Here is a 72,089-nt window from a genome sequence, read left to right as displayed (position 1 = left end):
AACAAAAAGAACATCGAAGAGGAAATCACCAAATCAATACCATTCACAGTAGCCCCCAAGAAGATAAAATATTTAGGAATAAATCTTACCAAAGATGTAAAAGACCTATACTAAGAAAACTACAAAGTACTACTACAAGAAACTAAAAAGGACCTACTTAAGAGGAAAAACATACCTTGATCATGGATAGGAAGACTTAACATAGTAAAAATGTCTATTCTACCAAAAGCCATCTATACATACAAGGCACTTCCAATCCAAATTCCAATGTCATTTTTTAAGGTGATGGAGAAACAAATCACCAACTTCATATGGAAGGGAAAGAAGCCTCGGATAAGCAAAGCATTACTGAAAAAGAAGAAGAAAGTGGGAGGCCTCACTTTACCTCATTTCAGAACCTATTATACAGCCACAGTAGTCAAAACAGCCTGGTACTGGTACAACAACAGACACATAGACCAATGGAACAGAATTGAGAACCCAGATATAAATCCATCCACATATGAGGAGCTGATATTTGACAAAGGCCCAGTGTCAGTTAATTGGGGAAAAGATAGCATTTTTAACAAATGGTGCTGGCATAACTGGATATCCATTTGCAAAAAAATGAAACAGGACTCATACCTCCCACCATGCACAAAAAGTAACTCCAAGTGGATCAAAGACCTAAACATAAAGACTAAAATGATAAAGATCATGGAAAAAAAATAGGGACAACATTAGGAGCCCTAATACAAGGCATAAACAGAATACAAAACATTACCAAAAATGACGAAGAGAAACCAGATAACTGGGAGCTCCTAAAAATCAAACACCTATGCTCATCTAAAAAAGACTTCACCAAAAGAGTAAAAAGACCACCTACGGATTGGGAAAGAATTTTCAGCTATGACATCTCCGACCAGCGCCTGATCTCTAAAATCTACATGATTCTGTTAAAACTCAACCACAAAAAGACAAACAACCCAATCAAGAAGTGGGCAAAGGATATGAACATGTACCTCACTAAAGAAGATATTCAGGCAGCTAACAGATACATGAGAAAATGCTCTCGATCTTTAGCCATTAGAGAAATGCAAATTAAAACTACGATGAGATTCCATCTCACTCCAACGAGGCTGGCATTAATCCAAAAAACATAAGATAATAAATGTTGGAGGGGCTGTGGAGAGATTGGAACTCTTATACACTGCTGGTGGGAATGTCAAATGGTACAACCACTTTGGAAATCTATCTGGCGTTACCTTAAACAGTTAGAAAAAGAACTACCATACAACCCAGAAATCCCACTCCTTGGAATATACCCTAGAGAAATAAGAGCCTTCACAGAAACAGATATACGCACACCCATGTTTATTGAAGCTCTGTTTACAATAGCAAAAAGCTGGAAGCATCCAAGGTGTCCATCAATGGATGAATGCTTAAATAAATTGTGGTATATTCACACAATGGAATACTATGCATCGATAAAGAACAGTGAGAAATCTGTGAAACATTTCATAACATGGAGGAACCTGGAAGGCATTATGCTGAGCGAAATTAGTCAGAGACAAAAGGACAAATATTGTACAAGACCACTATTACAAGATCTTGAGAAATAGTATAAACTGAGGAGAACACATACTTTTGTGGTTACGAGGGGTTGAGGGAGGGAGGGTGGGAGAGGGTTTTTTACTGATTAGTTAGTAGACAGGAACTGCTTTAGGTGAAGGGAAGGACAATACTCAATACATGGAAGGTCAGCTCAATTGGACTGGACCAAAAGCAAAGAAGTTTCCGGGATAAACTGAATGCTTCAAAGGTCAGTGGAGCAAGGGCAGGGGTTTGGGGACCATGGTTTAAGGGGACTTCTAAGTCAATTGGCATAATAAACTCTATTATGAAAATATTCTGCATCCCACTTTGAAATGTGGCGTCTGGGATCTTAAATGCTAACAAGCGGCCATCTAAGATGCATCAATTGGTCTCAACCCATCTGGATCAAAGGAGAATGAAGAACACCAAGGTCACATGATAACTAAGAGCCCAAGAGACAGAAAGGGCCACACGAACCAGAGACCTACATCATCCTGAGACCAGAAGAACTAGTTGGTGCCCAGCCACAAACGATGACTGCCCTGACAGGGAGCACAACAGAGAACCCCTGAGGAGCAGGAGATCAGTGGGAGGCAGACCCCAAATTCTCACAAAAAGACCAGACTTAATGGTCTGACTGAGACTAGAGGAATCCCAGCAGTCATGGTCCCCAAACCTTCTGTTGGCCCAGGACAGGAACCATTCCTGAAGACAATTCATCAGACATGAAAGGGACTGGACAGTGGGTAGGAGAGAGATGCTGATGAAGTGTGAGCTATTTGTATCAGGTGGACACTTGAGATTGTGTTGGCATCTCCTGTCTGGAGGGGGGATGGGAGGATAGAGAGAGTTGGAAGCTGGCAAAATTGTCACGAGAGACTGGAAGGGCTGACTCGTTAGGGGGAGAACAAGTGGGAGTACGGAGTAAGGTGTGTATAAACTAATATGTGACAGTTCGACTTGATTTGTAAACTTTCACTTGAAGCTCAATAAAAGTTGATAAAAAAATTAAATAAAACTAATTTCCAATTTATAGGTAATAGGAAAAGGAATGGATTTGAACTATGGACCTTAGTTTACTGACTCTTGATAAAGGTCGTTGATTTCCTTGTGTCCTGAGTGGGGGAGAGATTGATTCCAATGGAAGCAGGAAGACACTTTCTTAGAATACAACAGTATTATGTATTTGATTGTGTTTGTGGTCAAAAAAATTGTATAGATTTGTCAAAAACCTCCCGCCTGTGTACTTAAAATACATGAATGTTGATATATAAAAAAAAAAAAAAAAGAAAGAATACTGGAAAAAAAAAAAAAAGAACGTCGAAGAGGAAATCACCAAATCAATACCATTTACAGAGGTCCCCAAGAAGATACAATACTTAGGAATAAATCTTACTAGAGATATAAAAGACTCATACAAAGAAAACTACAGTACACTTCTGCAAGAAACCAAAAGAGACCGATATAAGTGGAAAAACATACCTTGCTCATGGATTGGAAGACTTAACATTATAAAAATGTCTATTCTACCAAAAGCAACCTATACATTTAATGCAATTCCGATCCAAATTCCAATGGCATTTTTTAATGAGATAGAGAAACAAATCACCAACTTCATATGGAAGGGAAAGAGGCCCCAGATAAGTAAAACATTACTGAAAACAGAAAGAAGAACAAAGTGGAAGGCCTTACTCTACCTGATTTTAGAATCTATTATACCACTACAGTAGTCAAAACAGCCTGGTACTGGTACAACAACAGGTACATGGACCAATAGAACAGATTTGAGAATCCAGACATAAATCCATCCACATATGAGCTGTGGATATTTGACAAAGACCCCAAAACAGTTAAATGGGAAAAAGACAGTCTTTTTAACAAATGGTGCTGGCATAACTGGATATCCATATGCAAAAAAATGAAAGAAGACCCATACCTCACTCCATGCACAAAAACTAACTCAAAATGGATCAAAGACCTAAATATAAAATCTAAAATGATAAAGATCATGGAAGAAAAAATAGGGACGTTAGGAGCCCTAATACATGGCATAAGCAGTACAAAAACACTACTAACAATGCAGAAAAGAAACGAGATAACTGGGAGTTCCTACAAATCAAACACCTATGTTCATCCAAAGACTTCACCAAAAGAGAAAAAAGACTACCTACAGACTGGGAAAAAGTTTTTAGCTATGACATTTCCAATCAGCACCTGGTCTCTCAATTCTACATGATACTGCAAAAACTCATCTAGAAAAAGACAAATAACCCAATTAAAAAATGGGCAAAAGATATGAACAGACATTTCATTAAGAAGACATTCAGTTAGCCAACAGATACTTGAGGAAATGCTCATGATCATTAGCCATTAGAGAAAGGCAAATCAAAACTACAATGAGATTTCATCTCACGTCAACAAGGCTGGCGTTAATCCAGAAAACATAAAATAATAAATATTGGAGAGGTTGTGTAGAGACTGGAACACTTACACAGTGCTGGTGGGGGTGTAAAAAGGCACGTCCTTAAAAAACTAGAAATAGAACTACCATAAACCCACTGCCTTCGAGTCGATTCCAACTCATAGAGACTCTATAGGGCAGAGTATAACTGCCCCATAGACTTTTCAAGGAGTGCCTGGTGGATTTGAACTGCCAACCTCTTGGTTTGCAGCTGTAGCACTTAACCCTTACACCGCCAGGGTTTCCAAACAATCCAGCAATCCCACTCCTTGGAATATATCCTAGAGAAATAAGGGCCTTTACATGAACAGATATATGCACACTCATGTTCACTGCAGCACTGTTTACAATAACAAAAAGATGGAAGCAACCAAGGAGCCTATCAACAGATGAATGGATAAATAAATTATGGTATATTCACACAATGGAACACTACGCATCAATAAAGAACAGTGATGAATCTGTGAAACATTTCGCAACATGGAGGATCTGGAAGGCATCGTGCTGAGTGAAATTAGTCAGATGCAAAAGGACAAATAGTGTGTAAGACCACTATTACAAGAACTCGAGAAATAGTTTAAACAGAGAAGAAAGTATTCTTTGATTGTTAGGGTAGTGGGGAGGGAGGGAGGGTGGGAAAGAGGTATTCACTAATTAGATAGTAGATAAGAACTGCTTTAGGTAACAAGAAAGACAACACGCAATAAATGTGAAGTCAGCACAACTGTATTAAACCAAAAGCAAAGAAGTTTCCAGAATAAAATGAATACTTCAAAGGCCAGCGTAGCAGGGGCAGGGGTTTGGGGACCACAGTTTCAGGGGATATCCAAGTCAACTGGCATAAAAAAATCTATTAAGAAAATATTCTGCATCCCTCCTTGGAGAGAGGCGTCTGGGGTCTTAAACGCCAGCAAGAGGCCATCTAAGATGCTTCAATTGGTCTCAACCCACCTGGATCAAAGAAGAATGAAGAACACCAAGGACACAAGGTAAGTAAGGGCCCAAGACACAGAAAGGGCCGTGTAAGCCAGAGACTACATCAGCCTGAGACCAGAAGAGCTAGATGGTGCCCGGCTACAACTGATGACTACCCTGACAAGGAACAAAACAGAGAACCTTTGAGGAAGCTGGAAAGCAGTGTGATGCAGACCCCAAATTCTCCAAAAAAGACCAGACTTAATGGTCTGACTGAGACTAGAAGGACTCAGTGGTCATGGCCCCCGGACCTTCTGTTGGCCCAGGACAGAAACCATTTCCAAAGCCAACTCTTCAGACAGGGATTGGACTGGACAATGGTTTGGAGAGGGATGCTGGTGAGGAGTGAGCTTCTTGGGATCAGGTGGACACTTGAGGCTATGTTGGTATCTCCTCCCTGGAGGGGAGATGAGAGGGTTAGAAGCTGGCGAAATGGACATGAAAAGAGAGAGTGGAGGGACGGAGTGGACTGTCTCATTAGGGCGATAGCAACTTAGAGTATGTAGCAAGGCATATATAAGTTTTTGTGTGAGGCTGACTTGATTTGTAAACTTTCACTTAAATCACACCAAAAATTAAAAAAAAAATGTACAATAAAGACATTTACATTTGAACAGAAGTTATGGGAATTTGTTATCACTAGACCTGCCTTGCAAGAATTTCTAAAGGGGGGTCCTTCAGTAGGAAAGGAAACAACACTGGATAGCTACCTGAAGCTGCACATAGGAAAAATAAAATAAATAAAATATAAAAGATGTATCTCTAGTAAAGGTAATGGCATGGGAAAACAAAAGGGTAGTTTTATGATATTTTCAGCCGGTAAATTTAGTTGCCATGTGCTGTAAGTTTTATAATAGCAAATGCATAAGAAATAAGTATAAATTTATTCTAACAGGTAGAATATATATAATGACATAAAAGGTGATAACAATAGCAGAGACAGGTGAGAGAACAAATAAGGAGTAGTTTTATATGCTAATACTCTATGTTATTGTTGGTATCACATTAAGCTGGGTGTTCAAAATGTAAAGAATTAACTGTAATTTTTATGATAATCCCTAAGGCAATATGTAAAAAAAAAAAATGCAGAGGTGAAGAAGAAATACAACTTTGCATGCAAATTTTATCAGCTAAATATCCAAGTTTATTCTGTATGAGTTTTGCTTTCTGCATAACAAAATTTCATTGTTTTCTGTAATTACATATCAAGGATCTCTTTACATTCAGTTTTCAATAACTTGTTCCCCACTTCTAACCCCATACTGACAGCATTCTTAAACTTCAGACTCATAGTATCAGTCTGTTCATAATGATAAAGGCAATTTAGGACTTTTCTGTGAGGCTCCTCACTTCCTTCTGATGCTCACCAGCAGCATCTTTAATATGTATATTTCAACCAACAGTCTGTTCAAACAAATGCAGTCCTTTTTTATCATGTTACTCAAATTTCTTTCAGCAGCTGCCCACTCTACAAACTTGTGTTGTTGTTGGTCAAAATAGTCAATATCATCAGTTTTATGTGGTCTAACCTAGTATAACCTGTCAATTTGTTTTTTATGTAGCACTGGTTGCACAAACAGTTAGGCATTCGACTGATAACCAAAAGGTTACCAATTCTAACCCACCCAGCAGCTCCACAGAAAAAAAGACCTGGCAATCTGCTTCTGTAAAGATTAGAGTCAAGAAAACCCTATGAGGCAGTTCTACTCTGTCACATGGGATCACTATGAGTTGGAATCAACTTGACAGCATCCGACAACATCAACAACCTAATATATATGTGTCAGGTTTACATCCATACAATCATTGTGTCCTACAGAGTAAGTAAGACTCCTTGAATGCACTAGACATTCCTTTATTTACACTGGCTGTAAGCACATTAGTTAGAGGTAGAAGAAGCTCTCCAACATGCAGGAAATATACTGTTGATTTTTTTATTTGTAATTCAAGCTGTTTTGCTTTGTTCACTATAAGAAACAATTCCAAATGGTTGCCAGTACCCTCTTTTGGAAGAAGCTAGCTACATCAGTAGTCTTTTTTTTAAAAAAAAATGTTTATTTGATATGATTTTTTTCTCTATTATAAGATCACTGACACTTGAAGAAACTTTGATGAATAGGCAATGGTCCTGGCCAAATTAGATCCTTCTCTGCCCTTTGTCTTCCTTGAAACTGGTTGATATTTTGCTGCGTTTGTTATTTGTTTGTTTTGTCCACTTCTAATGATTTAGAGTGGCATATATCAACAGATAATATATTCCTAAAAGGTCCAAAACTTGTCCCTTTCTTAGCAGAAATTGGCACATGGCTCTAAACCTTGAACAAATCCCTTGACCTTGTTCATCAAAAATCTCACTGATGTTGCAGGTCCATTTTAGGGTGGATTTTTCTTTCTGTGGTATATATAAGCCTCACAATCTTGTGAGAACTCGTAACAATCTTGTATATATTCTTATTTTTATAGTCATGTGGCTGCTATAAGAATATTTTTTTTCAACATAAGGTGGGGAGGGAAAGTACCTGGGGTTTATCTTACTCTTTGCAGTCAGAATTTTGGAATTAGAGCTTATTATTTTCACCCTAAATCTGTGACTAACCTATATGGTAACCAACAGTCACATGTAGTGTCAAATCAATACACAAAAACACAAACAGCAACAACAACAAAAAAACCCACACAAATTAGAACTTCGATCCTGAGAAGTATTGCAAGCGGGGGGGGGGGGTGGGGCTGAGGTGGGAAAGAGATGATTACAATAGGGGAAGGGTCTGTTGTAATAGAAAGAACTCTCTGACCATAAGGCCAGCAAGCCTCTGAAGAGTTAGGTGAAGAGGACTTTCCTGTCATAGAAACAAGAGTAAACAAAGTTAGAAAAAATGATTTAGAGAAATGAGATGAGAGGTGATGCGATCAAATAGAGAATCAGAGAAAGTTTACACCGAGGCCAGCCTATTCCCTGGGAGAGGCCCTTAAAGAGGGATAGTATTGGTGATTAACAAACTGTTAACACATTTGACTGCTAACTAAAAAGTTTAGAGGTTTATTCCATCTAGAGGTGCCTCAGAAGAAAGGCCTGACAATCAACTTCTGAAAAATCAGTCATTGAAAATCTTATGGAGCCCTGTTCTACTCTGACACACATGAGACCACCATGAGTCATAAGTGACTCTGACTGTAACTGATTACTAGTTATTATATTGGCTCAGGCTGAGAGTAGGCCAAAGTTGAAGCACTTGTAGGAAAGAAAGAAGCTTAGCCAAAGTTTGCCAAACAAACATTGTGTTTCTGGTTGATCGATAGGCATAAACAGATCAGCTAACCATTTATGAGGCATATAATGTGATTTGGAAGGCTTGTGTATGGCCTTGTCATAGGTAAACAAGGGGGTGTATGTGAATTTTATCTAATGCATATGGGGAAGTGTTGTTATATGTAAACACATGATGGGAGCATCAGTGAATCCTATCTAAATTATATGGGGAAGAGCGGTTATTTTCATTAAGCTGTGGGAGGATTTATTTTTAAAATGCTTTCCAGTATCACCGGGTTCAGGTAAAATTCAGCATTCATTGGCTATATAAATTTAAATCAATTAAAATTGAAATAAATTAATATTTCCTCCTTCACATTAGACACATTTCCATCACTGAAAGATCTATCAGGCAGTGCTGCTCTATAGCATACAGTGCCATCATGAGGGTCTACCCAATCTTTGGAGTCCAAAACAAAAACAAAGAAATCCATTGCTGTAGAGTTGATTCCAACTCTTAGCGACCTTTCAAACTTTTTAGTACTGTATCAGTTTACCAGGCCCTTTGAGCAATTCCTTCAGTGAACACATAGTGATGGATGTCCACCTGAGATCACTTATGGGGTGATTTCACCAGTGTCTTTTCTGAGAGCACCACCTGGAGTTTTGTTGCTTTCCACAACTTCCTTGCCAGATAGCCAAATAAATATCCATCCATGAAGTATGTTGTTTAACATCAACCCACTCCTTTTTTCCAAAATATCATTTAAATGACTGGCTATCATAAGGAGAAAGGGAACTTACTGATGTAAAGCTGATCACAAAATCAAAATGGAAACACCAGAATCAGGAAGTACAGAAACCAGCAGACTTTCAGAGAATTTGGGTGTTGCAGAATGATGTCTTCAACATACTATCACTGAGAAAAATTAGCCCCTAACATCACAAGAACTTCTGCCATTCTATTAAAAATTCTCTCTCTAGGGAAAATACCTAATTTGAACAAGATGTTTTGAATAGAGAGAGTTAAAAACAAATCGATTGGCAGTCCCCAAAATGAAATCCAAAGTAAAATGGAGATGCTGAGACCAGAAGGCAAAATTTTAGCAACGTATACATTCTATAGTCAACCAGACCACTGCTAACTCTACGGAAACCCTGGTGGCGTAGTGGTTAAGAGCTATGGCTGCTAACCAAACAACTGGCAGTTCAAATCCACCAGGTGCTCCCTAGACTCTATACGGCATTTCTACAATGTCTTATAGGGCCACTATGGGTTGGAATCAACTCAACGGCAGTGGGTTTGTTTTTTTTTTTGGGTTTAGTCAGCCACAGGTACTCGTGACTCAATTGAATTAATCTAAACAATGTACCATCTCAATTTTAAATACTTAAAGTATCTGTAGTCAATATTGCTATGATATAAATCAGATAAAAAATTAAAATATAAGGATATTTTGCCAAAATTTACCTTTCTTAGAGCATTTTTGATGCTTTTATTCCTCAAGCTGTAGATCATGCAACTCAGAGTTGGAGGCACAACCATATAGAAAACAGATAATAAAAGATTCAGAATAGATGGGCTATGTGACTTAGGCATCAAATAGGGCACAGTGCCAGTTGAGAAAAACAAGGTCTTGACAAGTAGTTGGAGTAGACGGGTTGAAAAAGCTTTTGATCTTCCATGAGCTGATGGGATTCTCAGCAAAGCAAGAAGTATATAAATATATTTAGGACATTATCATGGAAATAAAGCATCCCGTGTCCAAGAAAAAAATGGTAACAGTCGTGATAGTTTTAGCAATATGTCTGCCAATGCATGAGATCTTCATTAAGGAAGGCACATCACAGAAAAATTGTTAATGAGAAGATGATGGGAGTGTACATGGCTGCACTAAGCGAAGAAGTTACCACCAAGTACATACAAAAGTTCCTGTTCATGACAGCCTCATAGCGTAAGGGATGACAAATGGCTCAATAATGGTCATAGACCATCACTGTGAGTAAGACTAACTCTGAAAAGACCAGATAAAGGACTAAGAACAATTGTGGGATACAAGCCAGGAAAGAAATGGATCTGGTATGTGTTAATAAATTATTGACAGATTTGGGTACAGTGACTGAGATGAAACAGAAGTCTTAAATGAGAGAGTTGTTTCAGGAACAAGTACATAAGAGTAAAAAGACACTGATCAAGAAAGGTGAAAGTGATGATCAAGGTATTTCCCATCAGAGCTATCATGTAGACAAACAGAAATAGTATAGCATGTGTCATGGATTGAATTGTGTCCCCCCAAAATATGTGTCAAATTAGCTAGGCTGTGATTTCCAGTGTTGTGTGATTTTCCACCGTTTTGTCATCTGATGTTCCTTTGTGTTGTAAATCCTACCATATGATGTTAGTGAAACAGTGTTAGAGGCAGTTATGTTAATGGACAGAACTCAATCTACAAAATTAGGTTGTGTTTTAAGGCAATCTCTTTTGCGGTATGAAAAAGAAGTGAGCAGAGAGACAGGGAGACCTCATACCATCAAGAAAGCAACACCAGGAAGAGAGTGTGTCCTTTGGACTCGAGGTTCCTGTGCTGAGAACCTCCTAGACTGGGGGAAGATTGATGACAAGGACCTTCCCCCAGAACCAACAAAGAGAGAAAGCCCTCCCCTACAGCTGGCACCCTTAATATGGACTTCTGGCCTCCTAAACTGTGAGAGACTAAATTTTAAAAAAGCCATCCACTTATGGTATTTCTATTATAGCAGCACTAGATAACTAAGACAGCATGTAAGATTTGAAGTTCATCAATGTCAGAGAATCCCATCGGGATAAAGTCTGTTACCATAGTGAGGCTGGCCATTTTCCAAACATAGATTCCTTCATCTGAAGAAGAGAAAAATGATGGATATTAGGAAAGAAAAATATGATTATATCAAGATTAGCCAACATCTCAGTTTTGTTCACTGTGTAGGTGGAAATTTTGTAATCCATCACTCTCCCTTTTCCTCAACAAACATACAAAATTGTTTTACCAATTATAAATATCAAATTCATTCTCGTGCACCTTTTTCTTTTCAGAAAAGCATACTTTCAGCTTTTATTGTGAAAATTAAGGCCACCTGATACAAGTCTAAGACTTGTTTTTCATTACTCCTTTGGAACAATTTAACTTCCATAAACACATAAGGACACACAGAAAGCCCATGGAAGGAGACTGTTTTATTTTTCAGTTCATGTAAATAGCTTGTGTATGATATGGGATTCTCTTCATATTCTCATTTGTATGCTTTAACCCTCCTACCATTCTGTTCTTGAGACAATAAATCTGCACAGATCATCTTTGTATGTATGAAAAAAGCCAGCTCAGAAACCTTTCTGTAATCAAGATGGAATTTATATTTTCACATCCCCTTTTGTTGCACTGGTTTTCTATGTCGGAGTTTCTTTGAATTCCAATGAATGAAGACGACAGTGGGGCCAGATATAAATACAAACAAAGACAACCTGGTTAGTACATGGAACTCAGTCATTCAGCCACTGTGATGGCTCAGGTATGAAAATTTCATAAGAAAGGGGCAGTAATTCACATTTGCACTAGAATATGTAAAACTCCAAAGAGTGGCACAAAGAAAGTATTATTTAACACTAATAAAATATGGTTATTTTTGAGATCAGAGACTCCCTCTCCCCCAAAGCTGAGGTCTTTGAATTGGAATTTCATCATGGAATTAATTTTATTCAGACATTCAGGCCTAATATGAATGATAATGCATTTCAGACTAGGAAAAATTTCCTGTTTGCTTGGTATATTGTTCACCTCATTGTCGTTGTTATTAGTTGCCATCAAGTTGATTTCTACTCATGGTGGCCCCATGTGTACAAAATGGAATTACTTCATAGGGTTTTTAAGGCTGTGACCTTTCAGAAGCAGATCACTAGGCCTGTTTTCCAAGGTGCGTCTGGGTGGGTTTTAACTGCCAACATTTTAAATAATAGTTGAGCACTTAACCATTTGTTCCACCCAGGGACTCCTTTTTATTCATCTACAGACATACAAATCAGTTTTGAGATTTATCTAGAATTTTTCTTTCTGCCTCACCTATTCAGTGATACCCTGTGAAGATTTATTTAGGTATATGTATGAAGGTAAAAAGACTATTTGATTTCAGTGTTACAGGATATGATATGTGCATTAAAAATGATTAAAGTTATGTCACAAAAAATGAATCATCATATGTTAAGTAATGTACCAAATTAGAAAAAAAAAATACATCTCATGTAAAGGAAATAATCCTGAGACATCTGTCAGAACCCTAGTTATAGTTTAAGTTTTCATATTACAAACATGAGCAAAAGAGAGCGACAGAATAATACAGAAATAAAAAAACACTATCTTAACAGCCCAAAATAATTGAATAATAACAATGATGAATAAGAATAAAAGAGTGAGGACTTTATATGGCTAAATCATTCAAAATCTCATAAAAGAATTACTATTTGAGATATATGTGCTTCTTTAGATTATCTGTTCAATTGCATGAACATTAAAATTCAAACTCAGTGAAAAAAACAGTAACTTATATTTTAAGATCAGAAAACATGGGAAATATCACACCCTAAGAGAGTATCATGAAATTTACATTCTCCCTTTGACTTTTTGGTATTACATAGTCTTCACCTCACCCATCCATATACAATTCTCAGTAGTTCCTATATGAAAACTTTCCTGAGGCACAGCACATTTCAAATACCATACAATATCTTGTTCTTGATCACCCCCTGTTGTATTTTCTCCCCTTTCATATCCGTGCAGATGTACATGGGGAGTTCTAATGTCGATTCTCATTTTACAAAACTATATAATCTCACACATTTTTCATTGACTAGCATATAATGTGTGTTCATTATTAGTACATTAAAATAATCATTTATTATAAAATATATCATTAATTATGTTTTCCTAAGAAGTATAGTTTTATGTTTTTCTGCAACTAAGTTTGTAGATGAATCCAGCCCCCCAAAAAGGAGACTTGTACAGGTGCCAAGTTGACAAGGGATTGACAAAAACGAGTAGGATTGTGTGTCAACTTGGCTGGGCCATGATTCTCAGTGGTTTGGCAGTTATGTAATGATGTAGCTTGGCAGTCATGTAATGATGTAGTTATACTCCATTTTATGATATAATGTAATCACTTTCATGATGTGATCTGAGGGGATCAGCCAATCAGTTGTAAGGGGAATTTCCTTGGGGGCGTGGCCTGTATCCAATGTATATGAACTCTGGCAAAGTTAATTGGCTTTTTCTTGTTCTGGATCCTGCATCTGGCTCATCATCATCTGATCTCCAGTTCCTGAAACCTGTGCCAATGTCCTGCCATAATGCCTGATAATCTTGGGATTCACGGGTCTCCACAGTCTGTAAGCCAGAAGCCTGCATCTTACCTGCCAATCTTGGATTCCTCAGCCCTCGCAGCTACATGTGTAAAGAGAAGCCTCCAGCCTAATTCCTAATCCACAAACTTGTAACTTGCCAGCTTCTACAACAGCATGAGCCATTTCCTTGAGATAAATCAATCTCTCTCACTCTCTGTATAGATATATCTATGTGTATGAGGCTTTTTTTTTTTCAAGACAGGAAAAACATACAATTTCTCAGAAATATTCTGATATACTTCAAGAGTATCTTACAATTTATTATTCATATGAGTTTTACATATTTTTTCTTGTTTGTTCCTTAGTTCTCCATGCTTCTTATAGTTTTATATATGAATCTTTTCTTGTATTATGTTTTCTAAATGGGTGCTCCTCTTAAGTGTATTATTGATGTATTCATATTAATGTCTAACACAAAGCCTAATTCATCTTCATATTGTCTTGAGTAATGTTCATCTGATTCACCTGGATTCCAGGTATGTCATCATAATATCTGCATCAGCTCCACTTCTGCATCGTAGAAGAAAAGGTTTCAACCTAAACTTTAACTGAGGTATTCTATTGTATCTTGCATTGGAAGATTCAACATAGTAAATGTCAAAATTTCTCAAATTAATATATTGATTTAACAAGGCTCATATCAATAACCCCAAAAGATTTTTGTTCGTATAAACAATATTATGAAAAAAGTTAGATGAGAAGACAAAGAAAAAGCTAAAACAATTTTGAAAAAGAAGAATAAAGTGGGAGGAATCAGTCTACACAAATTCAAGACTGTGTGTTATTGATGGATATGTAGACATATAAATTAATGGAACAGAATAAAAAAACATTGACCCACACAAATATGCCCAAATGAGTTTGGAAAAAGGTGCAAAAGCAATTCAGTATAGGAAAGATAATCTTTTCAACAAATGGTGCTGGAGAAATTGAGTATTCATAGGCATAACCAAACCAACAAATAAATAAATAAATACTGATCTCTATCTCACACCTAATACAAAAACTAGCTAAAACATATTCTGGACTTAAATATAAAATTAAAACTATACATATCTTTTAGAATGTAGGAAAAATATTCAAAATCAAGGCCTCGAAAAAGGTTCTTAGACAGGACACCGAAACCATTATGCATAAAAGGAAAAGTTGACAAACTGCCTCTTTAAAGTAGAGTCAACCGTAATGATGTGGGTGGGGTCAAGATTTTGGGACCTTCATTTGCTGATGTGGCACTACTCAAAATGAGGAGAAACAGCTACAAACATCCATTAATAATCAGAATGTGGAATGTACTCAGTATGAACCTAGGAAAATTAGAAATCATCTAAAATGAAATGAAACACATAAACATTGATATCCTAGCATGAGTGAGCTGAAATGGATGGCATTGGCCATTTCAAATCAGATAATCATGCCAAGGATGACAAATTGAAGAACAATGGCATTGCATTCACCAGCATAAAGAACATTTCAAGTCCTATCCTGAAGTACAGTGCTGTCAGTGATAGGAAAATATCCATATGTCTACAAGGGAGACCCATTAATATGACTATTATTCAAATTTATGCACCAACCACTAAGGCCAAAGATGAAGAAATTGGAGATTTTTACCAACTTTTGCAGTCTGAAATTGATAGAACGTACAATCAGGCTGCATTGATAATTACTAGTGATTGGAATGAGAAACTTGGAGACAAAGAAAAAGCATTGGTAGCTGGAAAATATGGCCTTGGTGATAGAAATGATGCTGAATATCACATGATTTAATTTTGCAAGACCAATGACTTCTACATTGCAAATACCTTTTCTCAACTACATAAATGGAGTCTATACACATAGACATCACCAGATGGAATACACAGGAATCAAACTGACTACAACTCTGGAAAGAAAAACTCAATATCATCAGTTAGAACAAGGCCAGGTGTCAACTGTGGAACAGACCATCAATTGCTCACATGTAAGTTGAAGTTGAAACTGAAGAAAATTAAAATAAGTCCACAAAAACCAAAGCACGACCTTGAGTATATCCCACCTGAATTTAGAAACCATCTCAAGAAAAGATTTTACACATTGAACACTAATGACCAAAGACCAGACAAGTTGTGGAATGACATCAAGGAAATCATACATGAAGAAAGCAAGAGGTCATTAAAAAGAGAGGTAAGAAAGAAAAGACTATAACAGATATCAGAAGACTCTGAAACTTGCTCTTGAACGTAGAGTAGTAAAGTGAAGGGAGAAATAATGAAGTAAAAGAACTGAATAGAAGGTTTCAAAGGGCAGCTTGAGAAGACAAAATGAAGTATTATAATGACATGTGCAAAGACCTAGAGTTAGAAAACCAAAAGGGAAGAACACATTCAGGATTTCTCAAGCTGAAAGAACTGAAGAAAAAATTCAAGTTTCGAGTTGCAATATTGAAGGGTTCTACATGAAAAATATTAAACAACTCAGTAAGATGGAAAGAATAGAGTCACCATACCAAAAAGAACTGGTCAATGGTCAACCATTTCAGAAGGTAGACTATGATCAGGAATTGATGGCACTGAAGGAAGACATCCAAGCTGCACTGAAGGCACAGGCAAAACACAAAGGTGCAGGAATTGATGGAATACCAATCAAGATGTTTCAACAAAGGAATGAAGAACTGGAAGTGCTCACTCATCTATGCCAAGAAATTTGGAAGAGAGCTACCTGGTCAATCTACAGGAAGCAGTCCATATTTACACCTATTCCCAAGAAAGGTGATCCAACTGAATGCAGAAATTATCAAACAACATCATTAATATCACATGCAAGTAAAATTTTGCTGAAGATCATTCACAAGTGGCTGCAGCAGTATATCCACAGGAAACTGCCAGAAATTCAGGCCAGATTCAGAAAAGGACATGGAACCAGGGATATCAACACTGACGTCAGGTGGATCCTGGCTGAAAGCAGAGTACCAGAAAGATGTTTACCCGCAAAGGCATTCGACTCTACGGATCATAATAAATTATGAATAACATTGAGAATAATGGGAATTCCAGAATAATTCATTGTGATCATGAGGAACCTGTACGTAGATCAAAAGGCGGTCATTCAAACAGAACAAGGAGATCCTGTGTGATTTAAAATCAGGAAAGGTGTGCATCAGTGTCGTATCCTTTCACCACTCACTTACTCAAACTGTATGCTGAGCAAATAATCTGAGAAGCTGGACTATATGAAGAAGAATGAGTCATCAGGATTGGAGGAAGACTCACTGATAACCACTGATATGCAGATGGCACAACCTTCCTTGCTGACAGTGAAGAGGACTTGAAGCACTTACTGATGAAGATCAAAGACCACAGCCTTCAGTATGCATTACACCTCAACATAAAAGAAAACAAAAATTCTTACAACTGGACCAATAAGCAACATCATGAAAAATGGAGAAAAGATTGAAGTTGTCAAGGATTTCATTTTACTTGGATCCACAGTCAACATCCATGGAAGCAGCAGTCAAGAAATCAAAAGACGCATTGCATTGGGCAAATCTGCTGCAAAGGACCTCTTCAAAGTGTTGAGAGGCAAAGATGGCACCTTGAAGACTAAGGTGCACCTAACCCAAGCCATGGTATTTTCAGTTACATCATATGCATGTGAAAGCTGGACAATGAATAAGGAAGACCAAAGAAGAATTGATGCCTTTGAATTGTGGTTTTGGCTAGGAATATAGAATATATCATGGACTGCCAAAAGAATGAACAAATCTGTCTTGGAAGAAGTACAACCAGAATGCTCCTAGGAAGCAAGGATGGCTGGACTGTGTCTTACATACTTTGGACATGTTGTCAGGAGAGATCAGTCCCTGAAGAAGGAAACCAGGGTTAGTAAAGTACAGGGTCAGTGGAAAAGAGGAAGACCCTCGATGAGATTGATTGACACAGTGGCTGCAGCAAGGGGCTCAAGCATAATAATGATTGTCAGAATGGCAGAGGACCGGGCAGTGTTTCCTTCTGTGTTACACAGAGTTGCTATGTGTCAGTACCGACTCGATGGCACCTAACAACAATAACAAAAATAAGAATACAACTATCTGGCTTTCTTTATTTGATTAAGTTTCAATTGATTTTTCTTAATTAATATTTACACATTTTTTGAAAATCCATTTCCATTAAGTCGATTCCAACACACAGTGACCCTATAGGACAGAGTAGAACTGCCTCACAAAGTTTGCAAGGAGCACCTGGAGGATTCGAACTGCCGACCTTTTGGTTACCAACCATAGCTCTTAACCACTACACCACCAGGGTTTCCCCATTTTTTGAAAAGCCTGTCTTTATTACTCATTTACTTTATTCTTAATGAGAACAAAGTTACATGCAAATGACTCTTTCACCATATGTCTTTTGGGGTTTATATCCATAGAGTCATTGTGTCCTACAGAGCAAGTGAGGGTCCGAGATGAATGAGGCATTACTTTATTTACTCTGGCTAAAAGCATATCATTGAGACATAGACAATTTTTATCATAAAAAAAAAATTCCAGTATGCAGGAACTATACTCGCCATCATTGTTATCTGCAATGCAAGCTCATTCACTTTTTCCATTACAAGAAACAATTCCAATGTGTTGCCAGAACTCTATTTTTGGAAGAAGCTAACTACAACGGGATTTTTTTTTTTTTTTACAATTATAATTCATTTGATGTGAGTTTTTTTTTTTTTTTTTTTTTTTTTACTATAAGGTCATTGGCAATTGAAGAAGCTCTGATGAATATGCAATGATTCTGGGGAGAGTGTACCCTTCTCTGCTTTGTGTCTTCCTTTAAACTGGTCAATGGTCTACTTCAATTGTTAGTTTAGTTGTTTGTTTTGTCAACCGCCAGTGGTTGAGAGTAGCATATATCAGAAGACAGCATTCCTTTAAGATTCAGTGATCCTTTTGCCCCATTCTTAGTAGAAACTGGCACATGGTTCAAACCTTGGAGAAGCAGCTTGATTTCTGGTCCCCAGAAGTCTCACTGGTGTGGCAGGTCCATAGTAAGAAGAATTTTCTCTCTGAGGCATATACGAACTTAACCATCTTGTGTTCTTCCTGTTTTCTACAGTGCTGTAGCTACAATAATAACATTTTCCTCCACATTGGGGCGGGGGGAGATTATTTTATACTTTGTAACCAGAATTTTGCAATTTGCGTTTATCTTTTTCACTCCATATCTGTGAAGATCAAGAATGGCAGACACAATCCGCATGTGGCTAATTAAACTTAACTTTTAATTCATTAAAATTAAGTTAATATTTTATTTCCTCTGTCACGCTAGACACATTTCTGTCCTTGAAAAAGTCCATTGGACAGTGCTGCTGTTCAGCTTCCAGTGACATTAGGAAGGATCTACCACATCCTTGGGGTAACTCACAACTTTTACTGTTGTATTAGTTTATCAGACCCTCCGAACAGTTCCTTCAGTAAACACATAGTGGCAGGTGACCCCTGAAATCACTTTAGTGATGCTTTTGCCTATGTCTCTTCTGAGACCATTACCTGGAATTTCGTTATTTTTAACCTCTTCTTTGCCAAATAGCCAATTAAAAAAAAAAAAAAAAAACTTTAATAGTTCCATTAAAGTATGTTGTCTAATACCAGTCTACTTTCTTCCAAGTTCTGAATTGGTTAAATGACTGGTTATCCTAAAGAGAACACCAATTTATTTCTACAAAGTACCTCATAGGATCAAAGACAAAACTAAAATATAAGATTTAAAAATGATTGAATCAAGCAGAGTTTATAGAGTCCAGTTGTGAGAGATTGATGCTCTCAGATGATATCACTGAGATAAATTAACTGTTAGTATTATCAGCTCTTCTGCCATTCGGCTCAAAATTCTCTCTTCACAGAGAATAAATACTTGAAATTCATGGCTTAAGTACAGAAATTAAAAACAACAAGAACAAAAACTGATTGGTAGTCCCAAAATGAAATCCAAAGTACGATGGAGATGCTTGCATCATGATCAATGACTGAAGCCACAAATGCGTTCTACTGAGTCATTCACAGGCACCATTACCACTTGTAACCCAACTGAATAAATCTACATGATGTATCGTCTCAATTTGAAATGCTTCAGAGAATATGTAGTATATCTTGTATATGACAGAAATTACATAAAATAATTAAAATGTAAGGGGATTTTGCCAAGAAGTATCTTTCTTAGGGCATCTTTGATGTCTTTATTCCTCAAGGTGTAGATCATGGGATTCAGAGTCGGACGCACCACTGTGTAGAAGACAGATAATATAAGATCCTGAACAGATGGGTTATCTGATTTGGGAATCAAATAAGGTGTGGTGCCAGTTGAGAAAAATAAGGTCATGACAAAAAGATGAGGCAGGCAGGTTAAGAAGACTTTAGGTCTTCCCTGTGCTGATGAGATTCTCAGTACAGCAAGAAGTATGTAAGTGTATGACACTGTGGTAGAAATAAAGCACCCCAAGGCCAGAAAAAAATTACAGCAGTTGTGACAGTTTTAGTAAGATGTGTACTGACACATAAGATCTTCATTAAGGAAGGGACATCACAGAAAAATTGTTGTATGAGGAAATCACAGAAAGTTAATGAAAAGGTGGTGGAAGTGTACATGTCCCCACCTATTCCCCCACTAAGCCAAGAAACTGCTGCCAGGTGCATACAGAACTTCCTGTTCATGATGACCTTATAGTGCAAGGGATGACAAATGGCCACGTAATGGTCATAGGCCATCAATGTGAGTAAGACTAACTCTGAAAAGGCCAGGTAAAGGACTAAGAATGATTGTGTGGCACATCCCAGGAAAGAAATGGACCTGGTATGTGCTAATGAATTAATGACAGATTTGGGCACAGTGACTGAGATAAAATAGGAATCTAAAAGAGAAAGGTGCTTCAGGAAGAAGTACATAGGAGTAGAAAGGCATTGGTCAAGAGAGGTGAGAGCTGTCATGTAGATCAATAAGAATAATATAACATGTAAGATTTGAAGTTCCTCAATGTCAGAGAATCCCATGAGAATAAAGTCTGTCAATGTAGTAAGGTTGGCCATTTTCCAAATGTGGATTCTTTCAGCTGAAGAAGAGAAAAAAATGTATATTAGGACAGAAAAACATAATCCTATCAAGATCAGCCAGCATCTCAGTTTTGTTCTCAGTGTAGATGAAGATTTTGTAACCTGTCACTATCCTATTCCCTTAACAAATACATGGGATTGTTTTACCAATTACAAACATCAAATTAATTCTCAGACACCTTTCTCTTCCCAGAGAAGCATAGTTCCCATTTTTAATGAGAACATATAATGAGAAAGCTAAAGCCACCTTACATGAATCTAAAGAAGCCCTTGTGGCACAATCGTTAAGCACTCAGCTGCTAATCCAAAGGTTGGTGGTTTGAACCCACCACCAGCTCTGGAGGAAAAAAGATCTGGTGATCTGTACACATAATTATTATAGCCTAGGAAACCCTATGGGGAAGTTCATCTCTGGCATACACGGTCTTTACGAGTTGGGTCAACTTGATAGCACATGACAACAACATATGAATCTAAGACTTCCCTTATCACCGCCCCCTTTGAACAGTTTCAGTCCAAAAAACACATAAAGATGCCCAGAAGTCAAACTAAAAATTCTATTTAATCTTCCAGTTAATCTAAAACAGTTTATGTATGATGTGGAATTTTCTTCACACTCATTTGTATGTTTTAAGATGTATATTAGGAAAGAAAACAAGATTGAGAACAATATATTTACATGGACAATCTTCTTTTAGTATGAAATGGACCAGCTCAGTAACCTGCATGTAATCAAGGCTAAATTTATATTTTCACAGTCCCTTTTGTTTGGTTTTCTAGGCTAGCATTTCTTTGTATTGCATTAGTGTATATGGGAATGACGGGGAGGTTATACATAAACATCATGAAATACAGCCTGATTGGCACCTGGGGCTCAGGAGCTCAGCTCCTGTTTTGGCTCTGCTCTTTCAATTATTTAAGATGAGGAGAATAGTTTGCATTTGTTCTGGAATCCATAAAATCCCAAAGAATAATACAACGTAACTGTTTGAGATAACGTTTGAGATCAGAGATTTCTCCCCAAGAAGTTCACACATTTGAATTGCATACAGACAAACAAATCAGTTTTGAGACTTACCTAGAATTCTCCTCCCAGGCTTACCTGTTCAAAAATACCCGGTGTAAATGTATAGAGGTAAAGAGGTTGTGGATAGTTGTTCAGAGCACTATTTATGTTAGACTGTATGACATATGCATTGAAAATAATTAAAAACCTTTTAAGAAAAATAGTCAATGGACCAAGTTAGAAAACTAATCTTGTTTTACATTAAGATAGTAATCCTGAGGTGTCAGTCGGAGCCCTGCTTCTAGTTCAGATTTCCATATATGAATGTATGGAAGAGAGAGCAACAGGATAATGTAGAAATAAAAACCACCATCCTAAAAGCAGTCCAAAATAATAGAGCAGTAACAGTGATGAATAAAGAGGGTGAGGCTTTTCTATAACAAAAGTAATTCTCATAAAATAATTTAATATCATTTGGGATATGTCTATTTTTCCTAGAATATCTGATGAATTTGGTGAACATCCAAATCAATATTCATTGGAAAAAAAAGTGATTTATCTTTTATGATCAGAAAAAAGGGGAATACAACCACTTTGAGAGCATAATTTCCTTTTTTATCTATAATAAACCATGCTTTGAGTTATTAATATGTTCTACAATCTTTTTTTTATAATCTTAAGGCATTTACCCTTTTCATCACTTACTCAATATACATAATAATAATGCCTACCATACCAAAATATGAGATTGCTGAAAGCCTAACCTATTATCATTTGTCTATGCCAGTCAGTAATTCTCTTTATTATTTATTGTATTAAGTATTCATTATTTATTTCACTGTTTAGTATTGAGTAGTTTTCACCTTACCTATCCATATTCATTTCTCAGCAGTTCTCTACATAAACAAATGTCTGATGTCAGGTACATTTAAAAGTCTGTAGGGTATCATATGCTGCATCATGCCCCATAATATAATTTCCCCATTTCATACACATCCAGGCAAACATCATGTCTAATGTCAATTTTCCTTTCCCAAAACTATATAATGTTATACATTTTCATTATCTGTCATATAAAGTGCATTGATTATTAGTACATTAAAATAATTATTATAAAATATATCACCATTGATTATAATTACTTTAGATAAATAGTTTTGCATCTTTTTGAAACTAAGTTTGTGGTCGAGTCTGAAAATTGTTTTAAGTTTGTCAGTCCAGGAATATGATGTAGAAAACTTCTACATCATAGACACTTCTACATGGACAAAATGGAAATAAAATAATTTTAATAAGCAATCATTATTATTATTATTAATGATAAAAGTAATACCCATAAAAGTAATTAAAAAAAACACAAAAAAAATAGAGCAAATAAAATTACAACCTGGCAGGTCCACGTTTTTGGACTTAGACATTATTTATTTTTCTGCAAGTCTGTATTTCTTCTTGAGAAATGGACAAACTCATTTGAAGATTACCTACTAATTTTTGAAAGCCTGCCCTCATGAATGATAAAATCTGATGCACATTTAAAAAACATGAATGATATTTAATCTTTCTGTGAAATTGAAAGCCGTGTGTTTTCCTCTTTTCTTCTGATTAATAGATAAGACAACAGCTAGTTCTTTAGATCACACCTTTGTGTTCATCCAGCATTTTTAAAGCTTCACCAGCTCCTTCTCTTAGCAGAGCAAACATGAACCACATCTTGAAAATAAGACTATCTCACATGAAGGCATGTTCTCAAGAGATATACTCCCACAGAAATTTAACAGTTCAACAATTATAGTTAATTGTCTGGCATGCACAATTTAAGATTAGCAATCCCAAAGGACTGGTCACATCAAAACATCAGTGTTCCTTGTGGATAGGTTTATTGCTGTTTTTCAGAATTATAAAAATAATAGAGAAACTTAAATTTCAAACAATTACTAGGAAGTCAAACATGGATGGTTATATAATATTAGCATTTAGATAAACATACTCTCCTCTTCCCTTCCTCCTTTTCTTCCACAGTTGTTTATCAAATCCTTGCTTGGTTGTAGGTGGAATCCTTGATTGTACAAACAGTTAATGCATTCAGCTGCTAACCAAACGTTTGAAAGTTTGATTCCACCTAGAAAAACCTCAGATAAAAAGTATGGTGATCTACTTATGAAAAACCAGCCACTGAAAACTCTATGGGAAATAGTCCTACTACTCTACTTTGACACACACAGGGTTTCCATTAATCTCAGTCTACTTGATAGTAACTGGCTTTGGAGTCCCTGGGTGGTGCAAATAGTTAAAAATGATTGGCTGCTAACTAAAAAGTTGGAAGTTTGAGTCCACCCAGAGGTGCTTCAAAGAAAGGCCTGGTGGTATACTTCCCAAAAAGCAGCTTTTGAAAGCCCTATGAAGTGCGGTTCTGGTCTGACACAAACGGGGTGTCCATAAGTCAGAATACACTCTATGGCAACTGGTTTTGGTAGGTTGCAGGCAATTGTCTGATGAGGAGTGGTATACTGAGGCAGAGAAAAAAGGAAGTTCAAAATCACCAATGTTTCTTGATTTCCTAAAATTAGGATTCTGTGGGTGAAGCCACAAGTGTGGTAGAGCATAGGAAAAAAAAAAGGAAATGATGTCAGAGCTAGTTAATGGCTAAATATGTACTTTATCATATCTAAATAAGTTGAGAACTGTTTTGAAAGATTTTGAGAAGCAAAGAGTATATAGACATTTAATAAAAACATTAGCATATGAGGAGAGAAAAAGAAAAAAATCAAAGAATTGAACAGAATTTCTAGAGATAAAAAATATAGAGACAGAAAAGAAAGAAAAAATAAACTGGGTGTGAATAATAGCAGATTGTACACTTCAGAAGAAAATCAATAAGCTTGAACATATGGAAAGAAAAAGCACAGAGTGAAAAGAAATAGAAAAATTAGAGAAAAACCTAAAGCTACCAAAAAAAGTAAATGACAAAAATCAGAGCAGAAATAAATGAAATATAAAATAGAAAAACAATATAGAAACTCAGCAAAACCAGTAGTTGTTTCATGGAAAAGATCAATAAAATTTACAAACATTTAGCTAGACTCACAAAGAAAATGGTGAATGCAAATAACCAAAATAAGAAATGAAAATGGAGATATTACAACTGATTCAACAGAAATAAAAAGAATCAAAGAAGGTATTATGAACAACTGCACACCAACAAACTTGACAATTTAGATAAAATGGACAAATATTTAATCACATGCAACCTATCTTAACTGACTCAAGAGGAAACAGAAAACCTTAACAGACCCATTGTAGTGGTTAAGGCTGTGTGTCAACTTGGCTGGGCCATGATTCATAGCAGCATTAGATAACTAAGACACTAATCACAAGTAAAGAGATTACATCAGTAATTAAAAAACTCTCAATAAAGGACAACACACAATACAGAGGAAGTCAGCACAACTCGACTAAACCAAAAGCTAAGAAGTTTCCTGAATACAACCAAACACTTATAGGGACAGAGTAGCAGGGGCGTGAGTCTGGGGAACGTGGTTTTGGGAGACATCTAGGTGCACTGACATAACAAATTTTATTAAGAAAATGTTCTGCATTACACTTTGGTGAGTGGCGTCTGGGGTCTTAAGCTAGCAAGTAGTCACCTAAGATCCATCAATTGGTCCCAACTCACCTGGAGCAAGGGAGAATGAAGAACACCAAAGACACAGGAAAATATGAGCCCAAGAGACAGAAAGGGCCACATAAACCAGAGACTTCATCAGCCTGAGACTAGAAGAACTGGATGGTGCCTGACTAACACCGATGAGTGCCCTGACAGGGAGCACAACAGAGAGTGTCCGATGGAGCAGGAGAAAAGCAGATGCAGAACTCAAATTCTTGTAAAAAGACCAGACTTAATGGCCTGACTGAGACTGGAGGGACCCCAGAGGGCATGACCCCTGAACTCTCTGTTAGCCCAAAACTAAAACCATTCCCAAATCCAACACTTCAGACAAAGATTAGTCTGGACTATAAGACATAAAATGATACTGGTGACGAGTGTGCTTCTTAGCTCAAGTAGACACATGAGACTAAGTGGGCAGCTCCTGTCCCAAGGCAAGACGAGAAGGGAGACGGGGCATGAAAGCTGGTTGAATGGACAAGGGAAATGCAGGGCTGAGAGGAGGAGTGTGCTGTCACATTATAGGGAGGGCAACTAGGGTGACATAACAATGCGTGTATGGGTTTTTGTATGAGAAACTGACTTGAATTGTAAACTTTCACTGAAAGCACAATAAAAAATAATAATAATTAAAAAAGAAAAAAAAAAAAACTACCAACAAAAGAAAAAACCTGGACCAGTTGGTCTACTGGAGAATTCTACCGAACATTTAGAGGAGAATTTTGCATCAATCATCTTCACACTCTTCCAAAATTTAGAGGTGGAAGGGATACTCCCTAACCCTTTTTATCAAGCCAGCATTACTCTGAGAACAAAGCCAGACCAGGATACCACAAGGAAAAACAAAAAAATCACACAAGCAAAAAAAAAAACTGCATATCAATATCCTTTACTAATATAAAAAAAACTAATATAGATACAAAACTTCTCAACAAAATATTAGTGAACAGAATCTATCAGCATATTAAAGGAATTACACACCAAGTTCAAGTAAGATTTATTCCAAGAATGCAAGCATGGTTCGACATTGCCAAACCAATCAACGTAATACATCACATCAATAGAAAAAACAAAGGGGAAAAAACAAACAAAGCAATACATGATCATCTCAATTGATACAGAAAAACCATTTGATAAACTCTAACACACATTCTTGATAAAAACTCTGAAAAAGATAGGGAAGTTTCTCAATGTTATTAAGGAGATTTATGAAAAACCAATAGCGAGCATTATACTCAACAGAGAAAAACCGACAATTTTCCCCTTGAAATCAGGAACAAGACAAGGATGTCTGCTCACACCAATCTTATTCAATATTGCATTGGGAGTCTTATCTAGAACAGTAAGGCAAGAAAAAGAAATAAAAAGTGTTCAAGTCAGAACAGAAGAAGTAAAACTATCTATTTGCAGATAAGATGATCCTGTATATAGAAAATCCCAAAAAATCCACACGAAAGCTTCTAGAGTTGATAGAAGAATTTAGCAAATTTGCAAAGTACAAAGTTAACACACAAAAATCAGTTTGGTTTCTATGCAAAAGTAATGAGAAATTTAAAACGGAAATTAAGAAAACAATTCCATTTACAATAAAAAAAAAATATCACCTAAAATAATAAAATACCTAGGAATAAAATTAACTGGGGATGGGAAAGGCTTATACAATGAAAATTATAAAACACTGCTGAAAGAGATTAAAGAATACCTAAATAAATGTAAAGGCATTCTGTGTTCATGGATTAGAAGACTGAGTATTTTTACTACGTCAATATGACTCAAAGCAGTTTATAGATTCAATGCAATCACACTCAGAATTTCAATAAACTTCTTTACAGAATGGAAATATCAAACCTCAGTTTTACATGGAAAAGCAGAGGCTCTTGAAAGCTAATGTAATTTTGAAGATGAACCTAGTAGGAGGACTCATGCTTTTTTGTTTCAAAACACACCTACAGCTACTTACTATATATACAGCCTGGTATTGGTATGGAAACCCTGGTGACGTAGTGATTAAGAGCTACGGCTGCTAACCAAAAGGTTGGCAGTTCAAATCCACCAGGCACTCCTTGGAAACCCTATGGGGCAGTTCTATTCTGTCCTATAGGGTTGCTATGGGTCAGAATTGACTGGATGACAATGGGTTTGATTTTTTTTTTTTTTTTTTTTGCTATTGGTATAATAACATAAACATAGACCAACAGAATAGAATTGAGAGTCCAGAAATAAACCCATACATATAAGGTCAACAGATTTTTGACAGAGGTGCTAAGACCATCCCATGGGGAAAGAAAGACCCTCTTCTACAAATGGTATTGGGAAACTTGTATTTACACATGCAGAAGAATAAATCAGAATCCATGCCTCACACCACACATGAAAAAAAAGAAAAAAATTCAAAATGTACCGAGGACCTAAGTGTGAAAACTAAAACCATAAAATTCTTAAAAGAAATATAGAAGCCTGAAAGTCAGGCCTAGCTTTTAATGATGGATTATCTGAGATAATTAAAAAAAAGCATGAACCAGCAAAAGACTCAATAGATATATGGTACCTTATATAATGAAATAATTTTGTTGATCAAAGGATTTTACGAATAAGTGGAAAGACAACCTGCAATTTGGGAGAAAATTTTTGGGAATCATACATCCAATAAGGGTCTATATCCAAAATTTATACACAACTTAACAACACAAAGACAAATAACCCAGTCAAAAAATGAGCAAAAGATCGACAATCCACCAAAGAGGACATTCAATTGGCCAAAAAACACATGAAATCATGCTCAACTTCTTTAGCCATCAGAAGGAATCAAATCAAAACTACAATAAGATACCACCTTGCTCTCACTAGGATGGCAAAAACAAAAAATAAAAATTGAAAATAAGAAATGTTGTGAGGATGTGGGAAAATTGAAACCCTCATCCATTGCTGGTAGGAATGCAAACTAGCACCCCCATTGTGGAAACAATGTGGTGGTTCTTCAAAAAATGAAAAATAGAACTACCATAAGTCCCAGAAATTCCACTCCTAGATGTATACTCAAAGGGGCTTAAAAACAGCAACACAAACAGACATACGTATGCCAAAGTTCCTTGCGGCACTATTCACAATAACCTAGTGATGGAAACAACCTAAATTACCTTCAACAGACGAATGGATAACCAAAGTGTGCACATACATATAATGGAAGACTACTCAGCCATAAAGAAAAATGAAGTCCTGATATATGCTACGACATGGGTGAACCTCGAAGACATTATGCTGAGTGAAATGTCAATCACAAAAGGACAATTATTGCATGACCTCACTTAAATGAAATTACAAGAAGCTAGCATACCCCCGATACCTAAACAAGATAAAGATATCACAAAAAAAGAAAATTACACACACTAATACCCCTTAGGAACACAGACACAAAAATTTTCAACAAAACTGTAGTCAAGAGTAAAAAAAAAAAAAAAAAAAATCATACACCATGATCAAGTGGGATTCAAACCAGGATTAAAAGAGTGGTTCAACCAGGGCTTTAAACCAGTTTGAAACAGTTCAGTTATGACCAATGGAAATAAGGTCTGAATATCTGGTGCATAGCAACAAAGTCTCTTGTGCACCAGATTTTGACCTGAGTAGGAAACAGGCAGCAGTGCCCCACTCAAAGATGATGGCTGACCACATTGCAACACACATTCAAAGTGGTGCAATCCGCCACCATCTTTGAGTGGGAGAACCGCTGCCTGTTTCCCACTTGAGTCAAAATCTGATGCTCAACAGATTTGTTTGCTGTGCAGTGTGTATGCTGCTCTTGTTTCCATCAGCCATGACTGAACCATTTTGAACTGGCCAGAAGCCCTGGGTTCAACACTAGAAAACCAATCAATGTAAGCCACCACAAAATAAAACAAATGAAAAGAGCCATATAATTATATCAAATGATGGATAAATGGGTTTCGATAACATTCAGCACCTTTCCTGATAAAATGCGCAGTAAGATAGAGACTAGAAAGAAATTTCCCAACATAATTAAAGACATATATTCAAAACCAAGAGCCAATATTATACTCATCCAAGAAAGACTGAAAGCCTTACCATTGAGAACAGGGATGAGACAAGGATGCCCATTATCACCACTCTCATTCATCATTGTAGTGGAAATCCTAGCCAGAGCAATAAGACAAGAGAAATAAAAGATATTCAAATAGGAAGGAAAGAAGTAAAGCTTCCTCTATTTGCAGATGACATGATCCTATACATAGAAGACCCTAAAGATTCCACAAGAAAACTGCTGGAAGTAATAGAAGAATTTAGTGACTTTGCAGGGTACAAGATCAACATGTAAAAATCAGTTGGGTTCCTCTATATTAACAAAGACTACCTGGAAAAAGAAATCAAAACAATACCATTTACGATAGCCTCCAAATCAATAAAATACCTAGGAATTAACCTAACCAGGGACATAAAAGACTTATACAATGAAAATTATAAAACACTACTGTAAGAGACTAAAAGAGGTTTACAAAAATAGAAAGATATCTCATGCTCATGTATTGGAAAACTTAATATAGTGAAAATGTTAATTCTACCTAAAAACACCTAAACCCAAATGACCTACCAAACAAAAAACAACCAAAAACGACCTACAGATACAATAAAATCCAGGTGCAAATCTCAACAACATTCTTTACTGAAGTGGAAAGCCTAATGACGAGCTTGGTATGGAAAGGAAAGAAACACTGAATAGCCAAAGAAATCTTGAAGAAAAAGAACAAAGAAGGCCTCACACTTCCCGATACCAAAACATATTATATAGTCATTGTAATCAAAACAGCCTGCTATTGGTTGAATGATAGACACGAAGACAAATTAAATAGAATTTAGAACTCAGAATTAAACCCAGCCATACTTGAACAACTGATTTTTGATAAGGAATCAAAGTCCATTCAGTAGGGCAGAAAAAGTGTCTAACAAATGGTGCTAGCAAAACTGGATATCTACCTGCAGAATCCACCAGGTGCTCCTTGGAAACTCTATGGGGCAGTTCTACTCTGTCCTACAGGGTAGACAACCTACAGATTGCAAAAAAAAAAATGGAAATGACTTATCTGATGATGATTTAATGTCCAGCATCTATAGAAAATAGCAACAACTCAACAGTAAAAAAGACAAACAACCCAATCACAAAATGAGCAAAAGGTACGAACAAAACCTTCACCAAAGAGGACATCTAAGTAGCCAACAAACACATGAAAAGATAGCCATTAGAGAGATACATATCAAAACTGCAGTGAGATATCATCTTACCCTACACTAAAATGGCACTGATTATTTAAAAAAACAAAACAGATAACAGTAAATGTTGGCAAGGATCAAGAATATGGGGAGATTGGCACCCTTATCCATTGCTGGTGGAACTGTAAAATGGTACAGCCACAGTGGAAAAAAAATATGGCACTTTCTCAAAAAACTAGAAATAGATCTACCTATGATCCAGCAATCCTGTTTCCAGGTATATACCCTAAACCAAACCAAACCTATTGCCATCGAGTCAATTCTAACTCATAGGGACCCCATAGGACAGAGTAGAGCTGCTCTATAGGGTTTTTAAGGAGAGGCTGGTGGATTCGAACTGCCAATGTTTTGATTAGCAGCCTAGCTCTTAACCACTGTGTTACCAGGGCTCTGGTATGTACCCTAGAGACTTAAAAATAATGACACTAACAGACATGTGCACACTTATGCTCATTGGTGCCTTATTCACAGTAGCAAATGAATTGAAACAACCAAAATGCCCATCAACAGATGAATGGATAAGCAAATTGTGATACATAAATACAATGGAATACTACTCAAACAAAGAACAATGAGTCCCAGAAACACATTATAACATGGATGGACCTGGAGGGCATACTGCTAAGTGAAATGAATCAAGCATATAAGGGCAAATAGTCTATGATCCTTCTTTTATAAGAAGAAGAGAAGAGATAAATATAGAGAGACGAATGTTCATTGGTGGTTACTGGGGTTGGGGGGAGTGGAAAGTATGCTTTAGATTGTAGAGACTTGTTATTTTATTGATGACGTTAAAAGTGGCACCAATTGTGGTTGTAGTGAACACAGTGCAACCAAAGTAAAAATGAATGTTTGAGCATATGTGGATGGATACAGGCATACTGGTATACAGATACGCACAGGTGTGTACATAGGTGATAACAGCTAGAAGTATCTATAAACCAAAAACCACTCATTGCCGTCAAGTTGATTATCTATAAAAAAAAAAAGTATGTAGAAATACAAATACTTGGGTGCAGGTAAACATTTTCATTGAAGACACAAATACAAATACTCCACAGGCATAACTAAACACCCTCCAAGATTGATTTTGGGTCTGAAAGCCTAAGATCATAGTTTCATGGGACATTTCAGTCGGTTGGTATAACATAGTTCACAAAAACCATGATCTGCATCCTAGTGAACTGAATAACTTGTGGGGTCTTAAAGGCTTGCTAGTGGCCATCTGAGACACAACTACAGGTCTCTATTTACCGTGGGCAAAACAGTAAGAAGGTAACCAAAAGCTCAGAGAAGAAACAAGCCTAAGTGAGGCACAACCTCATCTACCCTGAGATAAAAAGAACCAGATGGTGTCTGGCTACCACTACTGACCATTCTGACCAGGGTCACAATAAATGTTCCCAGACAATGTGGGAAAAAAATGTGAGGCAGAACTTGTTTTTTTTAATTGTAGTTTAGATGAAGGTTTACAGAACAAACTAGCTTCTCATTGAACAATTAGTACATATATTGTTTTGTGGCATTGGTTGCCAACCCCATGACATGTCAAGAGAAAGAGGATGGCACTAGATTAAAAGATAAGAGTGGAGATAGTAAAAAAGAGATTGATTTTGAATTTTTTTTAAAGCAAATTAAATAGATTTGCTGTTGATATGATTTGAAAGAAATGAAAAAAAAGAAAGAGAAATCATGCATGAGTCCAATTTTTTTTTTTCTTAAAGCCTGATGTCACTTTGCAAAATAAAGACTAGATAAGGGGCAGGTTCTAGGGGAAGGGAATGTTGAGAATCTAGAGTTACTCGTCATCATGTCAAGACAGATATCATCATCTGATCTCTAAGTGAAGGTGCTAGGCAGGAAGTAGGAAAAGCGAGCCTGAGTTTCAGGAAAAAGCACAAAGTTAAATATAAATGTTTGGGAATCATCAGTATATTTACAATATTTGAAGACATGAGTTACCAATGAGGTAGAAGGGAAACAAATGCTTATGGAATCTTGGAAGATGACTGAAGACGATTATTTAAGAAAGTTGGGTAATAAGTCAAGTCATATATGATACTGTGAGAAAACAACCCAAGATGAAGACTAAATGTTTCTCATTAGATTCATCAATGTAGTGAGCACTGTTGACCTTATCGTGAGTTGTTTCACATAAAATAAATAAATAAATAAATAGTGGGGACAAAAGCCTAGCTGAAATGGATTTATGATAGAGTGGAAGGAGAGAATATCAAGACAAAACATAGACAATCCATTTGAGAAGTTTTCTACAAATCAGTGCATGTGAATATAGAGGCGAGGATGGAGTAAAAGAAGTTTGATTTTTAAAAATGTTTGTAGGCTAGTGAGTATGATCCAATACTAGTGACATTGCAAGAATGGGTTAGAACAACTGAAGGAGCAAAATTCTTGAGGGTTTGAGGTCCTGCTGAAGGGTTGATTTTGCATAGAAACAAGGCTAATTCATCCACTTTAACAAGATAGTAAGGCAGGAAACAGAGGGGCCCCAAACCTGCAATCACGTAAACAAATTAAAGTAACAAAAAAACAGGAAATGGGCCATGGCACAGAAACAAAGCCATCCCCCAGAACAATGGGGTAGGGTATCAGAAAATAGCCCACAAACTTCCTTAAAGTTGTCTTTCAGAAGCAGCTGGATGAAACCAGCCCCAGGGACATGTGCAGAACATCCACCTGTGAAGGCTGTGTGATCTTCCACCAGGGGCAATGAGGGGCTGCAGCCACTGCTGGGGAATCAAACTTGGGGAGCCAGAGACTGCACAGGTGTGATGCCCCATCCTAAGTCCCAGAGGCCTCCAGGACAGGACTCATCTTAAAGCCATCTTAAAAAGCTGCTGCATGCACACCGCAGTTAACAATCTCCTCCCAGACAGGCCACTTGCCAGAAAACCCCGCCTGTACCTATGAATAAACATGAATCTTTTCCCGCCCCAAAACCTTTAAGAGCCCATGCAAATTCTTTGTTCTGTGAGATGGGGGTAAGCGTTGCCTAGGTCCTCCTTGTCTCCACTTGCAAGCCTCTTTAATAAAGCTTTGCTTGTGTGGAAAATTCTCCTTGCTTTACCTGCTCATTCTTGACCAGTGGGAGACAGGAACCTTATTCAATTCCGGCAACAAAAACAGGAGGGAAGACAGGGTCTGTGGGTACAGATATACCAGTTTTGTCTACTTTGTAGTGGGAAGGCTCTTACTTTCTCATTACAACAAAAAATAATATTTGTTGTCTGAAACTAGGGTGGAAAGGCATCTGACTGATGGCAGTATTGATGTGTCATTTGAACTTTTGCGTCATAAATTTAAGCAAAACCATTCAGTAAGGTGATGTCATTTTCTGAAAGCAAGTTAAACGGTTAAGGATTGACCCAGAGTAAGTAATGCTTGGATTGACTTAGAGTTGAAATTTTACCAAGTGAGGAAGACAGACAGAAAGGACTAATGGAGTTAAAGCAGTGTGAAAGGAAAGAATTATAATGCAAAAATGAGAGATAAAAATATAGCAATTTAATCTGCCAATGATCATGAAATAAAAAACATGAAGATATTAAAAGTGTGAAAGAAATTTGAAATGGAAAATTGTGTAACTGATGCTGCTGATAATATAGCCATGAACTGAAGCTAAGCTTGAGAAAAATTAATCAAAATTCAATGTGATGTTCAAAATAATGTGTAATTATACTCTATTCACCTTACGCATTGGATTGTTGAAAGCACTCACAGGACCCAAGCAGTTTGTACTTGGAAAAGCTTTACTTTCACCTCATCACACCCCTCTCTCACCCTCAGCTCCCCTCAGGTCCAAATCAAAAATCCAATTACTGTTACTAAACAATGCTGACCAACTAATATATCCTGCTCTGAAAGGACTCAGGGGCCCATGGTGATAGAGCACCATTCATCTTCACTTTATAGATTACACAGTGTTGACCAAGGATGAGCAGCTCTAGGGATAAGCACGTGGCCTCTCCAGGCTTGTTGTACAAGTGATGAGAGAAATTAATAAAAATAGAAGCTAGACAATGGGAATCCAATATAAAGTAATTTTTTTTCTGAAGAAATCACAACAAAATGAAAACAATAATTTTATAGCAAATTTGTTTGTATTGGCAGATTTAAAGTGTACACGGTGTTTCAGTAAACAGGTAATGCAGATTGGTGAACAAAAAGACATATATTGGTGAAAAATAAACCAAAAAAACCAATACCAAACCAGTTGCCATCGGGTTGATTCTGACTCATGATTACCCTATGTGTGTCAGGATAGCACTAAGCTCTATAGAGTTTTTAATGACTGTGATCTTCCAAAAGTAGATCACCACGTCTTTCTTTTACTTCTCGGTGGTTTTGAACTGCCACTCTTTTGATTCGTACCCAAGTGGTGGACCATTTGTACCACCCAGGGACTCCATAGTCAAAAAATGCTAGACCAAAAAAATAAAGAATAATCCTAAGGGCACAAATGCAAACAAGAGTATTCTGAATAGTTGGTGTATTCACAACAGGAGAACATACTCTAAAATTCCCTGAGATAAATAAAAGCTGTGTGTTGGTTTTCATGTAAAAGCCCAAAATATTTATTAAATTTAACAATCACCACTAGAATAACTAAAGTGGGATTACTATTGATTTACAAACAACTAAATAGGGAAACTTGATGATAAAGAGATGATATGACTGGAAGTTTAGGTGTCCTAATATATATATTTTTTAATTTTAATAGTGAATACCCTTAACCAAATGAATAGTCAATATTAATCACAGTTGTTCATCTAGCAAAAAAGTTTAAAGAAATGATAAAATACATATTTACCTAACAAGTAAATTATAATCGGATAAAAAATTACCCCATGCTATTAGAGCGAAATGACATGCAAAAAAAAAAAAAAAATCAGAAATGTACAGATTATATCAGAAAAGATTATATAGAAGAAGACTGCAGAGTTAATCGCACAGCTTTATGTCATTTGGACAAATGGAAATGGAAAATGTGTTTAGATGAGGCAATGTATCAACACACTTCAAAACGTTCTTGTCTCTTACCAGTAATCAATTGCCATGAGGTCGATTCCAACCCAAGGACACTGCATGTGTGTCAGGGTAGAACTGTGCTCCACACAGTCTTTAATGTGTTTTCCAGAAATAGATCTTCAGGCCGTTCTTTCAAGACAACTCTGGGTGGATTTGAACCTCCAACCTTTCAGTTAGCAGCTGAGTATTTTAACCATTTGCACCTCTCAGCAACTCTTGTCTCTTAACTCAGTAATAGGTACTAAAGTAGTTTATCTTATCAGTCAAAACTGACTGGACAGGACTTAGCAACAATCAAACTCAGGACTGTGTAACACATCTATGCACACATGTTCTTTCCAACGTTGTTTGTAAAAAAAAGAAAAAAGTAATGGCAGTAGAAATAACAACGTAAGTGTTCATTGGTTGAACGCCAAACCCCTTGCCACGCAGCCAAGGATTCTGACTCACAGCGACCCTACAGGAGAGGGTAGAACTAACTGCCCCACAGAGCTTCCAAGCAGCAGCTGGTGTATTCAAACTGCCACCTTTCAGGTAGCAGTCAAGCTCTTAACCACTGCGCCACCACTAATAATTGTTTATCAGTAGGACACAGATTAAACAAATCAGGACACATGCCTGAAAGAGAATTTTGTACTAAAAAAAGGAGGGATTGTATATAGCTGGATTTTTACAGATATACCCTTAATTATACAGAGAGTTGCGTTGATCTGTGCATTAAAACAGTCTGAAATTTTGTGTAAGACATAGTAGATGGTGCTCCTTTTTTAAAAAATATAGCGTATTTTATTGTGATATAATTCACATACTACACAATTTACCCTTTTACAGTGAACAATTTAGAGTGTCTTAACATTTTCAGAGAATTGTGTAACCATTACCACATTGTGGAACATTTTCATCACTTCTAAAAAATACCCTATGCCCATTAATCGGTCACTCCCCATTTTTCCATCCTCCTTGCTCCTAGTAGGCACCAATCTGGTTTTTATCTGTACGGACTTGCCTATTATATACATTTCATTAAAATGGAATTATTTGGCTTTCTGTGAGCGGCAGTTTTCAGCGAGCATAGTGTTTTCATGACCCATGCATGTTATGTATCAGTACTTTGAGGGACAGAAACTGGGAGATATTAACAAGATACTGTCTCTCATTTTGATTTTTAACAATGCATACTAAGAAAAAAAAAAGCTACACAACTGCCCATTATGTTTCTGGAAACCAAGGAAATGTGTATAACTAAGGGAATATTAACCATTATTCAAAAGCAGGTTAAAAAATACAGCACAAAAACTGGTTATTTTCAGGGATTAAATAGGCTTTAGTAATTAGAAATCTATTAATACATTCACCATTAATTAAAGAAAACTATGCCATCACTAAAGTCAACACCAATTCTTAATAATAATAATTTAGCTGTTAATAATTTAGCAGTAGGTTTATTTTTTTTTATTGTTAAGTTTGCATGACAGGTATTTCCTATAATGACAGAAATAAGGAAAATACACTTGTTAGTCAATATTATTTTGTGTTTGTCAGTAAAGGTAGATATGTGAAATAAATACCCTTTTCGAAAATTGGAAAGGCAAAATTATCTTTATTCTTAGATGATTATCATTGTATATCTGGAAAACCTAAAAATAGCATATTGATATAATAAGGTAATTCAATAAGTGGCTGTTAGAAAAGTTACATAAATAAATGACTTGTTTTATGTATAATTAGACTTAATATCTGTGAATTATAATAGATCCAAAATAGGAGAATAAATTATTTCAATCACTTATATTAGCACCTAAGAAGAATTATATAACACTCCTTTGAAAAATAAGTTAAAATACCACTGAGTGATGTTAAAAAAAAAAAGTAGTGCTTAAAAAATAGGGAATTCTATCTTGGTTTTTTTTTTTAATATACTACAACCCAAATCATAGAAGGAAAGGAAACACATTTTCAAGCAAGCTTCCAAAGCCAGAGCATTAAAGAAAAGGGCTAGCATATTTGACTCGATTAAATGAAACCTGTGGGCAAAATATCAGCACAGATAAAATAAAAAACCTAACTTTTCCACACTTAAGAAGTATGGCAGTGACAGGAGCTAAATTTCCTAACACACAGGAAGTTTAAAGAAAGCAATAAAATCAATATAAATAGGAAAAACATATGAAAAGATGTCTCACATAAAAATTAAGACTAACAGCTAGTGCACTTTTAAAGCTTGCTCAGGTTTACTGACAAATATATTCACATCGAAAGAATGAGGTGTTATACTTTTTCTTATCACAATGTTAAGGAATGCTGGTCCCAGGTAAAAAGCTAGAATAATCTGTGTCTTTTGAGATTTCCTTGCAGCTCTGGGAATAAATGAGTTAACTCCTGTAATGCCCCTTTCCTTCTAAGGACAGTGTGGTGGTTAATTTGGTTCTATTCCCAGGGTATGTTCTTACTCAACTCAAGGAGAAGTCATTGAAATAGGGAGGAGGCATAGGCCAGAAATCCATGGTTTAGTCTACTCTGCCTGGGTAAGACTGTATATAAGATCATGTACTTTGACTGGAGGAACCTGGGTAATGTCAGACAGTCCTTGTCTGTTTCTTCCTTCTACATCCCTTTTTCAACCCTAATCAAATGTCTTCACTTTTGTATACATTTTCTCATTTTTAAAGTGGGGATAACAGGTCAGCTGTGAGGCTCCAAAATGATATGAGTAGGTAGACAAAGTAAGAATGTGTTGAATATTAGCCGTTAGTGTCATCCCCTGGAAGTTCATGAGAAGAGAGAGGAGGGGACCCTACAAAACTAGCCCTTTACCAGCTGTTGAACTTTTGTGTATCCTGTGCCCATTGGTTAAGTCCTGGGCTACTAATGAAAAGATTGGTGGTTGGAACCCACCTAGTGGCTCCGTGGAAGAAAGACCTGGCGATCTGTTCCCAAAACCATTACAGCCTAAAAAATCCTCAGGGAGAGTTCTACTCTGTCACATGTGTTTGCTATGTGTTGAAATAAACTCAGTCACCTTTCAGCAATAGGAAGAATTAAGATATGAGGTTTATTTTAAATAAAGAGAAGCACCGTGCTGAAGAGGAAGGTTAATGAGTCATTTTTGCAAAAGCTGTTTTATGACGACAAACTGGGATACAGCCGAGTGTGTTTGAGTCCACAACGTAGTGTCAAACATTCTAGCACAGCAACTAGAAGCCAGGGGTTTGGAGTGAGGCCACTTGTGTTCAAATTCCAGTTCCACCATTGTGTGAAGTGGGGCTAATCCCTTAAACTCTTTACAGGTCCAAGCCTTCAGTGTAACGGGCATGTAATGGGTTGCTTTGAGCACAGATGTAAGTTATATTAAACACTGCGTGGAGAGATTAAATATTGCAGGGTGAGTGGTCAGGATCTCAGTTTCCCAATAGTGCGTTTCTCAAACTGTGAATCATCCCTGACTTCTACCAGCATTCCAAAATAAAAATAAGGGGCTTCCTCAGATCCCCTTATTCTTAAGAAAACAAAACAATAGGCTGCTATACTTTGAAGAATTAGAGTTGGGGAGTGGGATACTAGTCAACTATAAGACACATCCTCACCATGACCCTGGTACCTAGACTCTGGGTTATTTAAAAAGCAGGAAGGGGACCGTTCACATGCAAAATTATTTGTGGACCTAGAGAAATTTTAAGAGGCTTCTCAAAATATAAGAATCTTTAATTTTATTCTGATAATGATTTGCTCTAGCTGATTTTTTTTTTTTTTTTTTTTGTATACTAGTAAACTCTTCCTTGAATTGGGTCAAAGACAGTTAAGTATTTGGCCATTGTTTCAAAATATACAGATTGGGGTCTGTGTTGAGTTCCAGGGAATTCATGATCAAAAAAAAAGATATGACCACAAGATAGCATGGAACAACAATCTATTTATTGGTGTCACCCCCTCACCTTGCACTGGCAGACAAACGCAAGGGGCAGTTCCCCACAGTGAGAGATCTTCCACAGGCAAGTGGGCTGCAGGGAGCTGACAGCCGATGAGTGAGGCAAGAACGTTCTTAAAACCAGTGGAGATTTTTCCTTGTTAGAGTGTTTTATTTCATAATTAAAGAAAAATGAGAAGTAAAATGGGTTGTCCATCTTCCCTGAGGTAAGAACACTCTCGTGCAACAAGACCACCTCCTGCATTTGGCTGCCAGTGAGAGTATGGTTGTGGCACCAACAAATAGATTGTTGCTCAGTGCTGTCTTGCTGTCGCCTCTTGTGCTCTAATAAGCAGAAGGGTTTGCTGTAAGGCTGGGGAACAGGGCACAGGTAGGCTAGGACAAAGTGTTTCACTGTGGGAAAAGGGCAGGGAAGCAAGGCCAGCACAGAGCAGCATATTCTCCCTCCCTCCCAATTTTGTAGCCAAGATGGAAAAATTTACAGCCACACCTCTATATCTAAAATTTTATTTTAACCTTCATTTCACTTGCATTCAATCGATAACATGTTGAAACTTTTCATTCATTCCCTTTATCTTGTTTAAGTTATTTTGTGTCTTTTCTTTCCCTTTCTGTCTTATTGTGACTACTTATTCCAGGCCATCTTTTAATAACTCATACCTATACTATCAAGATACTACCCTGACTTGTCTCTCTACCTTAAAAATATCTTCCTTGCAAAGGTTACTAAATATGAGGAGCAGTTACCTTCTAGAAAATTCTACCTTTATTATTCTGTTTTTAGATATGAACCTATTATCCATCCCCTCAACTCTCCTCTCCCTCTAACCCTAGACCAATTTAAGGACCCTTGTTCTACAGAGTGTTCTACCTACACACCCTTCAGGCTGCCGAGGTTCTGCTTTGTTCACACCATGTTGCCTGGATTAAAAGATATTCTCTCCACTTTTTCGTTCCCAAATATTTCCCATTTTTCAAGTGTTAATTATTTTATATCCCATATTTTTATATGAAATATACCTTAATTACCTCATTTCTCCTGAAGCATATATTGTACACCCTCATTTGTCGCAACAGACAGCATCTTACATGTTTATTATAATTTTTCATTAGGAAAACATGTATTACTTGTTAAGCAATTAAAATGTAAATTCAGAGCATTGTTAAAAATAATCAAGACTCAACAAAATTGAAACATAAGGTTTATTCTGAGTAGTTATTCTATATGCATATAGGAAAACCATTGTGATTCCGGAAAAAAAAAAAAAAAAGCAAAGGGTGAGACATAGGCTAGTTACAATGAAGCTTATAAGTAGAAGAGGAGGGAGACAAATAGAAGATGAACAATTGTCTAATCCTAACATGGTAGATTGTAAGTTGCCCTCCCCCATTTTGCTGCAATCAACTGATATCAGGTCACAAGGTGGTCTCTGTCCCTTCACCCACCTGCAACCATTATACATTTTGAAATTTAAATTAAATAAAACTGGCTTTGAACAAGAAAAAAAAAATTGGGGATGACAGAAGCACCCGGCAAGATTAATTTGGGGTCAGGAATTTTTATGGTTAATATTTGGTTTTGTGGGTAGGAAAAAATTGTAAAATCAAAGGAAGATGTCTGTTTCTAATTTTCCTCTTTGACAATTTTAATTTTGAGACAAACAACTGGATCTCCAAAGACAAGTAGAGATTGTTGCTGAGAACTAATTTTGGCTGAGTGATGATACAGCCAAAGGAGACTTTAGAGACAGACCAAAGAAAAGTAAAAGACTTTTTTTTTCTGGAGGGGGGACCTAGTTTTAAGAGAAAAGCAACATGAAAATTGGGCAGTGAAAAAGACAAAGACATTTTATTAATGGCTAGATGCGATCCAAATACCCTTAAGGCACTGGCTCTCAAACTCTAGGGAACATCAGAATCATTCGTACTTATCTTTTATCTTTATTTTGTTTCATCTTATCTAAAAAATACTAATTTGAATTAATGTTTTAATTACTCAACACAATTAAAGCACATCTCACTGGACCCCATCCCAGAGTTTCTGATTCAGCATGTCTAGGGCGCATTGAGTCAAGATAATTTGCCTTTATAACAAGTTCCTAAGTGATGCTGCTCTTGTGGAGCCAGGGGTCACTGGTCTAGGGAACTGGGCGCTGAGGAGAGACAATCTTGGTAAGAAGTATAAAATTATTTGTTGTAAATCCTGAGGTGAGTTCATAGAGAAAATGAATGTATGAAGGGATCACATGGATTTTGGAAAACAGAAGGCCATTTACAGACTTCATTTTGTTTTTTGTTTGTTGGCTGCTTGACTGCTTTTACGACATAAGTTATCAGTGGGTTTATGGAGGAAATAGGTGACTTAGAAGGAGGTAACAGATGTCAAACAGTTTTCAGGAAGTATGAAGTATATGGTGGGAGAAATTATTTTGTGGGAACAGCGTTATGCAGAACTGACTTTGAAGGGTTAGATGCCACTTATTTTCAAAAGACTTAATATATTCCACGTCACACACTTCATTGCACTGCATTTGTTATTTTGTGACAGCATTTAATGCTATCTAGTAGAAAACCTACTTCCAGTATTTCTTCCATAGAAGAAATTGTTGTTATTGTTGTTGTTCGGTGCCATCAAGTTGTTTCTGACTCATAACCACCCTATGTACAACAGAATGAAACACTGCACAGTCCTGCAACACCCTCAGAATTGTTATACTTGAGCCCATTATTGCAGCCACTGTGTTAATTCATCTTGCTGAGATTTCCACTTTTTTGCTGACCCTCTACTTTACCAAACATGACGTCCTTCTCTAGGGACTTGTTCCTCCTGATAACTTGCCCAAAGTACTTGAGATGAAGTCTCACCATCCTTGTTTCTAAGGACATTCTGGCCCTTCCAACATGGATTTGTTCATTCTTCTGGCAGTTCATGATATATTCAGTATTCCTCACCAACACCATGATTCAAATGCATCGGTTCTTCTTAGGTCTTTCTTATTCCTTCTCCAGCTGTTGTATGCATATGAGGCGATTGAAAAATGCCATGGCTTGGGTCAGGCTCACTTTAGTCCTCAAAGTGACATCTTTGCTTTTTTTTTTTTTTTTTAACACTTTAAAGAGATCTTTTTCTGCAAATTTGCCTAATGCAATATGTCGTTTGATTCCTTGACTACTGCTTCTATAGGTTCTAAAACCAAAACCAAACCTGTTGTTGTCGAGGCAATTCTAACTCATAGTGCCCCTTACAAATAACATCAACGTTTTTGCTGAGCTTTTGAGTATTTATTTGCATAATAGTATTCAAAATGCAGGAGAGAAAGGAAAAAGTGAGATAGCAAACCCTCGGGTGGATAAATTATATCATGATCAAGACAAAAGGAGTAACTTCCATATCAATGGTATTAAAAACAAACAAATAAACTGTTTGCCATTAAGTCAGTTCCCACTCATAGTGAACCTATAGGACAGAGTGGAACTGCTCCATAGGGTTTCCAAGGAGTGGCTGGTAGATTCACACTGCCTACCTTGTGGTTATCAGCCAAATGCTTAATCTCTGCACCACCAGGGCCCCATCAGTTGTATAGTTTGAGAAAAGCAAACGTGCATTCATTGAACAGATTAGATTAAGAATCCAAAATACTGGGCAAAATTATGGATATACTTGGCATGGCCTCATAGTGGGATTCTGTACAGGTTACCTCCCCTGAATGTCACTTATGAATGTATCAATTAAACAGTTATACTAAGACATCAGCGTAGATTCCATTGTACAGTACAGCACTATGAATGTATAAAGGAAGGAGCAGCTCTTCCTCTAAGACAAGTGGAAAGGAAGACAAAACTAAGAGAGAAAGAGAGTATATTGGTGGAGAAATAAAGGAAATCTTTACTATTCTTAGCCTCGGAGATGATGGAGTAACCCACTGAGGAAGGAGAGAATGGGAAGAGTGGTGAGAGCTAAGGACAGCTGGGAAGAATGTGCAAGGAGAATAGCAAGTTGAAAAGGAAAGCTGACCAAGCAGCAATGAATAACAAGAGTTAATAAATGACTCCAAGAAATTCTATTGTCCTGGGTAATTAAGCAGGAGATTTGGCTGAAAACACCTGATTCACTGAACAAGCTCCCAGAAGCCAGCAGCAGCAATATTGTGGAATCGGCCTAGAAGACAAACACTTCTAAGACATGTGAAATGAATGTGAGTACTTTTTCTGCACAATTCAAACACTTCAGTTCTACTTTGAAGTGATCAGTAAATTTGGGGACAGGTTTTGATAAAATATAAAATGATAGAGAATAGAGGGTAGTTTTCTGTTGTCCATGTCCCTAATAAATTGCCCAAATGTTTTGATCTAAGATATCTCAAATCCTTTCATAAGGTTTAACTCTAAGTGTCAGTGGTTGCTATCTATTTCAGATCATAAAGACAACTTTTTTAAAAGAACATAAAATATAATTGACATACATATATAAAACAAGTACATGCCAAATATTTTACTTAATTCATTAATGATTGTCAGAATTAAATATTCAACTGATTCAGCATCAAAATGAAAGTTTCATGTATAAAAGGTCAAACAGGCAAGGTTGAAAAAAATAACAAGTAGATGCAAAATAGGTCTATCTACAGAGAAAATATCAATTACTCTCCACTAAAACAAAACTAATTTGTATTTCTAAGGACAATAATTTGCATTATTAACAGTTTCATACAACTTTCCCAATTGTAGGATAGCTCAAAAACAATAAAATACAAAGACAATCCATTGTCTTAGACAGGAAACTCAGTTTTTTCCCTATTTCAGAAGTTTTCACAATTTTTCCTGACATTGGCACAAAGAAGGGAGAGGGAATGAGTAGAGGAAATGGTATTAGTTAAGTGTCTTCTTATCCAATAATTATGGTGATAATTTGTATATGAATTATTTAATTGAATTAAAATAATTACCCAATGATAAGCTCGCACTGTAGGTTAAATAAAATGATACTCATAAATGTACCCAAGATTACAAAGCTTGTAAACAACTAATCTGAAATTTGTACTCAGGGTCCAAAATTTGTGTCTTTTCCCACTACATATTTCAATATGAGGTATATGAAATTCTATTTGAGTCAGACATGGAATATGGGCCTTAATCAACATAAAATGACACAGTGGATGATTTGGACTTGATTGATAACCATTTTCAGTTATACATTTAATGCAATTATTTGTGTTAAATTACCTCCTGAAGACTTGGTGGTGTTACTCTTCTATGGCATGGAATACCTGCACATGTGATCGGGAGAAAGTGAACCTGAGAAAGAAGAAGAGTAAACTTCCTTGACTAAATCACAAGTTGTTCATTTTATTTTTTTAGAGGCATGATTAAACACCCAGAGAAATGAACAACTTCACCTCTGTGACCATGTTCTTCCTAATGGGATTTTCTGATGTTCGGGAGATCCAGATCTTACACGCTGTGTTGTTTTTGCTGATTTTCCTGGTAGCTGTACTGGGGAACGTTCTCATCATCACCCTCACAAGCAAGGATCATCGGCTCCACACCCCTATGTATTTCTTCCTGAAGAACTTGTCCTTTCTGGATCTCTGCCTCATTTCCATCACTGTTCCCAAATCCATCGCAAACTCTCTGGCTCATCACAACATCATCTCATTCCTTGGTTGTGTTTCACAGGTATTTTTCTTCATCCTCTCAGCCACTACAGAAGTATCTCTACTCACAGTGATGTCTTATGACCGCTACGTTGCCATCTGCCACCCACTGAGGTATGAAGTCCTCATGAGCCATGGAGCCTGTGTGCAGATGGCAGCTTCCTCATGGGTCAGTGGAGTTCTCAATGCAGTTCCGCACACAGCTTCTACCTTCTCCATACCTGTGTGTGGGTCTCCTGAAGTTCATCAGTTCTTCTGTGATGTTCCACAACTGCTCTCCCTCACCTGTTCTTATAATACTGTGGAATTAGTAGTCATTGGGCTCAGCCTGGTGTTAGATTTTGGCTGTTTTGTGTTTATAGATATCTCTTACATTCACATCTTCTCCACTATTCTGAGAATCCCATCCAGAGGAGGCAGGTCCAAAGCTTTCTCCACATGCTTGCCTCACCTCACTGTTGTGACTATCTTTCTCTTTTCTGTTTTTTTTTTTTTTTTGCCTATTTACGACCCTTACCCGAATCTCCATCACCATTGGATTTGCTGGTTTCAGTATTCTATACTATGGTGCCACCCACCATGAATCCCGTCATCTACAGTCTGAGAAATAAGGATATGAAGATGGCATTAAAGAAACTGTTAAAGAGTAGGCAATGCCCTTCAAACTCGGAGGGTTAATGTCACATATATCATGATCTTTCAGTCACTGGCAGAATTGTTTGAACAATCTGGTTGCATAGTCTGAAAATAATATCGGATATTTAAAGTAAGAATTACCATGAAAACTCTTTAAAATGCTATTAATGGGCACTGTCTATCAGTAGATGGAGTGGAAAAACCAGTAGTTCCACTTATAATTGGGCAGATATATGCTACCCTTGTATTTATCATGTTAATTGAAAAACAAACAAAAAAACAATTATTTTCCAGTTAGTTCTGACTCTTGATGACTCCATGTGTGGAGAGTACAACTGGGTCCATAGAGTTTTCAAGGCTGTGGCCTTTCAGAACCTGATCTCTGGCCTTTCTTTGGAGGCCTCTGGGTGAGTTTAAACATTCGGCCTTTCAATTAGTTGTTGAGGGCTTAACCATTTGGTGCAGTGGTTAAGAGCTATATCTGCTAATCAAAAGGTTGGCAGTTTGAATCTACTGGTGGCTTCTTAGAAACCCTATGGGGCAGTTCTACTCAGTCTTATAGGGTTGCTATGAGTCATAATCTACTCAGCTGCAATGGGTTTGTATGATTTTTCTTTTTGTTTGTTGGTCTTTTTTAAGACTCCTTATGGGGACACTTTTGAATTCAAACAATGCTTCATGCCTTCTGGATATTCAACTCACTTATGATCATAACACTATTTCTCTATTCCTGATGTACTGTTATATTTTCCTGCTCCAGTCATGAGATTACCTTTACTTAGATTTCTCCAACCTAGTCCACTTTCCTGTTAGATGTTTTCTTAATACCATTTCCTTATCTATCATAGAACTTACCTTAGTTGTAATTTGAGATTTATTTCTCTAAGGCTTTGTTATGTTTTTCTTCATTACACTGTGTGATCCTTGTGGACAGTGGCTGTATCTCTTATGTCTTGCTTAGTGTGTGGCCTAGAATAGAAATAAAGTATTTATTTAATATATTAATAGACAATATCCACATCTTTTCCTGGTCCCACAAAACTTTTGTTATTTCTTTATCATTAATCTGAGCTAAACCTGGAAACCTTGGTGGCGTAGTGATTAAGTGCTACGGCTGCTAACCAAGAGGCTGGCAGTTCGAATCCTCCAGGCGCTCCTTGGAAACTCTATGGGGCAGTTCTACTCTGTCCTATAAGGTCGTTATGAGTCAGAATCGACTTGAGGGCAGTGGATTTGGTTTCGGTTTTTTGAGCTTAATCTATTATCTCTATATTTGTAATGGATAGACTTCTAATTTATTCCAAAGGTAATGGATTATAATAAGTTCTGCAGTAGTTATGGACCTATGCACATATGTAGTTCACACGATCAGAAACTGTATTTTCCGCATGGACAAATAACTAATGGGTTTGTGGAATATAGAGAGGCAAAGCATTTGTGTGATTGAGTGGATATGTATACATTTTGTAGAAAAAAATATTTACATGACTGTAAAATATACTGGCTCATGTTCAAGTAGTTGAAATGTACCATATACGTGCTTGTTGTGTAGCAAATGAACTGACCTCATCCGCTGCAAGAAGCCCCATTTATTCTACTTATATCCCTGCATGTTATGCTTTTCTCAGTTTAGACTTGAGTGCCTCTTCCATCCAAAACCAAATAAAATTTAATTATGTATTTGTTGACATTATTGGGGATTTGCATTGGCAGAGTACTTTTCCTAGAAACATGAAGAACTTCAATCTTGCATATGGTAGTCAAAATGGTGCCAAAGTTGTGTAAGTCCTAATTTGCAGAACCGTGAATATATTACCTTACATGGACAAAAGGGACTTTGCTGATGTTATTAAGGTTAAGGACCTTAATATGGAAAATTATCCTGGGTTATCCAGGTGGGAACAACCTAATCACATAAATTCTTAAAATCAAAGGAACTTTTACAACAGAAGTCAGAAAACCAGATAGATGGCATTGTGAGAGGGACTTGACCAGCCATTGCTGTCTTTGAAGATTGCAGAAGGTGCCCATGATTCAAAAATACCTAAGGCCTCTTGAATCTGAAAACTTTAAGGACACAATTTTTCCAGAAAAGAATGAATCCCATCAAAACCTTGATTTTAGCCCAGTGAGACTCAAGTCGAATTTCTGATCTTCTTCCTGTTGGGTCACTATGAGTCGACTGTGACTCAGCAACAACAGGCTTTTTTGGTTTTATTCACATATATAAAAATTACAAATTTAAATTTAATTAATATAAATTATAAACTGATTTGTGAAAATAAATTATAAATATTTGTTATATATCAGATAGATAATGCAAATATACATATACATATATAAAAAAATCACTAATCATAGGGTACATAGAAAAAAATAGCTAGAAGGCTGTGCTCCAAAAATGCTAAAACTGGTTACACTTCTCGGTGGTGAGATTATGAATAATTTGTATCATCTTTTTGCTTATCTACGATTTCTATTTATCTACAATAAACATTCATTTTTTGCACAATCAAAAAAATTTCTGATCTTCTGAACTATAAGATTGTAAATCTGTGTTGTATTAAACCACTAAATCTGTGGTAACTTGTTACTGCAGCAAGAGAAAACTAATACACTGCACAAAATTCAGTGCTTCATTATTATGCTATCATATTTGAGTTGCTGTGCATTTGATAAAAATAAAAGGAGAAGACAGAAATATTGCTATATTATATCTGAAACTCTCAAAATACCCATTAACTGTAGAATGGATAAATTTTTGGCATCCCTGAAAAAGTCAATACTACTCAGCAATGGAAATGAAAAATCTACATCTATACAAAATGGGCATAAGTCTTACAAATATAAAATTGAGAAAAATAAACCGAACAAAGAAGGCTATAAGTTGTAGAATGTCATTTATTTTATATAAAGATTAAAAACAGTCTCTATGCTGCCTGAGGTATGGGATAGATTCACCACAGGGCTTGTAACTAAAAAGAGGCATGAAAGGGGCTTCTGAGGTGCAGTATTTTTCTACTTCATGATCTGAATGCAGGTAACATGGATATAGGCAGTTTATAAAAATGCATCCAGCTGTATTCATATAATATGTTCAAGTTTCTGCTTGTAATATATAGTTTTTTTTTTTTACTGTGCTTTAGATGAAGGTTCACAGAACAAATTAGTTTCTCATTAAACAATTAGTACACATATTGTTTTATGACATTGGTTGCCAACCCCACAACATGACAGCACTCTCACTTTCTTGAGCTTGGGTTTCCTGTTACCAGCTTTCCTGTCCCCTCCTGCCTTCACATCCTTGCCCCTGGGCTGATATAGCCATTTAGTCTCATTTTATTTTATGGGCCTGTCTAATCTCTGGCTGAAGGATGAATCTCAGCAGTGACTTCATTACTGAACTGAAAGGATGTCCTGGGGCCATACTTTTGGTTTTTTTTTCCAGTCTCTGTCAGACCAGTAAGTCTGTTTTTTTGTTTGTTTGCTTGTGAGTCAGAATTTTGTTCTCCATTTTCCCCCATCTCTGTCTGGGACCCTTAAATGTGATCCTTGTCAGAGCAATCGGTGGTGGTAGCCAGTCACCATCTATACTCATTCTGGTATAGGATGTAGTCCTTCGGTCCATTAGACATTTGGGCTAATCTTTTCCTTGTGTCTTTGGTTTTCTTCATTCCTGCTTTCTCCAGATGGAGTGAGACCAGTGCAGTATCTTAGATGGCTGCTCGCAAGCTTTTAAGATACCAGGTGCTGCTGACCAAAGTAGAATGTAGAACGTTTTCTTTATAAACTATGTTATGCCAACTGAGCTAGATGTTCCCCGAGACCATGGTCACCACAGACCTCTGTCCAGAAATTCGGTCCCTCAGGAAGTTTGGATGTGTCTATGGAGCTTCCATGACCTTGCCTTGAACAAGTTGTGTGACTTCCCTAGTATTGTGTACTATCTCACCCTTCACAAAAGTTACCACTTATTTATTGTCCATTTAATGTTTTTCCATCACCACCCTTCCCCTTCCTTGTAAATGTCAAAGATTGTTTCTTTTTTGTGTATAATCATTTTCATGAATTAAAAAATTTTTTTTATTGCACTTTAGATGAAGATTACAGAACAAACAAGTTTCCCATTAAACAATTAATTCCCATATTGTTTTTTGACATTGGTTGCCAACCCCATGACATGCCAACACTCTCCCCTTCTTGACCTTGGGTTCATCATTTCTGGCTTTCTATACCCTCCTACCTTCTCTACTTTGTCCCTGGGCTGGTGTGCCCATTTAGTCTCATTTTGTTTTATGGGCCTGTCTAATATTTGGCTGAAGGTTGAACCTCAGGAGTGACTCCATTACCAAGCTATAAGGTGTCTGGGGGCCATACTCTCAATGTTTCTTCAGTCTCTGTCAGACCAGTAAATCTGGTCTTTTTAAAAATTTTGCGAGTTAGAATTTTGTTCTACATTTTTCTCCAGATCTGTCCAGGACCCTCGAATGTGATTCTGCCAGAACAGTCAATGGTGGTAACTGGGCACCATCTAGTTGTACTGGACTCAGTCTTGTGGAGGCTATAGTAGTTGTGTTCCATTAGTCCTTTAGATTAATCTTTCCTTTGTGTCTTTGGTTTTCTTCTTTCTCCCTTGCTCTGGAGAGTTTGAGACCAGTGGAGTATCTTAGATGGCCACTCACAAGCTTTTAAGGCCCCAGATGTTGCTGACCAAAATAAAGTGTAGAATATTTTTCTTTATAAACTATGTTATGCCAGTTGAGCTAGATGTTCACGGAGACCATGGTTCCCGCACGCCTCAGCCCAACAATTTGAGTAATGAATAACGAAGACCGAAGAAGAGTTGATGCCTTTGAATTGTGGTGTTGGAGAAGAATATTGAATATACTGTGGACTGCCAAAAGAACAAACAAATCTGTCTCAGAAGAAGTACAACCAGAATGCTCCTTAGAAGCGAGGACGGCGAGTCTGCGTCTTACATACTTTGAGCATGCTGTCAGGAGGGATCATTCCCTGGAGAAAGATATCATGCTTAGCAGAGTACAGGGTCAGCGGAAAGAGCAAGACCCTCAACCAGGTGGATTGACACAGTGGCTGCAACAATGAGCTCAAGCATAACAACAACTGTAAGGATGGCACAGGACTGCACAGTGTTTCGTTCTGTTGTGCACAGGGTCGCTATGAGTTGGAACCGACTCGACAGCACCTAACAACAACATATCCCTCATGAACACAGATGCAAAAATCCTCAACAAAATTCTAGCCAATAGAATTCAACAACATATCAAAAAAATAATTCACCATGACCAAATGGGATTCGTACCAGGTATGCAGGGATGGTTCAACATTTGAAAAAGAATTAATGTAATCCATCACATAAACAAAACAAAACAAAACAATCACATGATTTTATCAACTGATGCAGAAAAGGCATTTGACAAAGCTCAACACTCATTCATGATAAAAACTCTCAGCAAAATAGGAATAGAAGGAAAATTCCTCAACATAATGAAGGACATTTATACAAAGCCAGCAGCCAACATCACACCAAATGGAGAGAGCCTGAAAGCATTCCCCTTGAGATCGGGAACCAGACAAGGATGCCCTTTATCACTGCTCTTATTCAACATTGTGCTGGAGATCCTAGCCAGAGCAATTAGGCTAGACAAAGAAATAAAGGGCATCCAGATTGGCAAGGAAGAAGTATAATTATCTCTATTTGCAGACGACACGATCTTATACACAGAAAACCCTAAGGAATCCTCAAGAAAACTACTGAAACCAATAGAAGAGCTCAGCAGAGTATCAGGATACAAGATAAACATACAAAAATCAGTTGGATTCCTCTACACTAACAAAAAGAACATCAAAGAGGAAATCACCAAATCAATACCATTTACAGTAGCCTCCAAGAAGATAAAATACTTGGAATAAATATTACTGGAGGTGTAAAAGACTTATACAAAGAAAACTACAATACACTTCTGCAAGAAACCAGAAGAGACCTACATAAGTGGAAAAACATACCTTGATCATGGATAGGAAGGCTTAACATTATAAAAATGTCTGTTCTACCAAAAGCGATCTATACATTTAATGCAATTCTGACCCAAATTCCAATGGCATTCTTTAATGAGATGGAGAAACAAATCACCAACTTCGTATGGAAGGGAAAGAGGCCCCGGATAAGTAAAGCATTGCTGAAAAAGAAGAACAAAGTGGGAGCCCTTACTCTACCTGATTTCAGAGCCTATTATACCATCGCAGCAGTCAAAACAGCCTGGTACTGTTACAACAACTGATACACAGACCAATGGAACAGAATTGAGAATCCAGACATAAATCCACATATGAGCAGTGGATATTTGACAAAGGCCCTGAAACAGTTAAATGGAGAAAAGACAGTCTTTTTAACAAATGGTGCTGGCATAACTGGATATCCATCTGCAGAAAAATGAAACAAGACCCGTACCTCACTCCATGCAAAAAACGAGATCAAAATGGATCAAAGACATAAATATAAAATCTAAAACCATAAAAATCATGGAAGAAAAAATAGGGACAATGTTAGGAGCCCTAATATATGGCATAAACAGCATACAAATCATTATTAACAATGCAGAAGAAAAACTAGATAACTGTGACCTCCTAAAAATCAAACACCTATGCTCATCCAAAAAAGACTTCCCCAAAAGAGTAAAAAGATTACCTACAGACTGGGAAAAAGTTTTTAGCTATGACATTTCCGGTCAGCGCCTGTTCTCTAAAATCTACAGGATGCTGCAAAAACTCAATTGCAAAAAGACAAATAACCCAGTTAAAAAATGGGCAAAAGATATGAACAGACACTTCACTAATGAGGACATTCAGGTAGCTAACAAATAGATGAGGAAATGTTCATGATCATTAGCCATTAGAGAAATGAAAATCAAAACTACAAGGAGATTTCGTCTCAGTCCAACAAGGCTGGCATTAATCCAAAAAACGCAAAACAGTAAATGTTGGAGAGGCTGTGGAGAGATTGGAAAACTTATACACTGCTGTTGGGAATGTAAAATGGTACAACCACTTTGGAAAACAATTTAGCACTTTCTTAAAAAGTTAGAAATAAGATTACCTTATGATCCAAAAAAAATAAAATTTTTTTTTTTTTTTTTTTTTTTATGATCCAGCAATCCCACTCCTTGGAATATATCCTGGAGAAATAAGGGCCTTTACAGGAACAGATATATGCACACCCATGTTCATTGCAGCACTGTGTACAATAACAAAAAGATGTAAGCAATCAAGGTGCCCATCAACGGATGAACAGATTAACAAATTATTGTATATTCACACAATGGAATACTACATATCAATAAAGAACAGTGATGAATCTGTGAAACACTTCATACCATGGAGGAATCTGGAAGGCATTATGCTGAGTGAAATTAGCCAGATGCAAAAGGACAAATACGGAGGCGGGGCCAAGAGGGCTGACTACGTAGAAGCTACCTCAGATCCCTCTTGCAACAAAGACTCAGAAAAACAAGTGAATCGATCACATATATGACAATCTGTGAACCCTGACCATCAAACACAGATCTAAAGAGTTCACCTGAGTGACAGAGACTGAGAATGAACAACCATGGGGAAGCAGCGACTGTTTTTGGAGCATAGAGCCAGAGTCCCAGTCAGGAAACCTTGGTGCCCGGCTTTGGACTGGGTGCAGGGAGCTGAGCACGGCATCCTGAGATGGCGCAAACATGGGACACAGCCCTAACCCCCAGAAGTGACTTTGGGGGAAGCCCAGACAGTGCACGCAGGCAGCGCAGTGACACGGCTGACAGGAGGAGAAGTCACTGGGAGGCAGTGACTGCTTTTGGAGCCTGGAGTGCAGCATCCCAGCCGGGGAACCTGGGTGCTGTGCTATGGACTGGGAGCGGAGGAACTGACCACAGCTTCCGAGACAGCACAAGCATGAGATGGGGGCCTGACCCTCAGGGGCAATCTTGACCCAGCCAACACAAACAGATTACACACCCCTCAGGAATCTCAGATAAAATAGTCCTCACCAAGAAAGATAAGTAACTTTGTCTATATTCCAGGGTACTACTCTCTCCTATCTATCTGATCCCTCCCCTCCCCTTCCCAGGTGGCTTCATTAACATTGGAATTTCCTGAGCCAGAGAGTGAAGTGCGCTGCGGTTTTTCTTTTTTTGGTCTTTTCCTAACCCATTCTTCTGGCCTGAGATAAGCAGGTACAAAAAACCCAGGGACCAAAAATCCTTCCCTAATTGGACTAAAAATACAAAACCAGCTCCAGCCAAGCATATGTGATCCACAGCCTTGGGCTTTCATCCCTACAGGGAACAAGGTGGCTATTATAATGCAAAGGCAATTCTGATAGTGATCTGACTGTAATTGTTTAAGCTGATTACTGGAAAGACAAGTTTCCCAGGTCTGATATCTCGGCCTATTCAACAGAGCCCTCACTGACCCACAACAGGGAACTGAGGACTGAAGCTCCCCCCGGACCACCTAGTCTCCTGCCTTAGGGGTCTAAGAAGGGTGACACCTACCAGTCTGTAGAGGTACTGCCATTGGGGGCCTAAGGTACAGCAGCAGAGCCCACCCACCAAAGTGCTTTAGGAATACAGACACACCTACCTCACTGGCACTTGGGAGAAGTCTGTCAGCAACCTGCCCCCCCTGGAGTGTGAACCCTTGCTGGTACTAGAATCTGGTGCACACAACTATCACCACTACTTCTCTAGGTGGATAGGTGACAGTCTGCACCACACACTTGATGACCCCAAATCAGATTCTACTCAAGAATGGTGAATGAACTTTTAGGCTTATATATCTGGTAACAGCCCAAACCAGCTGGTAATAGGACATAAGTGATTCAAGGTCTACAACAATCAAGACAGCACAATCTAGTAGCCCATCTATGTACACTGAAAGAAAACAAAACAAGATAAGACTCAGTGAGTAAATATAAAATAAATCATTACAATATCTTAGAGATGGCTCGGAGACAGCAGTCAATATCCAACCACATGAAGAAGCAGACCATGATTGCTTCTACAACTACCCAAACTAAAGAATCAAAATCTTTCCCAAATGAAGATACAATCCTGGAATTGCCAGATGCAGAATATAAAAAAGTAATTTATTGAATGCTTCAAGACATTAAGGATGACCTCATAAATGAAATAAGGCAATCTACAGAAAAAGCCAAGGAACACAATGATAAAGCAGTTGAAGAACTCAAAAAGATTATTCAAGAACATAGTAGAAAAATTAATAAGATTCAAGAATCCATAGAGAGACAGCATTCAGAAATCCAAAAGATTAACAGTAAAATTACAGAACTAGGCAACTCAATAGGAAGTCAGAGCAGCAGACTCGAGCAACTGGAAGGCAGGGTGGGGGATCTGGAGGGCAAGGGAATTGACACCCATATAGCTGAAAAAAAAATCAGATAAAAGAATTAAAAAAATGAAGAAACCCTAAGAATCATGTGGGACTCTATCAAGAAGAATAAATTGCATGTGATTGGAGTGCCAGAACAGGGAGGGATAACAGAAAATACAGAGAAAATAGTTGAAGATCTGTTGGCAGAAAGCTTCCCTGACATCATGAAAGACAAAAGGATATCCAAGATACTCATCAAACCACATATAAGATTGATCCAAAAACAAAATCACCAAGACATGTTATCATCAAACTTGCCAAAACCAAAGATAAAGATAAAATTTTAAAAGCAGCCAGGGATAAAAGAAAAGTCTCCTACAAAGAAGAAGCAATAAGAAAAAGTTCAGACTACTCAGCAGAAACCATGCAGTCAAGAAGGCAATGGGATGACATATATAGAACGCTGAAGGAGAAAAACTGCCAGCCAAGGATCATATATCCAGCGAAACTCTCTCTCAAATATAAAGGTGAAATTAAAACATTTACAGATAAACACAAGCTTAGAGAATTTGCAAAAACCAATCCAAAGCTACAAGAAATACTAAAGGAAATTGTTTGGTCAGAAAATCAATAATATCAGATACCAGCAAAACACAAGGTCACAGAACAGAACATCCTGATATCAACTCAAACAGGGAAATCACAAAAACAAATTAAGATTAATTTCAAAAAGAAAAAAGGGCTCAAAACAGGGAATCATTTAAGTCAATATGTAAAAGATCGCAATAATCAAAAAGAGGGACTAAATACAGGAGGCATAGAACTGCCATATGGAGAGGGAAACTAGGAGATATAGGACAATACAAGTTAGGTTTTTACTTAGAAAAATAGGGGTAAATATTAAGGTAGCCACAAAGAGGTCTAACAATTCCTTAACTCAAAATAAAAACCAAGAAAAACGTAATGATTCAGCAAACATAAATTCAACTACTATGAAAATGGGGAACACGCAATTTACAATGAAAAAGTCTCAGCACAAAAAAGTGGAAAAATGAAAATGTCAACAACACACACAAAAAGGCATCAAAATGACAACACTAAACACAAACTTATCTATAATTACGCTGAATGTAAATGGACTAAATGCACCAATAAAGAGACAGAGAGTCTCAGACTGGATAAAGAAACACGATCTGTCTATATACTACCTGCAAGAGACACACCTTAGACTTAGAGACACAAACCAACTAAAACTCAAAGGATGGAAAAAAATATATCAAGCAAACAACAAGCAAAAAAGAGCAAGCGTAGCAATATTAATATCTGACAAAATAGACTTTAGAGTAAAATCCACCACCAAGGATAAAGAAGGAAAATACATAATGATTAAAGGGACAATAGACCTGGAAGGTATAATCATATGAAATATTTATGCACCCAAAGACAGGGCTGTAAGATACATAGAACAAATTTTAACAGAACTGAAAAGTGAGATAGACACCTCCACAATTATAGTAGGAGACTTCAACACACCACTTTCGGAGAAGGACAGGACTTCAGTAAGAAGCTCAACAGAGACGTGGAAGACCTAATTGCTACAAACACCCAACTTGACTCATTGACTTATACAAACACTCCACCCAACAGCTGCAAAGTATACTTTTTTTTCTAGTGCACCTGAAACATTCTCTAGAATAGACCACATATTAGGTCATAAAACAAACCTTCGCAGAATCCAAAACATCGATATATTACAAAGCATGTTCTCAGACCACAAGGCCATAAAAGTGGAAATCAGTAACAGAAAAATTAGGAAAAAGAAATCAAATACTTGGAAACTGAACAATACCCTGCTCAGAAAAGACTGGGTTAGAGAAGACATTCAGGAGGGAATAAAGAAATTCATACTATGCAACGAGAATGAAAACACTTCCTATCAAAACCTCTGGGACACAGCAAAAGCAGTGCTCAGAGGTCAATTTATATCGATAAATGCACACAGACATAAAGAAGAAAGAGCCAAAATCAGAGAACTGTCCCTGCAACTTCAACAAATAGAAAGTGAGCAACAAAAGAATCCATCATGCACCAGGAGAAAACAAATAATAAAAATTAGAGCTGAACTAAGTGAATTAGAGGAGAGAAAAACAATTGAAGGAATTAACAAAGCCAAAAGTTGGTTCTTTGAAAATATTAACAAAATTGATAAACCATTGGCCAGACTGACTAAAGAAATACAGGAAAGGAAACAAATAACCCGAATAAGAAATGAGATGGGCCACATCACAACAGACCCAACTGAAATTAAAAGAATCATATCAGATTATTACGAAAAATTGTACTCTAACAAATTTGCAAACCTAGAAGAAATGGATGAAATCCTAGAAAAACACTACCTACCTAAACTAACACAATCAGAAGTAGAACAACTAAATAGACCCATAACAAAAAAAGAGATTGAAAAGGTAATCGAAAAACTCCCAATAAAAAAAAGCCCTGGACTGGACGGCTTCACTGCAGAGTATTACCAAACTTTCAGAGAAGAGTTAACACCACTACTACTAAAGGTATTTCAGAGCATAGAAAATGACGGAATACCACCCAACTCATTCTATGAAGCCACCATCTCCCTGATACCAAAACCAGGTAAAGACATCACAAAAAAAGAAAATTATAGACCTATATCCCTCATGAACATAGATGCAAAAATCCTCAACAAAACTCTAGCCAATAGAATTCAACAACATATCAAAAAAATAATTCACCACGACCAAGTGGGGTTTATACCAGGTATGCAAGGCTGGTTTGATATTAGAAAAACCATTAATATAATCCACCATATAATTAAAACAAAAGACAAAAACCACATGATCTTATCAATTGATGCAGAAAAGGCATTTGACAAAGTCCAACACCAATTCATGATAAAAACTCTCACCAAAATAGGAATTGAAGGAAAATTCCTCAACATAATAAAGGGCATCTATACAAAGCCAACAGCCAACATCACCCTAAATGGAGAGAGCCTGAAAGCATTTCCCTTGAGAATGGGAACCAGGCAAGGGTGCCCTTTATCACCTCTCTTATTCAACATTGTGCAAGAGGTCCTAGCCAGAGCAATTAGGCTAGACAAAGAAATAAAGGGCATCCGGATTGGCAAGGAGGAAGTAAAATTATCTCTATTTGCAGATGACATGATCATATACACAGAAAATCCTAAGGAATCCTCCAGAAAACTACTGAAACTAATAGAAGAATTTGGCAGAGTCTCAGGTTACGAGATAAACATACAAAAATCACTTGGATTCCTCTACATCAAGAAAAAGAACATTGAAGAGGAAATCACCAAATCAAAACCATTCACAGTAGCCCCCAAGAAGATAAAATACTTAGGAATAAATCTTACCAAGGATGTAAAAGACCTATACAAAGAAAACTACAAAGTACTAGTGCAAGAAACTGAAAAGGACCTACATAAGTGGAAAAACATACCTTGCTCATGGATCGGAAGAATTAACATAGTAAAAATGTCTATTCTATCAAAAGCCATCTCTACATACAATGCACTTCCGATCCAAATTCCAATGACATTTTTGAATGTGATGGAGAAACAAATCACCAACTTCATATGGAAGGGAAAGAAGTCCCGGATAAGTAAAGCATTACTGAAAAAGAAGAAGAAAATAGGAGGCCTCATTCCACCTGATTTTAGAACATATTATACAGCCACAGTATTCAAAACAGCCTAGTACTGGTAAAGCAACAGGCACATAGACCAATGGAACAGAATTGAGAACACAGATAGAAATCCATCCACATAGGAGCAGCTGATATTTGACAAAGGCCCAGGGTCAGTTAATCGGGAAAAAGATAGTCTTTTTAACAATGGTGCTGGCATAACTGGATATCCATTTGCAAAAAAATGAAACAGGACCCATACCTCACACCATGCACAAAAACTAACTCCCAGTGGGTCAAAGACCTATACATAAAGACTAAAATGATAAAGATCATGGAAGAGAAAATAGGGACAACATTTGGAGCCCTAATACAAGGCATAAACAGAATACAAAACATTACCAAAAATGACAAAGAGAAACCAGATAACTGGGAGCTCCTAAAAATCAAACACCTATGCTCATCTAAAGACTTCACCAAAAGAGTAAAAAGACCACCTACCCATTGGGAAAGAATTTTTAGCTATGACATCTTCGACCAGCGCCTGATCCCTAAAATCTACATGATTCTGTTAAAACTCAACCACAAAAAGACAAACAACCCAGTCAAGAAGTGGGCAAAGGATATGAACACACGCTTCACTAAAGAAGATATTCAGGCAGCTAACAGATACATGAGAAAATGCTCTCGATCATTAGCCATTAGAGAAATGCAAATCAAAACTACGATGAGATTCCATCTCACTCCAACGAGGCTGGCATTAATCTAAAAAACACAAGATAATAAATGTTGGAGGGGCTGCGGAAAGATTGGAACTCTTATACACTGCTGGTGGGAATGTCAAATGGTACAACCACTTTGGAAATCTATCTGGCGTTTTCTTAAAAAGTAAGAAATAGAACTACCATATAACCCACAAATCCCGCTCCTCGGAATATACCCTAGAGAAATAAGAGCCTTTCTAGGAACAGATACATGCACACCCATGTTTTTAGCAGCACTGTTTACAATAGCAAAAAGCTGGAAGCAACCAACGTGTCCATCAACAGATGAACGGTTAAAGAAATTGGGGTATATTCACACAATGGAATACTATGCATCGATAAAGAACAGTGACCAATCTGTGAGACATTTCTTAACATGGAGGAATCTGGAAGGCATTATGTGAAATTAGTCAGAGGCAAAAGGACAAATATTGTATAAGACCATTATTATAAGATCTTGAGAAATAGTATAAACTGAGAAGAACACATTCTTTTGTGGTTACGAGGGGGGGAGGGAGGGAGAGGGTTATTTACTGATTAGCTATTAGATAAGAACTACTTTAGATGAAGGGAAGGACAATACTCAATACACGGAAGGTCAGCTCAGCTAGACTGGACCAAAAGCAAAGAAGGTTCTGGGATAAACTGAATGCTTCAAAGGTCAGTGGAGCAAGGGCGGGGGTTTGGGGACTACGGCTTAAGGGGACTTCTAAGTCAATTGGCAAAATAATTCTATTATGAAAACATTCTGCATCCCACTTTGAAATGTGGCATCTGGGGTCTTAAATGCTAACAAGCAGCCATCGAAGATGCATCAATTGGTCTCAACCCACCTGGATTGAAGGAGAATGAAGAATACCAAGGTCACATGATAACTATGAGCCCAAGAGACAGAAAGGGCCACATGAACCAGAGACTTACATCATCCTGAGACCAGAAGAATTAGATGGTGCCCGGCCACAACCGATGACTGCCTTGACAGGGAGCACAACAGAGAACCCCTGAGGCAGCAGGAGATCAGTGGGATGCAGACCCCAAATTTTCATAAAAATACCAGACTTAATGGTCTGACTGCGACTAGAGGAATCCCGGTGGTCATGGTCCCCAAATCTTCTGTTGGCCCAGGACAGGAACCATTCCCGAAGAGAACTCATCAGACATGGAAGGGATTGGACAATGGGTTGGAGAGAGATGCTGATGAAGAGTGAGCTACTTGTATCAGGTGGACACTTGAGACTGTGTTGGCATCTCCTGTCTGGAGGGGAGATGGGAGGGTAGAGAGGGTGAGAAACTGGCAAAATTGTCACAGAAGGAGAGACTGGAAGGAGGGAGTGGGCTGACTCATTAGGGGGAGAGCAAATGGGAGTGTGGAGTAAGGCGTATATAAGCTAATATGTGACAGACTGACTTGATTTGTAAACTTTCACTTAAAGCACAATAAAAATTATTTTTAAAAAAGGCAAATATTGTATAAGACCACCAGTATAAGAACTCAAGAAATAATTGAAACAGAGAAGAAAATATTCTTTGATGGTTACGAGATGGGGGAGGGAGGGAAAATGGGAGAGGGGTATTCACTAATTAGATAGTAGATGAGATCTACTTTAGGTGACGGGAAAGATAACACACAATACAGACAAGGTCAGCATAACTGGACTAAACCAAAAGCAAAGAAGTTTCCTGAATAAACAGAATGCTTCGAAGGCCAGCGCAGCAGAGGTGAGGGTTTGGGGACCATGGTTTTGGAGGACATCTGAGTCAACTGGCATATAAAATGAATTAAGAAAACATTCTGCATCGCACCTTGAAGACAGGAGTCTGGGGTCTTAAATGCTAACAAGCGGCCATCTAAGATGCATCAGTTGGTCTCAACCCACCTGGATCAAAGGAGAATGAAGAACACTAAGTAATCACGAGCCCAAAAGATAGAAAGGGCCACATAAACCAGAGACTACACCATCCTGAGACCAGAAGAGCTAGATGGTTTCCAGCTTCAACTGATGCTGCCCTGACAGGGAACACAACAGAGAACCCCTGAGAGAGCAGGAAAGCAGTGGGATGCAGACCCCAAATTCTCGTAAAAAGTCCACACTTAATAGTCTGACTGAGGGTAGAAGGACCCCGGTGGTCAAGGCCCCCAGACCTTCTATTGGCCCAGGATAAGAACCATTCCCAAAGCCAATCTTCAGACATGGATTGGACTGGACAATGGGTTGGAGAGGGATGCTGGTGAGGAGTGAGCTTCTTGGATCAGGTGGACACTTGAGACTATGTTGGCATCTCCTGCCTGGAGGGGAGATGAGAGGGTAGAAGGGGTTATAAGGTTGTGAAATGGACAAAAAAAGAGAGAGTGGAGGGAGGGAGCAGGTTGTCTCATTAGCGGGCGAGCGATTGGGTGTATGTAGCAAGATGTATACAAGTTTTTGTATGAGACTGACTTGATTTGTAAACTTTCACTTAAAGCACAATAAAAATTAAAAAAAAAAAAAAAGATGGAGAAAAAAAAAACTAGAGAGCCCAAAATGAATTGATAGCTTTCCAGTTACAAGAGCTGCAAAGTAGAGGCAGTAATGATAGTATCCTGACCAAGGGATAGGCTGAAACAAATATGCCCCCAAATGAGCTAGTTTGCAACTAGTGTAAGAAGCCCAGACATTTTAAACTGGCTTTTTTAAAAGTCAAGAATAAACAAAGGGTTACTTCTTCAGCACCTCCATTACCTTCACAGTGATGGTGCTTCAAGGATTTAGGGATTTTCACCATGGTTCCTCTCAACAGTCAGAAGACAACACTCCATGTAAATGGGAAGGCTCATACCTTCCTGATTGACAGAGATGTTACCACGTCAGCATAAATCTCACATGTTTACGATAACCTCTTCCTCGGAGCAACAAAACTTCTAAAATTGTGCGAATTTCAAATGAACAACAAATTTTGCCTCACTCAGAGCCAGTACCAATACTTTTAGAATTCCCTGAAGATTTACATCCCTTTGCCCTCAGCAATGATACCCTGGTTAATTTATTAGGGCAAGATTTATTATCCCAGTGGTGATGCCATATACTTACAGTGGAGAAATTCTATTACACCTTCCTCCATTAGATGACTCATTTACTGAAAGAAAATTAGAGGATGCTCTATGCTTTACTTGCAGGCATGAAGTCGAAAGAACCCTGGAACAAACTCAGGCAGAAGAAAAGGAATTAGAACAACACCTACTGAACTCTGGGCAAGAACAACCACAGATGTAGGAAAAGTCTTGTAAGCTGAACTTATCTGAAAAAAGAAGTAACTTATCCTTTAAACCCCTGATTAAAATAGCTCAGTATCTATTAAAACCTGGAGCTTTAGCAGGGTTAGAACTTATATTCCAGTATTTTCTATATCAGGGTTTAATTATACCATGCACAAATCCTTTCAACACTCCTATTTTCTAGTAAAAATACCAAACAATAGAGGATGGAGATTCATGTAAGATTTGAGAGCTATAAGTAGGACTACAGTACTTAGGTTCCCTGTGGTTCTCAATCTTTACTTAGCCCAGGTACTAAGTGATGATATATTCTTTACAGTTATAGATCTCTGTAACACTTTCTTTACTACCCCTGTTTGTTGGGATAGTCAATACTTGCTGTTGCCTAGAAAAAAAAATGTATATATATGGGGACGGTTCTCCCAGAAGGGTTAACTGAAAGTCCTACTTGTTTTCCCAAGTATTACATTCAGCCTTAGTTCTATTTTAATTTAAATAAAACAAAACAAAACAAAAACAGCAACAAAAAAACCCATTGTCATCCAATCTATTCTGACCCATAGCAACCCTATCGGACTGAGTAGAACTGCCCCATAGGGTTTCCAAGGAGTGGGTAGTGGATTCGAACTGTCAGCCTTTTGGTTAGCAGCCAAGCTCTTAAACACTGCACCACAGGGCCCCAATTTAAATATGGATCAGTGTTATTGCAATACATAGATGATCTTATAATTTGTTCCACTTCTGTACAGGATAAAGATAGTATTTTATTATTACAACATGTAGCCACTAGAGGGCACAAGGCTGCCAAAGAAAATCCCAGTTTGCTCAAAACCAAAAATCAAACCAATTGCCTTAGAGCTGATTCCAACCCATAGCAGCCCTATAGGACAGAGCAGAACTGCCCCATAAGGTTTCCAAGGAGCAGCTGCTGGATTCAAACTGCCAACCTTTTGGTTAGCAGCAGAATGCTTAACCACTGCACCACAATTTGCTCAACCTACTATTAAACATTTGGGGCCGCTTACTTCAGCAGAAGGTATTTATGCAGATTCAAAAAGAAAGGAATCTATGGTAACTTCTCCTTTGCCTACCACAAAGAAACAAGAGGGTTTTTAGGTCATGGGATATTGTTGAAATTGGATCCCAAATTTTTCATTGTTATCCCAACCCTTATATCACTATCTGAAAAAAGAAGTAACTTATCCTTTTTCCATTTTGAAGAAGGTATACAAGTGATACACACACTTCAACAAGCCCTTCTAGCCACTCGCACTTTGGGGTACCCAAATCATGCCTTGAGATTTTCCCTGTGTGTTAATGAACAAAATGGAAATTCTTGTGGTGTTTTAACTCAGAAACATGGGAATCATCACAGGCCTGAAGGGTACTGTCAGTTATCTAGTGCTGCTATAACAGAAATACCACAAGTGAATGGCTTTACCACACAGAAATTTATTCTCTCACAATCTGGTAGGCTAGAATGAAATATTTACCCCCTACCTCCTCCCCGCCAAAATAAAAAAGATGTGGAAAATGTGAAGACATTATTAGCAGGATAGATATAATTGTCACAGAGAACTACTGAACATAAATAATTTAATGAGCCATAGAACAAATTGAAATTATGTAGTTTATACTCTAACCACAGTAGAATCAGTTTAGAAATAAATATCAGAAATTTAATACCCCTCTTTTTTTTTGGAAAATAAACAATAAGCCAGTTACAAATGCACTTTAAAGGAAAAATCTAGGTGGAAACTGGAATATATTTTGAAATGATTAATAAAGAAAATACAATATATCACAATTTGCAAAATTTATTTGTACTCCCTTCCAGTCACTAACATCCTCCCCTTCCCTAGGAGTTTGATCTTGGAATCATAGCTTTTTCTCTGTATATATTACATGAAAGACTTAGAAAGTCCACCTCAATGGGTTTTTGTAGAGCTGGCCATGACAGTAAGTCCCCACCTCCCCCGTGACCTTGAAAAATCACACATGCCCAGAGCTGTACTGAGGTACAGACTGAGTTCATAGGAATTTAAATTATTAAATGCTTCTTCTACTTTCTTGAGATGATCATATGATATTTCTCCCCGCTAATTATGTCAACTGAATCACAAAAAAGTTAAAAAATATATATATTTTATTCCTAAAATAAATCTAAAATTTATTCCTTAAATATTTGAAAATATGTTCTCGTGAAGTCGTCTTGACATTGATTTCTCTTTATACTATTTAATTTCTTTAATCTCAAAATCAAGAATTAGAAATGTACAGTACTAATCTTTTTTTCTTTTTTTTTTTTTTAACTTTTGTGGGAGTTTGTCGATTTCACCTGAAGTATAAAACACATTACCCCCAAATATTTCATTGTATATTCTTATGACTTACCCATTGCATTCATTTTTTAATGGATTATACTAAGCTTTCTGTTTTTGTTGTTTTGTTTTTTAAAGATTAATGTTTTCCTTTGTTGAACCCCTATATTATATGTTTATTTTCTTGTTTATTAATTTCTGTATTTGTCTCATTACTTATTTTTTCTGCTTTTTTTTTTTTCCTAACTGGTTTGTCATCTTATTTTTTCTTTCTGTAATATTTAAGTCAGTAAATTCCTACTAAGCAAGCATTTTGCTATATTCTAAAAGTTTCAATATATTTTACTATAATTATTATTTTTAAATGTTTTCTAATTTTTATTGTGATTTATTTTTGAACTATTAGTTAATTAGAAACATATAACTAAATGCCTAAACATGTGAGAATTTTCTAGTTATCTTTTAAAAAAAAATTTACTGTTACCGTAGGACATATTGTATACGTTTTATGATCTGTTAAGAGTGATTTATAGGTTAGCATAAAGCTTCTCAACCACCATGTTACTGACATTTTAAAACAGATAGTTCTTTGCTGGGGGAAGCTGTCCCGTACAGTGTAGGATGATTAGCGTGATCTCTGGTCACTATCCATTAGATGCCAGTACCACCCCACCTCCCACAGTCATGACAATCAAGAAGTGTCTCCAGACATGGCTTAATGTTCCCTGGGGTGCACATCACCCCCATTGAAAATCTCTGTTTTTACCACATGCTAAATTTCGGTAGGTGTTCCATGTACACTTAAAAATAATGTGCAGAAGGACATTGTTGGATCCAGGCTTCTATATGTCACTTATTCAAGTTTATATACCATTGTGTTTAAGCTTTTTATATCACTATTAATATCAGTTATTGATGCAGGTATGTTAAAATTTTCAACTATTTATAGTTATGGTTTTGTTTATCTTTTATTTTCATTAACTTCTGTATAGCTTTTGATGATACATTATTCAAGTTATACAAATTTAGAATAGTCATATCTTGATGGATTAACACTTAGCCTTTCTACATGTATTCTTATTTCTGATAAACTTGAGTTAACTTTAATTTTCTACATTTTATTTTCTGCTTATCTCACCTGTTCCAAACTTCCTATCCTTCATTATAGTTGTATTTTTTTAAGTAAAATCTAGTCGCTTTATTCAAGGAAAGTGTATGAAAAAAAAGGACAGAGTTGTCAAAAATAAATAAGAATAAAGAAGAAGCACCTTCTCTCTATCCTCTGTGCAAAGCTTTGCTCTCAAAACCTAAATCATACACATTCAATGTCTCTCTCCTTCTCTGAAGTGGATGAGCCACTAAAACTAAAAATGCCATTGATTTCTTAGAGTTACTTTCTTCTGTTTCCCCAACTCTATTCCAAAGTCACAGAGCTAAGCTAAAAGAATGTGTGTGCCTAACATTAAAAGGGTCCTGCTAGAAACACAGGAAGAGCATTTCAATGCTAAAGTGTATCATACTAATCCTATAGGACAGAATATAACTGCCCCATAGGGTTTCCAAGGAGCAGCTGGTGGATTCAAACTGCTGACCTTTTGGTTAGCATGCCAACGCTTAACCACTGAGCCACCGTGGCTCCAAAGTGTACCCTAAGGAAATACATGGGCCAAGTACAATGTGATGAAACATCAATCTAGCATTACATATCTGGTAAGGCTCTGAAACCCACAAGATTGGATGACAAGTTAATTCAATTTCTAACATACTCAGGAATAGTTTCTATCCCAAGAGAGAATGGATACAACATGCCTATTTCCCCTACAGTAATTCATGAAAAAATGAAATAAAATCACACAGAATCTAAAAGTTTTACCATAATTTTAAAAATAAATTTAACCACTTTTTTAATATACTTCCTAGAAGGCACTCCAGGCAACACTTTGTGAGTAGACACTTGTAGTTTTTAAGATGTTTATTATCTAGCTAAATATGAATAACCATCCACCAATCTTATAGTCCTTCCTTAAATGGAGAGTGCTAGTAAGGCACATTATGTAAAAAAAAAAAAGCCCTCTAATTTCAACTTATTAACAAATTATGGATAACATTGCAAAGAACAGGAATTCCAGAACACTTAATTGTGCTCATGAGGAACCTTTACATAGATCAAGAGGCAGTTGTTTGGATAGAACAAGGGGACACTGATTGGTTTAAGGTCAGGAAAGGTGTGCATCAGGGTTGTATCCTTTCACCGCACCTATTCAATCTGTATGCTGAGCAAATAATCCAAGAGGCTGGACTATATGAAGAAGAATGGGACATCAGGATTGGAGGAAGACTCATTAACGACCTGAGTTATGCAGATGACACAGTCTTGCTTGCTGAAAGTAAAGAGGACTTGAAGCACTTACTAATGAAGATCAAAGACCACAGCCTTCAGTATGGATTACACCTCAACATAAAGAACACAAAAATCCTCACAACTGAATCAATAAGCCACATCATGATAAACGGTGAAAAGAATGAATTTGTCAAGGATTTCATTTTACTTGGATCCACAATCAACAGCCATGGAAGCAGCAGTCAAGAAATCAAATGACGTATTGCATTGGGTAAATCTGCTGCAAAGGACCTCTTTAAAGTGTTAAAAAGCAAAGATGTCACTTTGAAGACTAAGGTGCACTTGATCCAAGCCATGTTATTTTCAATTACATCATATGCATGTGAAAGCTGGACAATGGATAAGGAAGACCGAAGAAGAATTGATGCCTTTGAATTGTAGTGTTGGTGAAGAATATTGAATATACCATGGACTGCCAAAAGAATGAACAAATCTGTTTTAGAATGAGTGCAACCAGAATGCCCCTTAGAAGCAAGGATGGCAAGACTGCATCTTACATACTTTGGACATGTTGTCAGGAGGGATCAGTCCCTGGAGAAGGACATCATGCTTGGCAATGTACAGGGTCAGCAGAAAAGAGGAAGACCCTCAACGAGGTGGATTGACATAGTGGCTGCAACAATAAGCTGAAGCATAACAACGACTGTAAGGATGGTGCAGGACCGGGCAGTGCTTCGTTCTGTTGTGCATAGGGTCGCTATGAGTCTGAACCAACTTAACAGCACCTAACAACAACAACAACAGCAACAATTTCTACTTCATCTACAACCCACTGATTTTGATTATTATATCTTCTTAGATCAGTTCAAAATAGCTCCTTCTTAGATGCATGGATTATTTAGAACGTTACTGTTTAACTTCCGTGTGGTTAGAAGTTGTCCTTTATCCTTCTGTTACTGGCTTTAAGTTTGATTTCATTATTGTCAGAGAGCATATTTTGTATGGTTTCATTCTTTTACATGTATTAATGCTTGTTTTATGAACAAGCGCATGGTCTACCTTGGTAAATACCCCATGCATAATTGAGAGAAATGTGTATCTTGAAGATGCTGGGTAAAGCACTTTAGAAATGTGAATTAAGTCCAGGTGGTGGATGGTATTTCTCATTTCTATATCCTTGCTGATTTTCTGACTACTAGTTCTATGTATTACCGAGAGAATGTTGAAGTATGTATCATTGTGAGTTTTTATCTACTTCTCCAGTTGCTTCTGTCAGTTTTGTTTCATGCATTTTGCAGCTCTTTTGTTAAAATTATGTCTTCTTGGTAAATTGATCATCTTACCCTTATGTGATGTCTCTCTCTACCTTTGTTAGTTTTCTGTTCTGATGTTAATATAATCACTCCAGCCTTCTTTTGATTAGTGTTTGTGTAGTATAATTTTTTTCATACTTTTAATTTTATCTTTATTTTCAAGTAAATTTCTTGTAGATTAGCATATGGTTGAGCTATTTAAAAAAAAATCTACTCTGATAACTTCTGCCTTTTAATCAGTGTTTCATAATATTTACTTTTAATGTAACTGTTGATATGATTAGATTTAAGATTATAAATTTATTAGCTGTTTTCTACAACTTTTAAATAATTTCTATAGAGAATATCTTAATATACAATTTATGCTCAAAAGTAAAAAAAAAAACAAGATAGCTACTAAACTCTTCTGCCAGCTATAAATTCTTGAAATTAGGTCATATCAGTACCTGGAATCAGGTCCTTAAAAACTGCCTATCAAAAGGCAGTAATAATTTATAAACCAATTTACTAACCTAATAGGACCACATGGGTATTATTTGTGTAATGTTGAGTCTTGGACAGCCCTGTGTATGAATCACGGGGCTGGATTCAAAATCTGGCCTTTCCAGGGCTTCAGATCCCAAGCTGTCCAAGGTCTTGTGGGGAAACAAACAAACAAAAAAACCTCATCAAAAATTATATTCCACTTGTGAACTCCAGAAAATGATCACATCTTATGACCTTTTAAATCTAACCACGAAGGAAGAGAGAAAACTGTGATTTTGTATTCACTTGACATCAAGAAAGCACAGCCATAACGATACAGTCATTTTCATCCAGTCTCAATTTCTCCAGAGGAGCTGTTTGAGTGTATGAAAAATGGATATTTATTATCCCAACTTCTGCCTGCAACTCTACAGTGTGTAAGGGATGCCCTAGTAGGGGTGACGGAAACGGGAAACCCTGCAGACTTCTATATGGTGAAGGTGAGTTAATCCCCAGTGCTCCCATATTTTTTTCATGTCCGTGTTCAGTTGGATTCTTATTTATTATTAGCCCATAAGAGGACATATGACTAGGGAAAAAAGATGTTACATCCCTTTAATGTATCTCGTAGGTTATTTTATTTCATCTGCTTTCTTTCTCATGCTATTCAGAGAGGTGAGATAGTAGGAGGTGACTCCATGTTCTAATGGTCAGGACTATTATCAGGCCAATTTAATTCAGCACATTTGAGCAAGACAGTATCTGATGAGCTGATACATTTCTGTTTCTCTTTATTTTTCCACGAAATAGAGAGGTTATTCTTGTTCTGTACGAGTCGTAAAACCTTTGATCATGTTCTACTCCTTTCCTTCTGATTTGTTCTCTTGGTAATTGGGATACTAATTCAATTGTCCTTCTTCATAGAAAAAAAAAATGGCCACCAACCTTTTAGAGAAAGTGAAGAGTGAGATTAGATATGCAATTTGGAATTTTTTCTTACATTTCCCTCAAATATATATGTATATGTATGTATGTATCTACATACCAATATATTTATATGTACCTGTATCTATCCATCCGTCCATCCATCCATCCATCCATCCATCCATCCATCCATCCATCCATCCATCCATCCATCCATCCATCCATCCATCCATCCATCCATCCATCCATCCATCCATCCATCCATCCATCCATCCATTGATCGATCAATCTATCTATCATCTATCTATATCCTATATATCCCTGGTGGTGCAATTGTTAAGAGCTTGGCTGCTGACCAAATCTACCAGACACTCCTTGGAAATCCTGTGGGGCAGTTCTACTCTAACCTATAGGATCACTATAAGTCAGAATTGACTCAAAGGTGGCAGGTCAAACATATACACAGAAATACATGTATATACATATATGTATTTACATACCTCCACACAAACTTATAACAAGGATAATTTTAAGATAACTTCACCATGCTATAACAACGTCTACTTAATTTATTTTGCCTTCCAATTACCTGCAACATTTTACACAGTTCTGGAAAATCCAAGGCATTTCCTTAATTGCAGAAAATTGAAATATTTTCTGCTGAGGATCCCGGACAGTGCACATATATCTAAGAAATTTGGGGGAGAACATGTAGAAAAAGGAAAACATATTTGTTCATCATTTCAGTCAAAGAATTTAGCTCTTGTATATTCAGAATGGGGGAAACCCTGGTGGTGTAGTGGCTAAGTGCTACGGCTGCTAACCAAAGGGTCAGCAGTTTGAATCTGCCAGGCGCTCCTTGGAAGCTCTGTGGGGCAGTTCTACTCTGTCCTATAGGGTCACTATGAATCAGAATTGACTCGACGGCAATGGTTTTTTTTTTTTTTTTTTTTTTAATATATATTCGGAATGGAAACCCTGGTGGCACAGCAGTTAACAGTTGCTGCTGCAAACCAAAAGGTCAGCAATTTGAATCCACCAGTTGCTTCTTGGAAACCCTATGGGGCAGCTCTACTCTGTTTTAGGGTAGCTTCGGCAATGGGTTTAGTTTTGTTGTTTTTTCTTATATTCAGAATATTCTCCAAAGTCACCACATCTCCCTTCCAGGCACTGCAAATGGTATAACCCTTCTTTCTTTACATCAACTCACAGAAAAGCTTATTAGTGTTCAAAATTCAGACCAAAAAATTCACTGATGTCAAGTTGATTTCAACTCACAGCAACCCTGTAAGGCAGGGTAGTACTGCCTCATAGAGTTTCCAAGGCTGTATATCTTTATGGAAGCAGACTGCCACATCTTTCTACTGTAGTCAGGCTAGCGGGTTCAAACAGTTAACCTTTTGATTAGCAGTAGAGTGCTTTAAGCCCTGCACCACTAAGGCACCCTTGTTAATGTTCATATTAATATAACTCACTTTATATATTTTAAAAAGAAATAAATTTTACATGTTGGGATTAGCCTATATTACACTGAGGTCCTGAAGAAAATCATTGATAACAAAAAGGAATAAGGTACTTTGAGAGTAAAGCTATGGCAGAAGAGAACAGGTAGGATACAGAAGAAATCAGTGAATGAAAAAGTTAGGAAGCTGT

General features: G+C 37.1%; 1 pseudogene; it reads left to right on the top strand.

The window, feature by feature from the left end:
- Positions 1 to 45,070: 45,070 nt before the first annotated feature.
- LOC126059444 (olfactory receptor 14A16-like) lies at positions 45,071 to 46,020 on the top strand (annotated as a pseudogene).
- The last annotated feature ends 26,069 nt before the right edge of the window (positions 46,021 to 72,089 follow it).

This window comes from Elephas maximus, chromosome 16 (genome assembly GCF_024166365.1).
Source record: "Elephas maximus indicus isolate mEleMax1 chromosome 16, mEleMax1 primary haplotype, whole genome shotgun sequence".
In the NCBI taxonomy this organism is placed as follows: Eukaryota; Metazoa; Chordata; class Mammalia; order Proboscidea; family Elephantidae; genus Elephas; species Elephas maximus.
This window is presented reverse-complemented; position numbering and strand designations above follow the sequence as displayed.